We start from the raw sequence: 72,089 nt of genomic DNA, 5'->3' as shown, positions 1-72,089 counted from the left end.
TGGATCGCCCTGAACGACGTTCATCGTGGTCGTCGTGTACGTACAGATGGCACTTTCCTGTACGGAAAGCTCGGTACGCCGCTCGGCCGCGCACGCATCCCTGTTGCGTATGTTCACATTAAACGCTTGCTGCCGTGGTATTTCCAGGCCAGGATTCACTTCGATACCGGCAGGTCTGTACCAAGTGACTACATCGCACGGATGTGTGTCCGGCACGATGCGCATTCGGATGGGCGCCGGCTCGATCGCATTGCTCGGCAGGTGGAACGGTTCGGCTAGCTGCAGAATTATTGCACAACAAGCAAACAACAACAGGTTAACCACTAAGTCGGCACACTACTGGGGAACTCGTTGGGTCCACTACTTACACGAATAACAGCAATATTGTTTTCAAACGTATGGGGACGATAGTTTTCGTGCACGAAAATGTGATGCGCCGTGCGGGTCTGTCGGGTGTACGCAACGGGTGCCACATTGATATCACCACCGACCACACGAACCAGACGTGCCGGGAATACGCGCATACGATCGTAACGAAGCACACAAAATGCGGACGTTAGAACGTGGTTTTCGTTAAGGACCGTCCCGAGACAGAACTGATTTTCGCGCGGCGTTTTCACCTGCACTACCGAGGGAAACTCGCCCCAGATCGCGTCCCGTAGCAGGGTTGGAGTCTGAGCCTTGCTGCCAATCAACGCCCCAATCACTAGCAGCAAGAGAAATGTACACTTGGCCATGTTTGCAATGCACTGTTCCGGCTGTACTGTTTTGCGGGACGTCCGTGAACTTACTGAACCAACGCAAATGCCCACAGGAGTTGAGTGCCAGCAGGAAAATGGTATTAAAAAAAAAAACACCTTCAGTGTATCAAAGAGCCAGACGGAAGTTTGACGGCCGTTAATCCCGGTAACAAATCCATCATGTAGCTTGCAACGGGAATGCTGATTGCATCAGATAATGCACATCGGAATGTTTACCACCCTGTAATCCTACATAAGACTTTGCCATCGATGTACGAAACGTTGCGACATGCCAGCACTACAGTGATATATTTTTATTTGTGTGTGGATTCAATTCAGCTGCCAAGTTCACCGTGTGTGTATGAGAGAAGTATATTTTGCTCTTTAACGTATGAATACCAACACATCCCTATATGGCACAACGATAATGCTAATCACAAAAAGGGTGATGTTAGTCATTCAAGCGGGAGCCTTTGGAGTCTAGTCTGTCGTTAATCTATGCTGAATTATTTACGCAGTTACTCATATATCGTACTTATCGCCAAGATTCAAGTAAGACAGAACCTTACCCAAAACGATTGCTTAATGTATCGGCCATGTCAACAGCGGATGGAACATTGTCAGGTGGGTTTAAGAGAAATGTGGTTGAGATTGTGAGGAAGTTACCATATGGTTACCATGCTTCGGTATAAGGCATCGTGTTTAGATGATCGAATCTTCGTTGAACTAAATTCATACTAACTAACAATAATATAAAAGATCTCTCACAAAGATATGTTTTAAGCTGCCAGGTGGTCGATGGGTGGGTGAGAATAATTATTCTACTGCCAGAGGACGATATGATACATTAGAAGATTAGTATCATTTTCATGAGGACGCTAAAGATCGGATTGAGAACAAGGTCTACCGAGGCCAGGCAAGGAAAAGAATAGCTATAAGCACAGTCTCATTATGCACAATTAACGTGTGATCGAGTAGATGTCAAGAAAGTCAACTCGTTTTACCGAACAAGTAAGCTTGTTTAACTGACCAATGTCACTTTAAGGTAAGCCTTTCGCACAGTCTTTCGTGACAGACGACTAAAGCGATCGTCAATCACCGTGCGCCGCTGCTTGGCCGCATTGCTTTGATACGTTCCCAAGATGACTTGCGACGGATTGGAAAGGATAGATGGTATATGGTATTATTATCAGTACGAACCTGCTCTAACGATAGCGTGTGTCCTTCCCGTGAATTCACCTGCGCCGTGATCAGTGCTGCCAGTGTAGACTTTTGTGTTTTCGACATCACCTTCAGCAATGGCAGCACCTCACCAAACTTTCGCTGGAACTCTCGGTTGGCGAACGCTTTCAGCATGATCCGCTTCATACGCTCCGCCTTTCGCTGGAAGTCCATCGTGCCCTGCTCGACAAAGTCCACATCGTCCATCACCTCGAAGCTGGTATCGTCGTCCTCCATCAGAAATGGTTCGGATGCATCGACCTGCACGGGCACTGGGCTGTCGCCCGTTGCCGGTGGTTTGGCGTAGCTGATAATTTTGTGCGAAGGTTGCATCTGCTGATCGCTACCATCGTTCACGTAGTAGTACTCATCGTCCGCATCATCTTTACCGTCGTCTAGCTCGAAATCGGGCAAACCGGAGTCGGTCGATGCGTGTGCGCCGGAGTGCAGTAGTAGAACGTGTGTCCAGAGGACAACTACCACTAGCGTAAGCTTAACGCGCGATTGCATTTTTGATTGGGAAGCTACTGTCACTGACACTTTATTATTAATAGTATTTTATTTTTCACTTGTTAATGTCGATGGGAAACTAAGGCATACGAATTGTTGTTCACTTGTGTCATGCTCGAAAGTGTTTCACAATATAGAAACGTTCTCCTTTTGGGTGGTAGCTGTTGGACGAAATTTGGTTGTTTAGTACGGGTATGAATTTTAAAATAAATTAGGAATTTTAAGTATTAAAAGATTTTTTAAAGAGATTCTAGCAAACCTTTTTCGTTTCATCTAACATTTTGGGTGAAGTATAATATTATCATCAGAATCAGAAAAAAAAGTCGGAAAAATGTATATGTACAAGTAAGTTTCTCGTGTAATTTTTCCGACGAATTGGGTATTATTGAGAAAACTTGTTAAACAGTTCTTATTCTAAGGATTGTTTATTTTATACAACAAAAACTTTTTAATGGTTGTATGGCAAATTATAGCTTTTGGTACAAAACATACTATCATCGTTTGGGCCCAAGAAGGAATCGAGAAAATATGTTATCCACTGGACTGAAAAGAAACGTTTTTCGGTAAATGGAACAAGTGGAAACTAATGTTGGGTAATTCAGATTCAGATTCATGAATCTGAATGAATCTTTGAACTGAATGAATGAATCTGAATCTCTATTCCAAAGATTCATGAATCATGATTCATGAATCCTCGAGATTCATGAATCCTCAAAGATTAATTAATCCTCAAAGATTCATGAATCCTTGAGATTCACGAATCCTCAAAGATTCATGAATCTTAAGAGATTTTTGAATCCTCAGAGATTCATGAATCCCTCCGGAAACATAATTTTGAACTTTTTTTCATTATTTCTTCGTCCGAAATAAGAAATTTGATACAGATGAAGTTATTATTAGTACTGCTAGCGTTAACGCTAACTTGCTTAAACTAATCGAGCTAAATTTTATTCCAGTGACCTTTGCGTTGCCCTTAGAGTAATCTCAACGTGTTAATACGTTTTTGGAAACTAAAAATATTTCAATAGTTTAAAGAATAAATATAATTAAATAAATCTTTGTTTCAGTGTAAAGAAAATTGACACATGCGCTTTTTTATCTGCTGCTCTGATCTCGTGGCTCTACTCTACACACATACCATGCTAATTTTCTGTTATTCGGAATCCTTTCAACATAGGCGAATGACGGCGCAGTGAGTTTTTGTACATTAGCTTATGTGCGGATTTATTGACGCCCCGTACATTCTTTAAATTATAAACTTACAGACTCCTGGTAGGAAATTAAGACCAAGGTCTTATGTATGATTCTTCGCAAAAGATTCATTAAGCACAACACTAGAAGTAACGCTTTTCGCAAATAACGTACTTTTGGGTGAAAGCTTGTCAATAACTCCAATGAAAAATGCCCGGGTATCATGGTGAAGTATTATTACCGGCTTGAGTAGCTTGATCAAACAAACAAGTTACTCATCCCTCATCATTAAAATGTTGTTCCATGAGAGCCACCCGCTCTCGTCAACTTTCATTTCACAAGACCCAGTTCCGTAAGTAGTGGGTTTCAGATGCTTTGCTTCATGAATCCTTTCCTAATTAGCCTAACCGAACGATAAACCGATCAACTACAGGGATACTCGTGGCACGCTTTCTCAGTTCGGGATCTGGTGGAGCGCATGAAACCGAACGGAAGCAGTCACACTTTCGATTCCAGCCGGGCAGTGATTTGTCACACGCATCCGATTACCACCACAATCGCCGGGTTGCGAGTCCATCGGTTCCAAAGGGAAATAGATGGGGCAGGTTGTTACCTTCGTGGGTTGACGTTTTAAATGAGTACAAGTTTCAATTTCCCGCAAGAGTACTAGCGCAAAAACTAACCTACCCCAGCACCGACACAACACTTCCTTCGTCCGTTTGTCCGTTGCCCTTCTGGTGGTGCGTGTTGACATTTGCCTGGGCTTTCTAAATGGCGCACAACCCGGGAACGGAGTGAAGCAAGAGGTTGTGGGTTTTGCGGTTCCAGTTGGATGATTTATTTTACAGGAAATCAACTAAAAAAGCGGGAATGGTGCAAATAACACACGAAAAAAAAAACTGGACCGATTGGAAAGTGAACCTGTGTGTGTGCGAGTGTGAAATTTTAACGGGCGGTTTTGTACTTTTACGATCGTGCAGTGAAAATTACTCGCCACAATCTACGCCTTGCTTGCGGGGCAAACGGGTGCGACAGTTTTCAGACGATCGCCCCATCACAGCCAACGCTCGGGAATGCTTATCACGGGCATGGCGAACCAGGTGCACATACTCCACCCAGCAGCAGCACACGTTTCACAAAATGTGCACCTTTCTGCTTCCGCACTGTTTGCGTCGTGCGGTTCGCGTTCCGTACGTTCGGGCGCCGTAAGGAAGTTGGAGCTGCCGAATTGAAGCGACCGAGTGGAATTGAAAATTATGCATCAACTGATGCCGCCCGAGTTTGCCACTTGTGTCGCACCACACCCGGTCGCGAACGGTGGTTGCGCATGTTTACGACTGTGAGGTGCGCCATCGCGAGCTGTTCAACTTCCTGCTGCACAAACCGTCCGGCCCGGGGTCCGCACTAGCGTAGCGAGCGGCGCCATTCGGATTGGGTAATTTCGTTGGCTCAATTCTGATTCGGAGCTATGATCGGTGCTCGAGATAGGGGTGTGTATGTACTTGATATGCAGAAGTGCGCTGTTTCGCTTCCTTTACGTGAGCACGTTACGTGTAAGTTCGATAAAGTTGGGTTTTGAAACAAGTGAAAATAAGGCAAGTAAAACAAAAAAACAAAGCAGGGGTCTTCCTGCATCCTCTAGAGCGGGTCGGTTACGCGCTGGTTCGTTTGGTCTCGATTTGCCCGGTGAAAACGTATCTATGTCGGTGCAGGTCAGGGTGCATCTGGATGTAAGGGTGAACCGATTCGAATTTACGCACAGGAGCAAAAGTGATTGTTGAGGCTTGAAGTTTTAAATGCAATTGAAGATGAGGCTCGATCATCATTCGAGCTTATTGTCTCATCATTTAGCTCAACAATTGTTGTCTGCGTTTGACCTGTTATGTTTTTCTTTAGCTCTTTTTCCGAAGAATTTGTTTCCCTGCGAAGATATATTTTAATTTGTTTGATATATTTTAGTTAATATACCTCTATTATGTTACCTGATCCTGCCATATAAGGACATTTCCAAAATAAAGTATTTTGATCCGTTATAGTTGCAGACGAGGAGGCAGAGGACTTTAGAAAAGTTGAGAGAACCATTTTGCAAAGAATATCATCGTTGTAATCTTTAGTAATACATAATTAGTTATGGTTTTTTTATTTTTTGTTTGAGTTTTTTTATAGTTATTTGCATGCTTATGTGGTTTTAACAAAACTTGTTTAAAACTGAAACAAATGATCTGTTTTAATAACACTGATCGATTTCAGATCTATGTATTTCACAATAAGACTTGTGCATTACCAGATTGCTATATTCTAGCTTAAAACATTAGAGATATGCACTCAGAAATTTAAAAAAATGATACAATTAATTTAACTATTAGATTTGAAGCAAATATAGAAAAACAAAATTATAACTGACCTTCTTATATGCCTTTAGGTCGTATAGCCCCTAGCTACCGGACCTACAGCGAATAGTAAAAAAGTGCCTCAAGTAGTTCAGCAGCATTTCCTAAAGGGTATCGGAGGATTATCTTTTGAAGGAAAATAAAGAGGAATCTTTTTTTCAGTATTGATAATATATTATTTATATGGATCAATGAATGTTAATATTAATTAATTAATAATTAATATTAATTAATGTACTATTATTTTAATTTCCAAAATATGCAAATACTAGGTGCTCCTGGCAAACCCAGATTTTTCCTCTAGATCTGAATCCTTATTCCTCTTGATGTGTTTTTTGTATTATCAATAACACATTTATTAATCAATGCATTAGAGTGGATAAATGGAAGTCATCACACATTTCAACTGATTATTTTTGAAGCCTTTTTTGTTAATGCTGCTTATATTTCAGCGAATGACAATGTGGGACAATTCTATGTCCATTGCATCAATCAACACTTTTCGATAAACCGAAAAATCAATCATGCCAATAGCGAAACTCTAACCCACTACTCAAATGGCGAACATTCCCACACACTTTCTGCATATTTAACATTCAAACCTGCCAAATCGAGAAAGCATGTTGGTGTTTCCGTTTGGGTTGCCCATTACAATTTCGCAATTGGCATGAATATCTGCTTAAATTTGATGATTTAGGCGAAGGAATTTTTTACCGACGTTCGTCGAATCCCTTTTAGTGTGTTATCTATGAACCGACGAACTTTTCCCCGCATCAATGTGATGCACACAATTGTGACATTATGAGATGCAAGTCTGAGTTATGTTGCTCTACTTGTGCAGCTCGACTATTAAGAATGTTTTTTAACTCTTCTTATTCGAGTGCCTAAATGGGCCCACCTTCTTAATACTTCTTAATACATGTCAAATATCCAAATCGTTCAATTGATGATTTTGTTATTGATGCAATTTCAATTGAATTTATTATTACCATTGCAATACAAAGTACTTTCTGCATAAATGAGCAATATTAAGCCCTTCCTGCCTTATAGTGAAAATTTTTTCCCATTCACTACCGCACCAGTGTTTTGCCGTTCGTTTGATGCAGAATATTAGCCCCCAATGAGGCTTTTCATTTAATCTCCTGTGTGAGTAAACGGACTGGTAAAACATGGCGCATTTCACATGCTGCAATTTGTCGTGAGAATTACTTAGAGCACCAACCGTGCATACCGTGCGGTAGTAATAGCCATGCAGAGGGCAGCAGAAGATAAACCACCCATGATTACTCTCCCGAAACGATGATTAGTTCGTGTGATGTTACTGCCACGGAAGATTGTTGTTATCCTCTGCGGCAACATGGAAGCAGCAAAACACACACGCGCAGCAATCAACAACGAGGCGAAACAACTATACGAAAGAAAAAAAAAGGCACCCTTCCAACCCAATGGCAATAAACGCGCAAGTGCAATGAACTTGAAAAATGCTAACCACCGGTTCGGTAGCGCTAGCGCACCCTTCCCAAAGACTGCAAGGTGAATATCGTGCTGACAGTACACGGCACACCCAGCACTCCCACCGAAACGCACGGGGAAATGGTGAAAGAAAATACGGCCGCACTTCAAACACTGCGCAGGAAGCTCTCGGAACGCAAGATTTGAACGGGAAATTAAGACACGAACCCGCCGGGGCATCGGCTAGGTAGTTACCCCGGCGATGGCCGTTTGACCATCGGGTTTTGTACTTTACGATGTTCTTTTTCTTCGTGTGCGGAGCTGTGTGTGTGTGTGTTTTTTGTTGTTGCTTTTTACAAGCAATCATATTAAATGATATTTACGTTTGTTAGCCACACTAATGTGGCTCGGCTGAAGCAGATAATGAACGGGTTTTGACTAATCGGTCAATGCTTTCTCCGTGTTAAATCCCGGCAAACGCTTGTTACCGCTGCTGTTTGAAGCGTCATATCATTAGTTAACGATTTGTGGTATGAAATTTGATTAACAAACAAATAATGAAAGGGACGGTATGTCTGAGAGAGAGAGAGAGAAAGAGAGCGTACATATAAATTGATTTGCAGCCCGAAATGTCAGTTGAAAGCATGACATTATAATGCAATTTAATATTAAGTAATGTTTTTAGCGTTCAATAATGAGGAGTTTTTTTTTGCGCAAAAATTGCGATATTTCAAATGAAATTGAAATTTAATTTTCGATAAAATAAGTAGTAGCTCACATTCTAACTTTCTTATGAAAGCTTTTTCAAGATCCAATTTGTTTAGTAACTTGAGCCTCCCAATGTACCTTTCTTAATCGTCTAGTAAGCAGTGAACTCGACACTGCAATTGACATATTTTGTTTCGAAACGTCACTCATCCATCATCCGGTCCATTTCGTCTGCTCCGGGCATCTGGCAAAAGCTAAAAGCACGTGTCTTAATAATAAATTTTCTTCTGTTTCCATTCAGTGGGTTACACCTTCACTTTGCCATTCGGAAAACGGGATAGATAGAAAGCAAACGGAAAAAACAGTTCAAACTTCAATTTGGCACAGTTTTGCTTTGATTAACCTCATTCCATTGCTACACTTTGGTGACCGATGGGAAGAAGTGAGGTAGGGTGAACAGTATTTGCGGTTGAAACTGGTGTTGTTTTTGCTATTTCACACAACCACACGTTCATACGATCACTGTCATAATGTAATGGGATGCACTATTTCTACGCAACGATGATCGTAACACTGTTAGAAACACTTTGGTACGATTCTGGGCCGAAACACGGTCGAGGTAAACTGATCGACTGATCGTACATCGAACTTCGTTGCGTGCCATAAGCACACTCACACGCAAAAAAAAACAAACACTCACACACTAAATGTAATTGCAACACGGGGAAGGAGCTAACACTTCTGGGAATGCAACACTCGCCAGCCAGTTGTTGCACATCCGAATGCACCACCAATTATGCTACCATAACCGTTCGGGTGTGAAGATTTGATGAGTGGTTCTTTTCTTTTGGGCGAGGTGGAGTACGCACACACAAGAAGCACTCAATGTAAGTGTAGTTCATTGCACGGAGAATTACTTTTTGTTTATTGTGGCTTTAAAATCTGAAGATATTAAAGATTATTAAACCTTTTTTTTGTTTCCTAGACACAGCTCACTACCACACCAACAAAAGTAGAATCAAAGTGCGTTTGAGTCGCACTCGACAGCCCGCACGCAACACGACCGAACGGTTCGAAGTCTCGCACTAGATTAAAAACCCCTCTTGGCAGTGATCCTTCACCGTGGCACCTTGGAAAGGCGCTTTGGGGAGGGTCGCGCGATCGCGATCGCGAGAGTTTTGTTGTGTAGCATTTCTCCTGATGCTTCTCTCATACGCATTAGCATTGCCCGGGTGTGTAAAATCTCTCTCACTCACACTCTCTCTCTGGGGGCCAACACGGGAAAGTGTGGCTCACGGTTGTGTACTCTTTTTTTTATTTCTTCAATTCCCCTTTGGAATGTGCGTGGCGGCCAACCACTTCCAGGCACCGTATGATCCGTGACGTCCGTGACCTAGAGAAAAACATCTTCACTACAACAACAACCCCTGCTGTTGCTTCGACAGCACACGAGATGGTATCGGGTTGCTACCCTTCTTTCTTCAAGCGGACGCAGAACTGTTGCCCTGGGTTGGTTGAGAATGGTGAAGATGAACCCATCGGGAGTGTCCATATTGAGCTTTTGTGGGTAGGTTTTCAAGTGCAAAACAATGTACTTGTACTTGGAATAGGTTGTTCAATTAGTTCACCTTTATTCAATTTGTGGTAAATTTTGGATGATTTAATTAAAATATTTACTTAACAAGATTCACAGCTCCTGATAATTTGGTTGCCTTACACCTTTAATTAACAGTTTGAACAAGCCATAACAGAGATCTTTTAGTGGCAATATTGAGTTTTTGGGACAACCCGTGCGGTATTGGTAGCGGTGCCGGTTTTCACATGACAGTACCGGTCTCAAATCCCTTCGGGATCAATCTTCTGTACGCAAGATTGACTATCCGGCGACGTGGTAAATAAAGCCAAAAATGCCAGAAATGGCAGTCCTCGACCGCTTGAGGCTGTTGTGCCGATAAACAAGAAGTAAGTGGTTTAGGATGTTAAATAATTTGGACAGCCAGATAAAAATAAACTAGATTTGGACAGCCATGCAAAATATATACTGTCAAACAAATAAAAAGGTAAGGCCTTAACTAATTGATTACTATTACCTAAAGTGAGTGCAGAATCCTGTAAGTTGCTATAGGTGCCAGACTTACGCTGGACTTAACTAGTTAGTTCAAGTTAGAGCAGATGTAGTACAAAATGATCGGATTAGGTCGAAAATATTAAGTTTTACTTTTATCTAATGAGGTAATATTTAATATATAACGTATAGTATTATCTTTCTAAGTACGTAATTACTTCCGAAACGAAAAGAATTATCTATCATGACTACACGTACCTAGGACAGGACTATCGTGACATTGTGGGCCGATGATACTATGGTCACATATTTGCTATTATTCCCGTGATCTATTGGTAATCCTTTCCATAAAACAAAGTAATTTGCTAAATATTTCTTTCATCTAGCAAACTTAACGTGTCACAAGTATTAGTTTTTTTTCTTTCTTGCAACAACATTTTGAACAATCCAATGCCCCGTGTAAGTCATTTCGTATGTAACTTAACAATAGAAAATGAGTGTTTCTAGTGTGCTTGTTTGTGACATTTTGTTCCTACTTCTTTACCTACTCTACATCAGCAAGAATACTGCCAAATCTACCGGTTTGTATGAAACAATACTTATACAACGCCTCCCCACAGCTCGGTGTCGCATTGTGTGACATTTGTAGGTCACCCTGTCGAAGTCGCACCAGAAATATGGGAGATTTGGACAACTATTTGCAACAGCAGATATTTGAAAAGCCATTCACAAGCGGCTCTATTGCAGTTGAATGGGTTTCAAGCTGTTCTCATCACGCTTCGGTATGATGAATTAATTATAAACTACTTCAGATTGGTTGGGATTAGGTAGAAACTCCAATCCGTAGGGTCACTCGATAGGCTAACGGGGTTAGAGATTTATTTGACTGCAAATTTGGTGGGAGGATTTTGGTGTACATAAAACGAATCTGGTTGTGGAGCTTTTTTGGGAAGTTTGAACTCTTAGATAGGAATCAAAGAGGTTAGAGATATGTAAAGGAATTCGGGGAATTATCGCATGTCATTAAGCTTTATTGGTAGATTGGCCGATTAACATTGACATTAATGATTGCACTTATCATTTTCGAATGTAAAATCGGAAGCTTTTCTCCTCTTGATGTGCTTTGAATATCACATCGTCGAGTTGGATAAAAATAATTTAGATTACCCTTTATCACCTGTTGTGATTTATGCTTTGGAAAGCATCATAAAACTCCATCCGTCAATCCTTTCCAGCTGCTGATTTGCTAAAAAATGAAGCAATCAACATCACTACTTTATTACCACAACGCATCAGTTGTTTCGGATGTAGCTGAAATCGAAAATATTTTAAAAATTACAGCATACAATGAACAGTACTGTAACAAATAATTGTGCAATCGCTTGTGTGCGAAAAATTATTTTCCATTTTCACACAAACACACACAAATGTCATAAGACGGAGTCGCATTGCGATGAGTTTTGGGGTTTTTGCACGTGTAACTTAGTGCTACTTCAACATCGCCGATCTTCATGTTTTAAACATAGACCCAGACAAGCCCCAAAACATGGGTGGACTTCCACATGCATTAAGGCAACGGTTTCGAAAATGGTTTAAAGAATAGGAGAGACACACGGGGAGAAACAACAAAAAACACGCTCACATGCTCGTATATCTTGCCCATTCACCTACCCCCAAAGCCAAGGAAGCATTTTTCGTCGATGTGGAAACGGTTTTCGTACCGTTTGACGGTCGCACTAACGAACTGCCGCGATGATTTCGGTGATCATTACTGGCTCCGTTCGGCCCGACGACGGGTGAAAGAGAGCATTAAATGCGCACACTCGCACGCCCGGTTGGTGCGAGAGAAAGATAATTTAAATATCAGTCAAGGTTATTCGATGGTAGAGGAGTGTTGAAACTTTGTGCTTAAGGAAATTTCGAAATATCATCAAATCAGATTGGTCGATAAACTGTTTGGTGGGATAGAAAAGCAAAATCATATGAACGCTAAGACCCTCCATTCAGCAACGGAATAAAACGGTTCATCGAACCAGAAATGAAACGAGGCCTTGCCTTTTTGTTCTGTGCGTCGTTAATAGCCCTTAGGATGAGCCTACACTCCATCAAACCAAATCCGACCGGGAAGATGTTCTCCCAAAAGTGAGCAAAACCGGCTCAGGACCGAAGGATTAACATACGAAGAAACGAGTCCGCTCCCTGATGCTAGTCACTCGGCTTGTACTGATGCTGCCCACATATCGCCCTTTCCACGGTCTTCATCGTTTCAAAATAAGGAAAAGTGACAGACCGACTCACCTACATACAGAACAGGGGGAACTGGTATCTTTTCCTTTTCACTCGGTCATTGACACAGTTTCGCTTTGGCCGACGACGACCCGGTCCGGTCTTCTGCCGTTCCCTTCCTGTTAGGTTCGAGCTGGTGGGTTGATACGTGTGGTTATCGTCCACGACCGCAACAACAACAATCACGACAGGTCGGGCAGATTAAGGAAGAGTTTGAGGATAGGAACCGGAGTAGAATTTAAAAATTGATGCGCGAATAATTAGATTTCAATTGGATGTAGGAAAAAATGTAAAAGGTAGTCAAAGAAAGGTCAAGGACTTGAGTTTTTAAACTGTCCTATTGATTTTGAAGAACTGTCCCATTGTGTTGCAATAGTAAAATAAATTGATGATTATGCGTTGGAATTAAATAATTGTCTTTTTTAAATATATTGACATTTGCATGTATTTTTTCAATGTTATTTAATATTAATTCTGCTTATTGTATTACGTTTTAATATATTATTTCTCTTTCAAAAATATGTTAGTTTACTTTGTTTATTCACTGTAAATGAAACGTAAGTCAAAGCCCTCACTCAATCTAGCAACAGATGGCGCTAACAGGGAGACGATCGTGAGCTTTCAAGCTTCTTGGCATCGATCGTTGGTCTGTAACATAACGAGGTAATATTAATTTAAAATCCAACTCAGAGTAACGCACTTTGCAGGAAAAGCCGTTATTGATAGTAATTAAATATCATAATTAGTGTATTTCAGCAGAATGTTAAAATTAATTTCCTTTTGAGTTAATGCCCACCTAAAACTAATAGTGCAAATGGCCATTTGTTAACAATTTTTCAACTGAATATTAAAAAAGGAGAATATTTTCAAGTTAAGCGTTACACGATTTTTCTGTCCAGCACACCGGAGCCTGACGAGTTTAATTCAGTTTAATTAATAATATAGGCCATCATCATAGCAACATCTCCATTGTCCTTTAAACACATACGGGGACAATAATCCTTCCTCCCGAATGCGGTTAACAGGGTTTCGTCAGTTTTGGACAAAGTCCATGTTTGAAAGGCGTATATGAGTAATGTAACTGTATAAGTTCTCTATAGTCCCAGCTTCGTTCATTGCGACAGGTGTTTTGAGTAGGGATGTTTTCTCAGACTGTAGAGAGATCGGATGGCAACAGCAGCCTAGTACGTATATCAACATCAATGTACTATTCCGTACTGACTTTAGACTCGCAATAGGTTGAATGTTGGACGTCTTGATAGGTTAGCTCAACAATTGTAATTCGGAGCATCACAAAAAAACTACAATCGTACGAAGTTCGTACATGTCATCAGCATTAACAACCGTTACTATAGCAGCGGACACTGGTGGGTCTCCAAATGAGAAAAAAATTCTTTACTTCAACACTTTCAACGTCACGCTGACCCATTCCAGGAGGAAATAACAAAAAGTTCTGAAAAATTTCTTTCGTATTCATCAGTTTTACCATGTTAAACTAGTAATTTACAACGTTTATAATTTCGATCGTTCATTTTAAAGTTTTGGCTATATTGTCCTATTGTCCATTAAATGTTACTTAGATTGTTGGCATCTTTGTAATAGGCATATCTTTTACACATGCTTTCTTATTATTTGCTGTGTATATTTTAGGGGTGCTATATTTATCCACATTCCACCGAAAAAAAAAAAAAAAAAACTTCTCTCCAGTGTATAAAGGGCATTTACATATTTTGTTTTCAAAGAATAGCTTAACTAAATTAAAAAGTTAAAATAGCTTAACAACAATTTTTTTTTCGGAAAAAACATCAAAGCAACAGAACTCGCTTTCCAGGTATAGTCACAAAACATCAAAACTTTTTATTCATTTTTCTTTATGTTTTCTTCACTTCTCCTTTTCCATCTTTATTGCTTCCCTCTAACTCTCCTTCCATGCGGCCACCCGGCAAAATGGTGGTGCAGCCTCAAAACGTATAAAATATTACAAATAAAATAATCATATCAACTAGTGGAAAATGGGAGCACTAGCGGGGTGTTTGGGGGTGGAGTAAAGGACAAACCTTATCATCTAACTAGAATCACCTGCACTCGTCAAAGCTACTGCATTTTTTCAAATGTACACAAACACCTTGGAATGGAGCCATGCGTATATAAACAACTACTAAATCGGTGCACTAAATTGCTTTGCTATCACTTTCACAGGCTCTTCTTCCGGCACGCCTGCGGCCATTTGCGTACATTCAACTGCTGCTGGTTTGAGTGTATTTGTAATTAGCTTTACCACTTGTCTATATCAGTGCAATTGTTGGCTACGTATGTCGTGTTAAAAGCTATCCCAACGCAGTGGAGCGGTTACACACTAACGCTACTACGCATGAAGATAATTTAATCGAAATGTCTAAGGTGCTAACACACCGGTATCGGTAACCGTGCATACATCGCACACACGGTGAATGACGACAATAAATGGATGACAATGAGTTTGGTGCAAAGAGCGATAGTTAGAGTAAAAACACAAAACAGAGAGCCTAGTATGTACAAAATTCAAATAGTAACCGACTGGTGGGTTACAACCTCAGCCATAAAGCATATGAAGGGTATCTTACAGCTGGCTTTAATCGGGTGTTAGATTTCACACTCAAATTCGGATATTCGTCGGTTGAAGTAAACCATGCCCTGTTCAAGATCTTCACTGAACCCGCTCACGTCTAGGTACTCGGACGTATTTGAGGTATCGTTGTCCTCCAGCTGCCATTGACAAAGGGTCCTCGCGAGACAGGTGCGTGCCTCGGTAAAGGTGGGCCTTTGCCGTGGATCCTTTCGCCAGGTTCGCTGCATCAGATCGTACAGCTCCGGTCGACAATCGGCCGGTACCTCCGGGCGAGCACCGTTCGGGACACTTCGGACAACTTCTCGCCCCGAAAGATTCGGATAGGGAGTACAACCTACAGGGAGTAGAACAGATCAAGTAAATGGTAGGAAGTTGACTCTTTTTTAGATAGCAGTCAGAGCTAGTCACACGAACCTAATGTGGCAATCTCCCACAGTACAATGCCGAACGCCCAGACGTCGGTTTCGCGGGAAAATATGTGATACTGTAACGCTTCCGGTGCCATCCAGCGTATCGGCAATGCCGGACGACTCTTCGTATCATGCCCGTGACTATTGCTGTGACCACCGCCACTTCCACCACCGCCACCGTGCCGGCCGTGAGTGCCGCTGTGATCGTGCCCATGGTTATGATGCCTACCGATGCCGAACGATCGCGCACTCAGGTCGAACTTAAACCTCGACTCACTCTGGTGATGGTTCCGTGGCATTCGGATCTGGGCGTGCGACGATTTCACCTTCTCCAGATCGACCGACATACCGAAGTCGCAGATCTTGCAGATACCGTTGTGGTCTAGCAGTACATTGCGCGCGGCAAGATCACGATGTACGATCTAAAACGAGGCGTTAAGATTGGAAGTGGTTAAAGAAAATGAATGACCGCTATAGATATTATGAAATTGAGTAGCTTCACCTTTTTCTCCGAAATGTACTCCATGCCGCGGGCAATATCATGGGCGAATCCGGTCAGTCGTCGTGGGGACAGTGGCATGATCGGTGGTCGATTGTTGTGCACGGACGGCGCCAATCCGTTGACAGCTCCCCGAGCAGCTCGTAATAGTGATAATAATCGTCCTCGCATCGCATACTCCATGATCAGCAGTTGAGGATCTGCAAGAAAAGAAGCCCAATAATGGGGTTAGAAGCAACATAGTCAATGGTTACGCTTTCGTATAGAAACCTTGTTCCAGACAAGCTCCCAACAAAGTCACCACATTCGGGTGTGATCCGAGCTTGCGCATAATCTCGGCCTCTGCCTTCAGATCGCCGTGCCCATTATCGCTTCGTTCCGTCTTTACGGCCACGATGCGAGTTGTGCCGAGATGTCCCGCCAGATCGTCCGCTTCCGCTTTCCAAACCTGTCCGAAGTTTCCTTCCCCGAGCAGGCTTTTGAAGCGTAGATTGCCTCGATTAAAATCGTGCTCGGTCATGATGGACTCATCCGTCGCGCTGGAAGTGTCCGATTGTTCCAATCTTACTACCGGACTGATCGGTGGCTGACCGTCCGGGATATAGCGCTCCAGGTCGTGCGATACCTTATTCTCCCGGTTGAAAACCGTTGCCTTGATGACGTACAGTACGATGATGACGATCGGAAGCATGCCAAGCCCGGCCAGCACAAAAGTGGCCGTGTTCATCTTCCGCATCTCGATCACGACGTCACTATTGTGATGGAGAAGCACGCCATCGAACGAGACGGCTGGTTTCTTCGTGCCGGAACTATGATCGACCGGTGGCGGTGAGGTGAATGTGAGCGAATAGTCGAGATTGGCTGGAGAGCGAGTGGATAGTATGGGGCCAGCCAACTTGGGGAAGATGTGTGAAAGGATTGGATTGAATCCAGGTTCCGCATCGGTACCATTGATGGGCGTTGGATCTGGTGGGTTTGGTCGGAGCCCGGTGAAGATTGCGACCGTCCTGTGTTCCGGTGGGTTAGTGGTGGGTCTGGTCGGCTTCGGTGGGGAAGCCACTGTAGGTGGAGCCGATGGCCTGAAGTGTCTGGAGGTGGTTGTCCTTGCTGGGACAGAAGGAGTTGCTGAAGGTACAATGGAAGTTGCCGGAGCTTCTGTGGAGGTAGTTGTTGTAGAGGACGTTGAAGGGATCGCACTTTCCGTTGTTGTGGGGTTCGAAGTAAGAATCAACACCGTCGTGGGTGGTTCGGTCTCTTCCTCCATTGGTTGCTCTGTGGTAGTTGTCGAGGTAGTAGTCGTAGTAGTAGTAGTAGATGTAGTAGTAGTGGTTGTTGTGCGTGGCGTAGTACTCGTCCGTATCGTTGTTGATCGACTTACAGGAACATACACACGTGTATTGAGACGTGATCTTGCTGGAGCTGCCGCTGTCGTACTAGTGGCCGTTGTTTGTGTCGTGCTTGTGGTCGTCATCTCCGTTGTGGTGGGTGTGGAAAGGTTGCGAAATATCTGATTGATATCCGGCAGCGACACAAGATTCCTCGGTGTGTCATAGTCCTCATCGATGGTGGGGATGGAAGTCGACGGTACGGGATCTTCGGTCGCCTCCTGAAGATTAACAATCTGTGCGTGCGTTTCGAAGGTGTTCAGCGGCCGATAAAAGTCTTCAGGAGTTGCATCATCCGGATAGTTGATGATAAGCTTTGAAATACCGGAACTCAACCCTGAACCGTACAATCCAGCTGGACCGGCATACTCGTCCACTAAAGACTTGTTAGGAAGTTCGGTGGCAGTGCTCGGAGACGGTACTCCATGATCCATTGGCTCGGATTTTGGGTTCGAAGTCGATAGTAAGTAATAATTTGGATCAATTTCTCCAGACCGCGATCCAGTGTCAGTTCTTTTAGGTGTGGTAAAGTTTGCACTACGAGAAAACACCTGCTTCTCGTCCTCTTCATTTCCCTCGGAAAGATTACTGAGCGCAATCATGGAGTTGGTTAGAGCATCCGAGTGTACCGGTGCAGCTTCTTGTGGGCTGTAAGACGTAGTCGATGGGTTCGGGGTAGTTGTCGTGGTTGTTGTCGTAGTCGTGATCGGTACCGAACCACCTCGTCGTAGATAGTTATTGAGTGCGACTACGTTGCGTGATTGATAGCGGTTTGACCAGAACTTGCTCTTCTCTGTCGACGATTTGGGAAGGTTGGCATCGTTCATTTCACTCAGTGTTTCAGGGTCTTTCAGCTTGTTCAGATGTGTCCGCCGACTGTTGATAACTTGATTTCGTGCATCCAATCCTTTGTGATGGGCGGGTAGTAGCTTCTGTCCGAAGTATTGATACGGGATGAGATCACTTTCTTCCACCGACCGTTCGGTCGATAGTTGAGGAAAGGTCTTACGGTCGCGCAGCCGTTTACCGCGCGTCTCCATGTATAGACTTCGCCCGGCGTGAAGTGTCGTCGGGATTGTGGAAGTTATCGGTGCAATAGTGATGGTGGCCCCTTTCGTTGAGATGAGTTTGGTAATTTCGAGCGATTTATTACCGGCCGCTGGTACGGCCCCGATGAAGTTGTTCGTTTCTTTGGCTAGCTTAATGCTCGAACCTGTTTGCTGTAGTGCGATCTTGCCCGTGCGCGGGTTCACCACATACATGCCATGGATGGATTCATCAGTGTCGAGAAACTCATCAACAGCCGCGACTCGAACGGAGGAGGACGATGAGCTGACCGGTACGATAAGGTTCGATTCCGGTGTGCTGCTATCTTCGACCAGGTTACCCGCGACGCTCGCCTGTTGTCGGGCCTTTAGCGAGGAAGATGATGGAGGATGGTGGATGTACTCCTTGCGCCATCGGTCCCGGGACAGTGCCGTACGGCGGGCTTGCAAAACCGACATCAGTTTATTGTCGCGATTAGTCATCCTTCGCTTGGTTATTGTTGTGGACGGAACCACCGTCGTTGTCGTCGTGGTCGTCGTCGCTGTAGTTGTTGTTGTGGTCGAGGTCCCCTCTGTGGAGGCCACCGATGTTGTGACAGTCGTACCTGCAAGTATACAACACAAAAAAGAGCAAAGCGTCAGAAGAAAAGTAAGACATTAAACAAGCCCTCTTTCTCTCGCCGGGAGTTTAATTTGAGACTGCAATTTAAGAAACGATTGGAACCACTCACAAACCTCAATCAGTGCCGACGTGCGATCCGACCAGGTTCGACAGTTCGCTCATTTTGCATACACGTCCCGCTGCGCGACGTTCATTTTCTATCTGTCTAATCTGCCGATCGTAGTATGATCGATTGATCGATTGGGGCTCACTGTGGTCGATTAAAGCGAAACGAATCGATCCGCGGGACACCGCTGTGTGACGGCATGCGCACCAGGGTATTAGGTAACTTCCTCAAGTCATCAGTCATTGCGCGAGGGTAAAATTGTCACACAAACCCCGTGTGCGAGCTCCGCGTACTCCATCGTACGGGAGGCCCACAATTTGCAAGACCCGGTCAACGGTAGTAAAAAGATTTGCAAACCAACCAATCGAACCGATGGCCACTTTTGCAGACGAATACGTCAACAACATCATCGGCAGGTGCTAATCTAGCGACATGATGATGTAGCAGTGAGCGAAGTCAATTGCTACATGAAGGCCACACTAAAGAGGGCATCATCGCATACGGAATGCTTTGGTCATTGGTATTGCGGAAGACTGGTCAATTAAATGTCCCTCTCCCTTTGGAAATTCTACACAGGCAGGTTGATTTATTGACCAGCCGCATTTGATCGGCGATCAGCCGTATAGAACTTCGGTTCTCATCTCTCTGGGTTTGTGAAGTTGGTGCAAGAACTTCCTTACGGTGTACATTCTATTGTTTCCAAAGAATAAATTACACAGCAGCTAGATAATGGATGCGTTTGTAACGAGGCTTTTGCCATTCCGAAATTGCAGGTTGGAAGTAGGAGTGCTCATAACATTACAATTACATTAAAATTGCAACAGAAGAAAGATCCATCTTCATCACTATCATCTTCATTGTGTGGTTCAATCGATTATCGTTTGTATGTGGGTAGCTTTCGGCAAAAAATTAAAATAACTACACCGACCGGCAGAATCCATGTCAGGGGTTAAGGTTTGCCTGCAGCTTCAAAACCCTGACCTCTGACCGGAATAGGAACGCTTCTCGTGTTGGGGAAACGTCAACGTTAAAGCCTCTTTCAGGCGGTTATGCCGGCTGATAATTGCTTGTTCCGTGTCTTCTCACGCTATGTTGATGCCCGAAGTACTCGAGGCGCTTGTCAGACGTTTCAGCAGCGATGTGAGAGGTATGGAGAGAGGTATGTGATGGGTCAATGGGTACTGCCCATTCGTAGGGATGTGCGGTGTGAAGCGGGTCAATGGTCAATATCGATCGTAGGAAGGTTTTTCCGATGTTGGGCTTTTAAAAGCGTTCTTCACCGAGGACTGAAGCTTAGAATATCATCATGGTTGGAGGTTGTTTAGAAAGATCTCAAATCTTTTGATCATAGTCTCCATTTTGGAGGAGTGCGTGTGGGACGAAGTTATAAGCGTTGTAATCATAACCCTCGTACTGACGTCTTAAAGATGCTAGATCTTCTATACACCAATGTCTTTTTCAAGGTTTTGAGTCAAGGTTTCGCGTTGTGTTGGAGCGTTTTTTTAGATATTGCTGCTTGTCAGCATAAGAGATATTCTTGGAACACCTTGTTTACCTTGAGATCTGATAGGATCTTCTTATAAGATATACCGCAGTATTGACTATACGCAATGTCGTTGATAAAAATGGCAAAATACGGTAGACTTCAACTACGAAAACGACAATGTGTGGATGGTCCTGTTGCACTTAGTAAACATAAAACAAAGGGTCTTTTAAAATTGATGCTATCCATTACATCTTTAAGTTGTATTTGAAGTAAAATAAACACTCCGTAACCAAAGGAGATTACGTTTACCATGGTGCGATTGAAATCGATCTCTTGCGGAATAAATAGATCCACACTATCATCAATCCTAAGCTACGAGAGGAGAAAGCCACCAACCGCCGTTAAAGCTGTACCCCATTACTCAACGCCATTTTGTCTGTCATCTTAATGTCTATAAAAAAGTGCACTCAATTTGCTGCACTAAAAATTAATCGACATGTCTGTCTCGGCCGTGTAGCTGAGGACGACAAAGTGGTCTTGGCTTTCGTGCCCTTCTAAGCGCAAGCACGGGGAGCTGATGACAAGATGCAGTTCGCGCTAGGGAATATTGGGTATGGTATGGTAACAGGAAGTGTGTTGAACCCGTCAACGGTCGCCCAAGCTTTCCTAATCTCTACCCATACCATCAGAAGCGCGTGTTTCTTACGCAAGGCATTCGCACGCACCCTGCCAGCAAGATGTCGCTGCGAGACGTTTCTTCTGTGTGTGTTTTTTTTCCCACAAAAAAACCATACCGGCGTAAGGTTTTCCCATACGCGTGCTCCGCTTTACGTAATTCCATCGACGGTAGGGTGGCACACACGCTGGCTGGCAATGTCACGAATTGTGTGCGCACGGGATGATGCTGCATGGGGCCGCATCTGTCATCGGTTCCCATCGGCACCGTTGACGTGCAAATAAAAATGTTGAAACACTCGGGATAGCGAGCGGTCAGCAAAATGGTTCGCATCGTAAAGCGAACGGACACCATCTTCCCCGTGGTACGGACAAACGTTTGTCCCGATCGGTAGTCACCGGCGATGGCAAACATGGAATCTTTCACACAAGGTACAGTAGCACTTTGTACAAGGAAATGGAGGTACTTGCTCGTTCGTACTTCCTTACACCACCGGCACGTTGCGACGGCTGTACGGAACGGGACAAGACAGGCGAACACATTCCTTCTGGCGATGTAAATGGAGATTCAATATCGATGTAATGGAACGCTGTGCTGTAGCGATTGGGCTTCGCGAATGGCTTCAATTAATTTGTTTTATTACGTGGAAATATGCACGGACCAAGATTATGGTTGATGAAGCAGAGGAAAGCTCTTGCGAGCGCAGTAAAGGGATTATAAACATTTAATTAAAGATGTAATCAGTCCGTTGTGAGAGATGTATTATGTTTTTATGGTGTGTACTTTTGTACGTCCATTCAAAGAGCCTTCTTAATGAAAGGAACACTTTATATTGCATTTGTTTTCCTTTAAATTATTTAACAGTGAATTTGAGATAAATAGATAAATAGCTTAAATAGATAGAGACCTCTTTTTTAGTTTCTCAAATTCTGGATTCAGTTTAGTTAAAAAAATTTGCTTCGTTTTTTAAATCTATTTATCATTCATAATTAAAAAAAAATTGTTCCATTATTAATAAAAATTAAATTACAACACTTGAATAGTAAATGTCATTAGCATCGTTGCAAGGCGATTTTGACAATCTCATGCGTCATCTGTCATGCCAATTCAAAAGTAAGTACGCTTACATTTAAGAACATTGTTCTGGGCTTTTAGAATTTTTTAATGATTAATCGTGTTTTATTTGGTTTACAATAATTTAAATACTTTTGTTTGCTGTGGCTATGAATATTTGATTTTTATTCGTTAAATTTAAATGTTGAAATGCTAATATAGATGTTAAATTACGAAAAATAGTAGTTAAATACGAAAAATCTTATTTTTATGTTTTACCTTCATTATTCAAAGTTGAAAATTATTTTTAACATTTTTCAACAAATTTCTTTATTTACATTCGCTGGCAACCCGGTTACCATAACTATGAACATAAGCAGCGCCTTTAAGTGTGGAACCACTTTTCGCATAACGCATGCTCCATTCCCAGTGTTTGTGGAGGATGTTGGGAGAGGATGGGGGCTATACGTTTAAGCTCTGCGCTGACTCTTTCGCAAGTAGTACAGTCGATAGATGTGGCGTATGTAACCGAAGGACGAGTAGCCGGGAAATTCTCATCTCAATGCTTCTCATGGAGGCAAGGGAGTGACAATCGAATGTGCATTATCTCATATTTCACTCTCGTAACGGCAACGGGGCAAACACAATGCACCCGCCCTTACAGCACCAAACCCCTTTTGTGCAGACGTAGTAGATGCACCGTTGCATCGTTGCATGGTGTTTGTTTCTTGTTTCTCCTTCTGTTTCGTATGCTGTGCGGTGTGATGGGTGCGTACTTTTGGTGTTTTGCGCTTGGCCGTTTGCTTTCGGCGCCCTACTCCGTTTTCTTTCCGCGCCTTCATCACACAACATCGATCACTTCCAGTATTGTGCGCACACAATCAATCTGTTTTTGTGTGGAGGGAGGTTTCGAGCAAGCGGTTCGCCGCGTTCCAACATCATAATTAGGCAGGAAGCACGGTCCGTCGCAAAGCTCGATCTGAAACTCGGTGCATGACATACGAGCATCTGTATACCGGGTGAAGTACTGTATACGAAGGGAGACACTTTTTTCCAACAAGTGGAAAATTCTTCAATAGGTTAGTAACACACAGTGGACGCCAACCGAAAGGGATTTCCTCAATTTGTGTGTCACTTTCGGTCCACGCTAGTCACCTGGCACGAGGCACAGGAAGCTTAACTCTTCCGTGCTAACACGGTATCGGGATGGAGCCCATAATATCAGTTATTATCTGGAGAAACGCATGTTACGACATCGTCACCGTCATTTGCCTCTCAGCAATGGACTGGTTTTCTGCTGGTCTAACCAGCGCGTCCTGTTCTGCGTCAATAGGGCTTTAGAAAATAGATAAAACGCAGCGTGGATCGAAAGTCATCGTTTATCGAAAACTAGTGCAACCGGCATCGATGGCTGTCAGGAAGGAAATAAAAAGCTGATCGTACGGGTTCCTTTTTCGGTTGTTCCTTTTTTTAACGATTTGTTACGCAAACGATCGCTCGAAACGATTGTTTGTAATAATCCGTTTTGCCTGTTTAGGTGTGACAGGTTTAAACATAAAACAATTCAATACCGTGTTTGTAAATGTTTTTGTTCACAATGCTGCTAATGTGTTGGTCCAAAAACTAACATTAAATCAGTCGATGCTTAGGATTAAAAGGCGATGAAAACAAACCCGACAATGATGACAATGATATTAAAACATATTTAAAGTAAAACAAGGTTAACTTTACGCGGGAGAGCATTGCCTGAGTATTCAGTAATTTGGTTGATTTTTCTTATTACCTTATCTTTATTTATTTAGTTTAACTGCAAATTAATAAAAAATAACTTTTAGGGAAAAGAATTAGATAAAAAGTCATATAATATTGGGCTTTTCATTGATTGCCTGAATGTTAAAAAGTATAATATTTTGTATGTGTGTCTTGCTTTTCTGTGAACAATCCTATTAAAACAAAGTTTGATTTATTTTGTCCTTGTTGATGATATTCGACTAATGATATTTTATGCTAACCTCATCTCACGTTGCGTGTCAATTGAAGGTTGTCGCCGTTCGTGGAAAAATTACAGTGACGAGTGAATTCAATAAATTTCCTCCACTGGCACTGCTAAAGGATTGTGTTCTGCTTTTGCTAACAATCAAAACACAACCCCTAAATAACATCGCATTAACAAAACACAACACGACCAAAAAACGTCCGTCGGCGGCATATTCCGCACGCAACTTAAAACCCATGCCACCGAGCCATGCGTGCGTCCCTGGACAGCATAAATCAATTAAATCGATCGACGGTTAGTTTATGACAAATCGTGCACTTTTAACCGTTTTTATGTTCCTAAGCTCTGGCGAGCCAGTGATGAAAATGCTCCAAAATGGTGATCGGTTAGTGTGGATCCGGGCTATGATTTCGGCTTTCAGAAAGGTCAACCCCCCAAATGCGGTTCCATTCGATACACGGGTCCGAAAGAGTAGAAAGAAAGGAAGAAGAAAAGCTCCCAATGTTTTCGATTGGCATGTGAGATTGATCTGGCTGTTTCGTTCATTCGGTTTTCGGCTGTGCATTCGAAAGTCGTTCGATTCAATCTCGCACATTTTCGAGCAGCCTTTCCGAAGGGGTGCCTTCTCAAATATCTTCCGAAAAAAAATTGAGGTGAATTTTTCTTCCTCATGTGAATGATTGTTTCTTTTTCTGTGTCACCTCTATCAAAGATGCAGCGTTCGTATTGGGATCATTTTTTAGGATCACCTTGTTTGGAAGAGGCTTACGAACTGTGAAGATTGAATTTTGAGACAAAACCGTTTCACTTCAGTTTCATTACCCTACCCAAAAAAAAAACACTATCCAAATTTTAGATGGATTTCGTGTTGCTAGTCATATCATTTTTTCAAAAATAATCCGTGACGCATGATACAATGATGCATAGATTCGGTTTTGATAAAGTAGCTTCCATTTTGCCAAGGTATTATGATAAGCGTTGTTCTTTTGTCTCCTTATCACGAAGTGAAAAAACAACTGAAAAACGTGATAGAATATAACGAGGTCGGAAGATTAACGGTCTGTTACTGTACTACCGCAGAAAAGTAAGGCAGATAAGCACATGCAGGGTGACTCTGGTACTGTAATACCGCAGATAAGTGAGGGAGATATGCGCACGTAAAGTGGCTCATACGAATTTTTCTCTTTTTAAGTGAACATTTGGTTGGAAAAGTTGTTTTCGAACACTTCGACCTATGGAGTTAATTTTTGGCTATATACTTTTCTATAATTGTTTACTATGTCGCTGTTACCCAAATGAAAAAGGATATCTAGATAAAAGGAATGATCGGAAGCAAGATACAATTGTTTCAAATATTTCAATTGATTTACTTTGAACGTCTAATGCGAAATTCAATCATTTGTGTCGGCAGATATGTTTATTTCTACTTAAAATTTCTCAGAAGGTCAGGTCAAAGGTCAAGACGGTACCATTCAGTAGTATATTAGACCGTTCAATCGGCAAAGTAGCAAATAATCGAAACATTTTCCTTAACCGTTTGTTTCGAACGGAAATCAGTCAAATTAAACGGAAGAAAATTTCGTGTCAGTGTTTTCGTGTTTCGTGAAAGAAAAAAGTGTCAGATGATGAAGAGGTGAAATTAAAATTGTAACGTCGTATTTTACGGAAAAACGTAAACGTAAAGTCAGAATTTGTTTCAAAATACAAGCAACCGTCGGCTTGCAAAATTGAAGAGCGCTGCAACAAATTCAATTTGCGACTTAACTGTCAAATCCCATGCTTTTAGGGTTTTATCTGAAACGAAGCAAACAATGAAACGTATGGGATTTGTACGTACGAACGGGTTTTATTCGATAAGCATGGTGATGGAGATTATTCGTTTTATCTATTAAATAGATAAATGCTGCAAGAATGTCCCACTCCCTCCCCTTCATGATATTTTGTTATCAAGAATGATGTGTGCTGAGGAGATGAGCTAGACTGGGAAGGTGATCCCTGACTAGAAGGTGAATAGCTCTTCGAACAGCTCGAGAAGAATACATTGGAATGGTACTATAAACACATTCTTATTTCTTATGGATATTAAGTAGAATCTATTACGGTTGATTTCTGCGGTAATGACCTTATTGTATGTAAGAATAAGAAATGACTATCTTGTTGTTTATTACAACATCCTTTTGATTTTATATTTTTTATACTTCTACATTTTAATCTTTTAAAACATATGACTTCATACAAAAATTAAGTACATCATAGTCATCAAAAAGAAACAAAGCGACCTACAAATAACAGCAACGGATGTGCAATTGCTGAGAACTACTTTAGGTTACAGAAAGTTTTAAATCGGTAATTAAGAAGGAAAATATCGGTGCATACCATTGGAAGCATAACTAAATTAAACCTCGTATTTATTATTATGTTTTATTATAAACTATTACGTATAAAGGTATTGAAACTTATCGGGTATAAGCAATGAATTGCATGCAAGCAACAAAGGACTAATAAAAGCTAAAAAATAAGCTTTTTTGATTGTAATTTTGAGGTTTAACGCATCGTACGGCACTTTGAAGCTTACGTTTATGTATATTATAGATTGCTGAACAGGAATTCGCAATGCTCTAAGTTACAAAATCTCGTTCTATTGTTTCTGCAGAAGATATATGAACGCATCTAACAGACACTTCCTTTTCTTCTTACACCTTCAATGCGTGAAGAAAATACCCGCGCACCAGCGATAGATTTCACGTCCGAAGAGTGCTTCAAAACTGTTCAAGAGCAATATTTTGTGCCACATCAAGGTTTACTCTCCATTTTCCGGCTCCATCCTTCATCCATTTCCAATCACAGACATGCGCACACACACACATGGGCTCACTTTTAATACCCAAATGTGAAGTGATGCTCCGTGATGGGTGGTTCGAGGGCGTCATTAGCATCAATTGTTGATTATATACTGATGCCCGGTGGAAGTCACGCGCACGATTATAATTTAAGCTTTCCACACACACTCAAATTTTCCTTCCAACATAAGGGCTGCTGGCGAAGACAGCAGCGGGAAATGGAGGTGGTTGAATGTTTAAACAAATTTAGCAACAATTTATGACGTGTGGAAGCGACTCGGTGGTTGGAAGGGTGTAAACAACCAACCCTACCGTGCAACAGAGAAGGAATGAAAAATCTACCCGAAAGCGAACCCAAACGGTGTTCCCCACACGTAGGAGATCAGTTCGAGGCAGATAAATTGTTGGTGAGTCTCTCTCGCTCGCTTTACCTCCGCATGCTGCAACGGATGGAAGGAAATTGCATTTGCGTGGTAATGATTTCACACCTATCATTGTGAAGTTTGCACCGTTGCATTAATGCATGAGCCGTTGGATGGCCGCGTTCGACTGCGACTTTGCCGGTTGAACGTTGATCCGATAATGCTGCACGTAAAAACGGGAAATGACGACAGCGACGCGGTGCTGTTGGTTGTTTTGCGAAATTACCGCTTTTAAAGTCGCTACGTCCGGTGTGCGAGTGTGCATATGCCTGTATCTAAAAGCCGTTGTGCAAATACGATCGCGATCACGGCAATATGAACGCTTCAAAAGGTGTGGTTGTGGAAAATTAAGATAATGTCTTCATCGCTAAACTGTCATTAGAGGGTGTCTTTGAAGATCTGTCTTGATGTTTCGGTGAACTTTAAAAACTTCTTTGTGGAAGGAGAAGACACTACGTCAGCCTACTGACAAACTGAAAACATTTGTATTCCTTTCGCATATCCGGAACGGAAAAGGAAAGTTCAATTAATTGCATCCGTGCCGTACGCCCTAGACCGTTCAAACCGGTTCAAGGGACGAAAAAGAATGCAAAGCACGAAATCAGCTCGAAACGGGGTAAAACATCGGTATAAACAACGCCAAATCTCACCGACCCAGAACGATCAGGATCAGTGGGTCAGTAGTGGGTTGGATGACTCTCTTCAGCTAGGGGTTGGATGTTGTTTTTTTTTCTTTCTGTGGATGGTTTTTATGGTTTTTGTTTTGTCGTGAGGTATCTTCTTTCTGCCTTCTCGCTAAATCCCGCACGGTTGTAAAGCCAAGATGGTTTCCGTAGCCGCCAAATTGGGTCAGCTGAAGAAAGTGATTGATCGTGGCACTGTAAGCCTAAATGCGGGAGAAAATATGCGTTTTTCATTGTTGCCCGTGATCAATGTCACCAGACAGAGAAGAAAAGTAAAAGTATAAATTAGTAAAAACTGTTAAAATCATAAACAAGACAATGAAATAAAAAAAACATATATTTGTTGAACTCAGTTCAAGTAGTTAGGTATGTAACTTGTACTTAAGAAATTAAAGGTAAATTGCTATTTTTATTTTATTAGAGAATTCGCGTTAACTTTGATCAAGAACTATCTTAATTCTTTTTACTAAGAAACCATCAATGGATGAATTTAAAAATAATTGATAAAGTTGAAACCATTTCCTGATTAAATTGTTAAGTTGAAGTGGAATATGTAGAGATCGTTGAGGAATATTTGCTTCATGAACAAGCTTTTATACAATTAAACAACTGACACATATGCAAAGTGAATGCTTTGTAAACAATTGATATATTTTTAATATTTTTAGGTAAATCGGAATAATTGAGACTTCAAGAACCGACAAATGATTATTATTTCTTACTTGAATACGAGATCTTGGTTTTACTATTTATTAGAAAATGTTGGAAAAACCTTTCTTAAAAGTAAGCATATGAAATGACAAATTACAAACTAAGTCCTATGTAAAAAGCTTAAGGGAGCTTAATGCTCTTGAAGAAATAAAAACACCCAGAACTAAGGTTTGGTATAATAAAGACACTTTTATAAAAAATAGTTTCCCTATGGGGGACTCTCATCTCTCCTTTGACATAAATCACATACTACCTCCAAACCTGATGTGCCCAGTGTTGCGTAATTATGCAACAAATTCGATGCATTGCTGGAGACACTCTGGGGTGCATCAAATTGCACCAACCATCTAACTGAGTCCCTTGCCTTCCCTCATTTTTCGTGATCACCGTGAACCCTTTGACCTACACAAAAAAAACGGGCAGAATCAAAACGTCACCCATACCGTGAGTGTGATCGCTAATTTCCCGTCGATCGCATGCGAAACCAACGGACGACCTGCTGCCGCTGCTGCACCACACAGCATAATGCATTGCCCAAGCAACGTCCTCCCTTTGACACTTGCCTTCCTTCCACGGAACACACCATACAACCATGGGGAGCATTACGTAAGCTCATCTTCCGCACTCGGAGCATCAATCGCGAGGCCGAGAAAGACAGAGCAACAGTGTGCTGTATAGTATGTGCCGTATATTAATTCACCATAGCGCCCATCTATTGCCTGCCCGAGTGCACCGTTGGACGTCCGAGAGCTGTGGACGTTGGCAAAAAGTGGCGACCCCATCTCGTTAGATCGGTTGGCTTTTTGGGGGGAGAAACTGGCCAGCAAAACAACACAGCAAACGAAGACAAACATCATGCGCTGGTAGTCCAACGAAAGTGGCCCTACGGTGCGCAATGCACCATAAAGTATGGTCGCATTGTGGGAAATGTGGGGTGGGGGCGACACATTGGTGGTAAATTAAATTTTCCCATACACTAACCGCTGCACCGTTTTTCCGTGCACTCGATCGCACCCGATTGTTTGCAGCCAAACAGGCAACGGTGGCAAACCCTCATCTCCAGGACCGCATCTCCAGCGGGTAAGGTGAAGGTATAACAGATGTTAATGCGCTCTTCGGTGCACCTTCTTTGGTTGGCCGATGGACGTTACTTGGGTTTTCCGACATACGACCCGAGACGCGTACCGCGTTCGACATTGCAGCGCTATTACATATTGCTTCGCAAGAGAATTGACCCGCGCACCGTCGACGTTCTGGTTGAGCTCATTTCTAGCGCAAGGAAGGTAGTAGATCTGTCAAGTGTTCCCACGAGTTCCTTTTTCTCGATGTTTACTGTCGTTATGCATGCGTTTTGATGCCCCACCAGAGGAAATGTAGGTACGACTGATCGAGGTTACGTGTGACTTTATTTTAAGCAAAATTATGTTTGTAAAACTGTGGTAGGTCTTAAATTATATATTTTTTTAATGAGTCTTTCTTCTTTAGGAGTCGGAACATTGCTCAATTCTATGCAAGAATTGAAGGTTACTCAATTTTTGTTCAATAGATTAATTAGATTATATAGTCAAAAGCTTTAATTTTTAACAAGGAATTGTTTTACTTTAAAAGGCAGCAACAATCTATAATTTGTCGGTATTTGATGAGAGAGATAAAGGCTCACGAAATTAGTAACGAAATCAATTAATGCAGCTGATAGATATTTCAAATTTATTTAATAATTTCTCAGAACTGGTTTTTTTTTACTGGCTACACATGCTACTTTTTGCAAATCTTTCCATTGTGAGACTAGTACCCACTCACTTATTCATTGATAATTATATGGAGTATTATTAATGTCTCATCTGTGGGTAAAGCTCTGTTAGGTATTATTTTTTTTGTTAGCCAATTGTTAGAATAATTTGAGCTCGAACCGTGCTAATGACACCTTACCGTAAAGTTAATCAATGAAAATGATAGCGTTTAATGAAACTATTAAGCTGAAGCGTGTAATCCAGCACGTATTAGTGAGCAAACTAGAATAACTAACGTTTGCGTACTTTGTTTCCGTTGCGTGGATACGTTTCCCATGTATGATAGACTGCAGCGCACGGTAAGGCGACGAACCTGCGAAATATTATTTTCCAACCGCGGCTCGTGATGGATAATTATGATCATCATGGATTTTTCTTCTCCAATCAAGCAAACCTTCGTTGGCCGCAAAGCCATAGCGCACATAATTTCCAAATCGGTGCCGTATACACGCGTACCACATCAGTGAGGTTCAATTACTCATCGGAAAAATTATACTAATTTCATTTATCCACCTTGAGAGGTTGGCCTTACTGACGATTAATCAAGCCCAAAATCTGGAACTAGCCGTAGAGCCCAACGGAACGCGACGAGCCGAAAGGTTCGAGTAGGCAAAACATTTCCACATAAAGCTCTAGTCGATGGTAGACCGGCGCGATAATAACCATCATTAATGAAATTTTATCGAAATTATACATCTTCCATGCAATGTTGGCATTGCGGCTCAGCTTGCTGTAGCTGCCGCACCACTCTGCTCCGTTCTCGTGCTGCTCGCTGCGCCGTTTCAAATACACAACGGAAGCTCATTGATGCCCACTAGGCACTGCGTGCAGTCTCGCGTAGCTGCATCGGGAAGTTACGAAGGGCCCGATGGGTTGTGGTTTTTCCACAACAATCAATCTTGACGCGAATTATGTGGTGTTGCGCCAGCTTCTGGCGAATAATCTGGTTTATAAGGTAAATTGCTCCTAGAGCAGGAAGGCAAGAAAAAAAAAAACGCTCAAAAATCAATTGACGCAAAAAACAGCCATCTCATTGATGCAAAAATTGGCAAACAAATCGACACCGTCGGCGAGTGCTGTTTTTTGCAAGATAGAAGGAAAGAGCTTAACAGCAAGTAACTCCATCGCAAGCAATTCCCATCGTTAGCCAGTGTAAACAGATCAGGTTTTGGCGGTTGCGCTCGATCACTTTTGCGCACGAATTCGATACGGCATTTGGATGTGTGAGCCAGATTTCACCGTTTTTCCTTTGCCCGTTCCTTGTGCTGCTTTGCTGTGACCGTGTGCTTTCACACACATAACAAGCGTAGCTTCACCAATGTCCGGTAGCTGCTGCTGCCAGTTGGGAACTTTCTCCCACGGTATGGCAAAAAAAAACGGCACAAACAAGGAAAACGAAGAAAAAATGGCCCCACGAGAAACAAAACAGGGGCAGAAAAGCAAACGGTGAAACAGCTGAACAAAGCAGCTGAAATGGTAACATCGGCGACTTCCGGTCGAGTTCGCAAATGGTGCACATTCGAGAGCACCAATTGTGACGGTTAGGGCCCCATGGGCAGGTGGACCAGATCACGAAGCAGATGAGCGCACGAACCGAGGTCGATATCGTGAAATCGTAAAATCGTCAATCGGCATCATACACAACCAGTCATTTGTGTCCAAGCCTGGCTGCATGATGATGGGCCGGAATGGTTGCGAAAAACTGCTGCTCACTTTCCCAGTGCTGCCGGCGCAGGTTCAATGTGCAGTTCCGTTTTCCGATTTCGTAAGAAACATGATGAGACCGAGCGGGAAATTATGGAGTCGGTTTAATCAAGCGGACAGTAGTTACCGTAGTTTTTTGTTTCGTGCGCTGTGCGATGACAGTTGATGGAAAAGAGGCGATCGAAATCGGCTTTCAAATAGTTCCACCGGTACTATTTCCGGTTGTCTATGAAAGAAGTGACGTTGGAAAAGGCTTAACACCTGAGTTCGATTTAATTAATTTGATGCACGTTAGGAAATTGTCATTTTTCTTCCATCTATCTGACATCTGGATGCTTTAGAACGTTGCATTTTACGTTAATTTTAGCAAAAGGGTTTGCTCTGGTCATGATTAATTCAAAATGTTTCAGAAAAAATGGAAATTTAAAATTCAAACAAACAACTTGAAAAATATGCTGATAATTGTGCTGCTCATTGAAAATTGCTCATCAAAACTTGTGAGGATTTTAGTGTGTATGCTGTATCTAACGATTCTTTTGAGACAATTTATTCATTTTTATTTCAGCGAATAATTCGATTAAAAGAATATATATGAAGGATGATAGATTCATGCATCCTCAAAGGTTCTTAAAATGGTTAACAAAACCTCAAAGATTCATTAATTCTCAACGATACATTAATCCTCGAAAAGTTTCAGAAGAAATCTTTGAAGAAAAATCATAAAAAATGTATAGTTTTTTTGGGATTCGAGAGTTTTTGAAAAGCTATTAATCTTTAAGCATTTTTTCTGATCCATTACACTGAATCAGATTATTAGTATCAATACAAAAATAACTCCTGCATTCGGTAATCATAATTGCAGAAACCAATTTGCAATAATGCTGTAAAAATATACAGAATATACTAATCTATATTCGTATATGTACCAATTCGTTTTGCTCATCCCTCCAATATGTAAAACTTTTTTCAAGCTTTACCATTGAACATTGTTCACAGTGTTACCACGATTGGCGGCTAGTAAGCAGGCGTACGATTGAAATTATTCGATTCCCACGCACCACCATTGACGGTGCAAATGTCAAGAAGCATCTCGTGCCCATGCTACTTCTGCCCTTTTTATCTCCCTCGAGTAATCAATTTCACTTTAAACGTACGCCAAACGACACACGCCAACCTTTTGCACCGTTCGCCATTCGCCGCCCTCCCTGGTCGTATCGAAAAATGCACCCGAAAGGCGCTAAATCGGATTGGGAAATAATATCCTCGCGGTTGCATAATGTTCGAAAGAAGCGCCAACCGCGCACGGATGGACAAAATTTCGTGTAACAAAGATGAACGAATAAAAAAAAAGAAACACTCATCTCAAATGAAAGTAAAAACAGCGTGCAAAGTGCTTCACTTCGATGGGACGAGGATCGTGTCGTGAGTGTAGTTTTGTCGTGAACGAAAACGATGGCGCCGAGGGGAGGATGGATGGAAGCGAAGTAGACAAATGGCGTGCAGCAGGAATTAAGTGGCAGCATTTGCTCAGTGTGTGTGTGTGTTTTCATAAGTGTCTTCGCGTTGGAAATGGAAAACTGAACAGTTTGCGCCCAGCTGAACCGCGCTAAGGCTAAAGGTTACTTTCTCCAAAAGGGTAACTTTACATGTGCTGGCTCTTCATGGCCAGCGCAAGCGGCGGCAACGGTTTCGAGACACATTGGCTGCATCTGTAACCGATGGTGCAGGGTGTGGGGGTGATCGCTGCAGGTCTGGTGAAACCCGGCAAAGGATCCGGTTTTGTGGTTTGGTGATTGGATACGAGCATCACTTTTGCGTGCCGGATTAAGCTGAATCGGTTTAAGAGATTTCGGACAATGACATAAAACCAGTTATCTTTATGGTGCTGTGAAATAAATTGTCTGCAAAGAACGTTAAACACACAGCACTAAGTGGGGAGAAAGTGAAGATTGCTTGAAAGTTCATGGGTATAGAAGAATTGTAATAAATTAAAAATAAAATGTGCAGCTAACCAAAAAATTCCCATGTTTCTTATCATATCTCTGTACATATCATTAAATAGTACATAAAAACTGAGAAGGAACAAAATTTAGCATTTTTATGGTTCTTTCTTCGGAGCACTGGAGCGGAAATTGCCATGTACCGTACCACTGGTACTAGCGTTTCGTGCAAAAAATACATGTTAATTCAAACATATTTTTTTAAAACAAATATTTAAGCGTTATTTTAATACTTTGTGCAGCAAAATATTTTCATTAAACATTTGTCGAGCTGTATCTGGAGAATTTCAAATTGTGCTGCCGATTAATGAAATAAATACTTTTTGCAGATCATATTTCATTGTGATTACTTTGGCTTTAAAATAAAAGGCATCCATTTTAAAACTAAAATTTTTGATCAATGCTGGAAACCAAATCGACGATAACATCGATAACATATTGGCAAACGACAGAAAAGCAGAATCAAAATTATAAAACTATTTAGAACATACAAAACTCATCAAACAAATTGAAACAAGGTAGAAAAAAATACAACAATTAAAAAAAATCAAAAGAGGAAAACCTAACTTAGCGTTAAACAGCAACAAATTGTAATCACAAATAAGGAAGCTGATTGTAAACGTAAAGAGGCGAATGTAGTCACAAGAGGCTCATAGCCTCTATAAGTTAAATAAAAAAATGTGTCGAAACCATTTTATAAAGCATGTCTGCTGGAAATTTACGGGCAAATTTTTGCGACATTTGAGACATACGCATTGAAATACGTTATTTATTGATGTATTGATTTGAATTTCTTGTCCGATATTCCTGAGGTCAGATGTTTTGTGGGAATGGCTTAAAAACTATCCATCAAAACAATGCGGATGTTGACTGTCTATCTTCCCTTGAATAAAAAAAAAACTACATAGCGCTAAACCTCTCATGTAGTCAATGAGCATTTCAAAAAATATGCATAAAGCTTTCATTTGCATACAAGAGCCAAAGTACGAAACCATCCATGTGAAGATGCATGTGTGTGGGAGAGCAGCCTTAGCCTTTAGGGACCCTTTCTTGCAGTGACCTTAATTTCCACCGGGTGGAAAAGCATACCATTTAATGTTAAATGTTAACAGCCGTGTTACAGTGTTTGCTGGAGGATATAATATTTTTTTCTTCCGTTACCACTACGTTCGTAAAACGCTTTTCGTTGTAAACACCCCCTGGGCACGTTCCATTTCCGCCGACCATCGTCGTTAGCATCGTTTTAAACGATTCATTTTGTTACCTGAACGGAACGATTATTTAACACGCGCTTTTGTTCGTCTGTCGTGTGTTTTGAGACCATGTGCGTGAGGTGATGCATTCTATCATAAGTAGAGCTTGTTGTCTTTTGAAAATTGAACGTGTGTGATTTATTGTCACCTAAAATATTCTAAGATCTAACCAACAACAAAGAGAATCAGTCTCTAAGTGAAAGAGAAGAGGGTTTCACAAAGCGTTACACATTTGTACCTTCCTTTTGAAAGCGTTACATTTTCTTCGATACTCCAACTCTAAATCATTCCAGTTGGTCTAAAGTTAAGCCAAATTTGTACGCGTTATGAATATTATAGCATTAAATCAGGCTTGTCAACCCTAAAACGGAACTGAATCGAACCGCTCAGATTAGCGAGTGAAACGCGAAATGATTTGTAGCGGCGTGGCGTACTGGAGTTTGAATTTTTAATTAGATTTCTCTCTTCCATGCGAACCGTAAGACACATTTCAGTTCGGACAGATGGATACGAATCGGGTGGAATCGAAAGGAGAGTTTTGGTTCAGCCAAAGGATGAAAATGGGAATTGATTTCCATATTCGTGTTGAAAATGGTTTCAATTTCGCCTAACGCAAACGGTTACGGTTGCTGTAAAGCCGAATTGAATTGAATGAAGTCGTGAGTCGTGGTGGGTTCGGGTGCTGGTGCTTTGTTTGCGAGCATGAATGTGATAAGTTCTACTGTAGTACACAGCGCACCCACCCACCAGTATGACAGTACAATCGTCAAATTAAAAGCACACATTCCACTCCCGACGGCTTATCCTCATAAACATGCATGAAGCCGTATGGAAGCAATAATAAAGCGATGTGTCTTCATAGTTGGATGCAGACAACGAACGAATGATGTTTAGAATTCATGAAATGAATAAAAATCACAAAGCCACGATAGCTTCATACTATCATACCTGTCAGTTTCTAGTAGTAACTATTACCACAGCCTATACCACAGCTGACCACAGTCTATTTAGCTGACGGTTCCAGCTTCTTATTAATGTCTAATGCCGCCTCCTCTTTTTCGTTAATAATAATTATTAAACATGAGTTATTATGGTGCCCTACATGCCCATCAAACTAAACCGACCAACCACAAAACACGGTAGCATCAATCATATTTCATGCCTCGGATCAAAACGATCACAACTCCTGCCACCTGGGTTGGACTCTTCCCCGCAGTGCGGTTTCGTTTTGTTTGAACTCTCATTCGGCAGGATGACGAACTCGTCTCACTTTCCTAACCTTTTGCTTCTTTAGGAAAGCCGCACAGATGAGCGCACAGGTCGACGTAATTAGGTGATCCATTGTTGGAACACCGACGTTACGTTACTCGGTATAACCCCTCGAATTCATCACTCATCTAGGCTTGCAAAAAAAAAAACTTCAACTTCCAACAAAAACCTACCTACCCACCGAAAACTCCTCTGTTATGACTTTCACTATCCGTGGTGTGTATATGTTTGGTAAAGTTGATCCTTTCTTTCTGCAAAGTCTCGAATCGCAGCGAAGCATCGTACCCAGGACAAAGCAGCTTGACGTGCAAAGTTGGCAGATGACTAAACACAAAAGAGCCAAAGGGGAAAACAACAGACGCACCTTCAAAACGGGTAAGTATGACGCAGTGTGATTAACAAACGATAATCGATGTGTGCGTGGTTGTGTGAGATTGTTTGGCTTTTTTCTTAATTTATGGAAGTCAGTTGCGTAGTGGGCTAACGTTTTGACCGTGTTGAAGCTTGCGTAACGACACAGCTGTGTCCTCTTTATCGAACCGATCAGCCGTGGCGATATTGTTGGACATATGGATTACAACATATGCACGTAGTGCCATCAGTAGAATAGGTAATTGGAATGAGAAATAAGTGTATCTGTCCTTGAGTTTGGGGTGCTGTTTTGTTAAAACCACTAAAAGTTACAAAAACATGTACCTTAACGAAGATTCACAAAAGCTCCGTATGTAGTTTCAATTGCTCATAGTAAGCCTTCCGTACTAAAGCAGAACAATCTTAATTTCTGCTGGTTTACATAGAATCGTCTTTCAAAGGGTGACCAGTGACCTCATTGCGCCGAGATATTGATAACGTCTCTAATAAGGTGCATTGCATTCACGAACTGCATGGACATGCAATACGACAGGCGTGCAATCCTTCGGTGTTCTAGCTGTATCTATCCATGCCATCACCTTCGGTTTCGTGACCATCAATATTCAATAGACGATCCATACCTTTGGCCCCAGGGAACCGCATCGACGAGTGTTCCAAGTCGAACGCATCACTGAGCACCAACACGCTCTTTGACCGATTTATTTCGGCTGTTAGGTCAGACCGTACTGCTGAGTAACACCAAACATTTCGCAGGTCTCACTGTCACCAAAAAACCCACGACACAAGTGTGATTGTTTGGAGCGTTTCTGTTTTCCTTTTGCTTCCTATGCCATTGATATCCCTCCATGCAAGCAGCGCTGTGCGCAACCATAAAAGGAATGTTGTCTCCGGCGTTGTCTGCTCGCTTAACGCGGTACAATTCGCATCGGTAATACATATTCATAACAGCTTTATCCTTCACCGTACCGAGCCTTCATAAATCATGTACTCGAATTTCTTCGTTCCGCACAGACCGCAGGCAGTGTTGATGAAGTTGGCGACAACGATCGGTGAAGATGTTCCCCAGGAATACCCAACGATCCTCCATTGTCGCTGTACAAACCCGCTGGTTAGAGGATGTGAAAATTAGCTCGTCAACCGACCACGGGACAAATATTATCCTATACAGGAGGTCGCAATTCAATGATAATTGAGGGTCGCGTCCGGTCGATCGGTAGGTTCTACACAGGCGTTCTTGTACCGTCACCACTGGGAAAGATGCGACGATTGATTGTGTCATTACCGGGTTTGGGATGAAGAAGGCGTACCCCGGCCGGAGAACGATGAAGATGCGCGTGAAGATGGCCCTGACAGTCGACGACATCGGAAGGGTTTGTGTATGCCGGAGCCGACTGCCGGGGCGTATGATAATGCGCCCGTGTTTGTGACCGTGAAGTAAGATGACCAGAACGGACGTAAGTAATCGTAAACGGAGGTGAGTAAAAGGTTAAGTGGAAGTAAAATGCAGCAATATAAATTTGCACCTGAATGAAGTTCGTTGCTTTCGTTCGTAAGTAAGTAAGTAAGTAAGTAAGTAAGTAAGTAAGTAAGTAAGTAAGTAAGTAAGTAAGTAAGTAAGTAAGTAAGTAAGTAAGTAAGTAAGTAAGTAAGTAAGTAAGTAAGTAAGTAAGTAAGTAAGTAAGTAAGTAAGTAAGTAAGTAAGTAAGTAAGTAAGTAAGTAAGTAAGTAAGTAAGTAAGTAAGTAAGTAAGTAAGTAAGTAAGTAAGTAAGTAAGTAAGTAAGTAAGTAAGTAAGTAAGTAAGTAAGTAAGTAAGTAAGTAAGTAAGTAAGTAAGTAAGTAAGTAAGTAAGTAAGTAAGTAAGTAAGTAAGTAAGTAAGTAAGTAAGTAAGTAAGTAAGTAAGTACGGAACGGACACAAATCGGAACTGATAAAACGGAAAAAAATGACAATAGGAAATCTAATAAAAGGTGATCATCACTACAAACAAATACACCAGCATAGATAATATCGTTACAAGGGCTGCCATAATGTATTAACCAACGCATTTTACCCCAAAATAGCGAATTGTTTTAAGAGTGTCTCTTTTATATGATCCAAACTTTGTTCAGGGGCTAAATAGTCTGGAAAAGGGCCGTTGATGGGGCAAACAATCATTTCAATCAACATTTCTCAATCATCCAGATCGAAATCTTACACACGATCGACGTATCAATCTGTTCCACTTCGGTTCAAAGGTAATGCGTGTGGAAAATGCTGTACGCTGGGAAACTATCATGTATCTGTGCTTTACCGCATTTTCCACGTGCCATTATTGTACTAACGTGATTGAAAAGATTGGAGAACCTCTTTCGGGTGTTGCTTCCACTATCTTCCCATTTTTGTGGTTCGTTGTGCTTCTTTTTGGTAAACGTTGAAAGCCACGACATAATTACGCGTTTAAAGTGATGCCTAGATGATGGCGAATTATGCAAGAGCCCCACAAAATAGTCGCAAAAGATTGCCCAGTGAAACAGAAGAAGACTTTGAAAAAAAGGGGAAAGATGAATGTTTCAATAATATTCATCCTTTCATAATCTAACCATCACCAACTTCACAGCTGCCGGTGTTAGTGGCTGTTTTGTTAGCCTCCGGGGATATTTTTTTTTTCGGGGAAACGTTTCACAGAAGGCCGACAAGCGTCCGCGTGCGTTACAAACAAATCTAAAGCAGATTATATCGCCGTCCATCAGCCTGCTTCGGGCTGGTTTTGGGTTTGGTAGACTAAATTGTAGTGCCTGCGGTGGTTTTGCAGTACCATCAGGCGGTTGATTTATCGCGATTGTGTTGAAGGAAAAACGAGTGGTTTGTTTCGTTTTCCTTTCTATCTGGGAAACGGTGAGATCGTTTTTTGTTGTTGCTTCTTTCGGATTGGCGGTGGCTATCGCAAGACCTCTGACCCATCAGTCCCGACCCGACCAACTTTAATTGTTGCTTAGGCATGGAACTTGGATTGATGATGATGATGATGGTGGTGGTGGAACGAATTGTCCGACCGGGAGAGAGGTACTTCAGCAAGTCCACTTGAACGCATAAAACAATAGGACTTGGATGTACCAGAAACAAACGCCAAACCAAACCAAAGGGAACGTTAGACGTCAAGCTACCGGAGGAGCTTGTTCAAGCAGAAGAAGCGGACGAAGAAAAACAAATGCGCTGATATAACACCATCACCATTGCAACTCGATAACAACACCCAAAAACCACCCCTAACCACCCCGCGACACATTAAGGCGCGTGAAAGTGAAAGGAAGCGGAAAATAGTGTCTGGACGCAGAAGAAAAACACGTCCGCAAGCGTGAAGATACAAAATAACACACCGCAATCGCGTCTCGAAACACCCTAGCTCGCTTGCCCCGTTCGTAGTCAGCGCAACCACGGACGATTATGATAATAACGCCGATTTTTCGGCGCACAAGCCTGGTCATCGGGGGTACCATTCACAGTAAACGCAACCATCAACAGCCATGGTGTGTGCGCTTTAAGGAGCTACCTAAGTGGCAATCATGCGAGGAAATGGAAAACTGTTACCATACACCACTCCAGCTGAAGTGGGTTGCCTTGTACAAACGAACGGATTCGTGGCGGCGTGCCGTTGTTCCGCAAGTTTTGTTTAATCGTCAGCTTACCTGAAATGGGAAGAGAAATGTAAAAAAAGTGTTATTAGAATACGTACACGTGTGTTTTATGTTGTTGTACAGGGGCATATGATGGCGGAGAAAATGGCGTTACTTGGTGGCTATTTTACAGATAACTTTGTGGTTTTACATTTTCTGATGCATTCAAATGGCTGTTACAGAAATGGGAAGCAATTTGAGAGCGATCGATCGTGACATGGATCTGAACTGTTACGAAAAAGAAACGCCTTTTGTAGAGTTCAATCCAGCACCGTCCACAATGGACAACGGATGGACATGAATTGATAATGTAAAAGAACATTGGAGAATGGGATTTCGGTGCGAAGTTGTGACAGACGATATTGACAGGGGATATTTATTGATTGATGTAATGTATTGTATAAATTTGTTTGTCATATTTTATCAAGCATAGTGTGCACCTATTTGTTTTAATTGTATTATTTTTTATTTATTCGCAACAATTGAAAAGTGGTAGTTTAATCGTCATTATAGCCATGGAGTTATCGAGCTTCGTTCGATGTTCTAATCATGTTTCACGACAACTGCAACTTCCTGGCCTTCATTGGCATCATCCAAGTTCTATCCAAGATAATTTAAATTTGCAGTTTTTTGAACCAATTCCCTATAGCTTTCTTGTTTATCCTTTTATCCCATAAACAAACAAATATTCCACTCGATAAAATAAGGCAATTGATATGGCTACAATCTCTTTGTATTGTGGAATAAATTTTATTTTGATGTGTTTAATTTATAATCAATTTTGTATCAAGCAAACAAGCTTTAAAAAAAAGCGGAATACGATACTTAAGCTATCTTTGATGGATCCGGTTCGTATAGAATTATAGATGTATTTTGTCACACTGTGGCGCATAATTCTTCCAAAGAGTCGCAACGAAAACAACCTCATTAAACAGACAGCACCTAGGAACTCCTCTTAATCCGATACTTAGTTGCGAATGATACATTGCCGGCACAATTTAAAACCTTCCCGTTTGTTAGGGCGTTGGTTGCTGCAAAGACAACACGATTATGTGCGTCGTTACTGCATCGGGCAAACAACGCGGACGCGTAGGTGGTGGGAGCGAACGTGATCGAATTGTAGAGCCCGCAATTAACAAGATTAATCATCGACGAGTGAAGTTGTCAGCATAGACGTTGGCCAACCCTGAACCGGGTTGCGTTGCGTCAGCATTATTTCTTTTCGCATCGCTTCTAATGAAGCGGAAGCAAAAGACTGCACCTGAGCGTAGGTCAGCCTGCAGGCGATGCATACGACGATGGTTTCGCCCCATCGTTGCACCCGACAGTGTTGCGCGGACCGACACTTTTGTTAAGCATGTGCGCATTGGCACCGCGAAAAGGGCAACTCGTGAGAACCTAGGTGTGATCGTGTTGATCACAATTAACAGACCATACGATTATCACGATTCTGCGGATACCGTTGGTCGTGTGAGTAGCGCCACATTTCTACACGATCTTCAGCCTTTAATGCGGCCGGGTGGTGAATCGAGGTGCGATCAGCAACAATTGATCTTTGAGTGACATTTTATCTAGTCCGAGCCTGCGCAAATATCATCGCTGCACAGTGGCATGCTGCTGTTTATGAGCTAATTAAACGAAAACCTTAAGACTCTGACCAGATCTACGTGCTTTGCACAGCAGGGTAACACGTTAGAAGGTACCTTGTCTGATCATGTCTTTCGAGTGTATCGGTAAGTCTCTATGCTTCGGTGTTGAGAGTTGAGGAGGCGTTAAAATTTATTGCTTTAATAGGACGTCCTTGGCCGGCTCGTAGCATTCCTCAGGTGCTCAGCTAACGAAGCCTAAGGCCGTAACACGCTTTCGAATGCGCACTCACTGCACATGATGAATATTTTACTGATGTCAATTTACATCTTGACTGTAGCTGGAGCCCGTTATTAAAGCGTGCGTGGATGTTATCGCTCCGTGTGGCACTTACGTTCGCGCGGAGACGGCTTTCCTTTCGAAGAATGCCCGTCATACGCAAAGCCCAAAGACATTTTATAGACGTACACGCCATGCCATATAGTAGCGGTTTGGAATCTCCATTCAAGTGTAAGCAGCAGCTCTTTGCAGCCGGTCTAAAACAGAAGTAATTCATTATTGTTCAATCGCAGCTACTATGAGTCGTCGAGTAGCGATGTGAAGTATGTGAGGTATGGGCAATAGTTGGGTAACTATGAAAAATAATCTGGAATAGTACATTACTTCCAGCTGAACTTATGACCAGATACCAGCAAATGGATTGTTCGATCGCTTTTTAATGTATGTGTTGACATCACAAACATTCTCCTTGAATTTACTGCTAATACCAACTATTTTTTTAGCTAGCTAATGTCTCGTCTAAACTTTTGTCTAAAAACTTCTTAAATTCATTATCCACTTGCCAGACGGTCTAGAGTACATGCAGTACCTTCCATGATGCTTGCATAATTGATTTTATAAAACGGCACGTCTCCTTGGATGTGTGTGGTGGCCAGCAAAGCACCAGCAGCCAGAGGCCACTAAATAATTCGTCACCTGGAGGCCACTCGTTCGTCCACCAGTTCGAAGGACCACCCGACAACCATTTTGGACATCGTTCGCATTTTCGGCTCGTCTGTTGTCGCCGTCAGCGATTTGTACGGTGCGGTGATCAACAACCAAATCGCACTAATGCCGTTCGGCCACCATTGCTACAATGCCCGGAGGTCTACCAGCGGTAAACAATGCACCGAACAACCGAACCTAACCTAAAACGATCGGTTACGAGCAAATCGATTGATCGGAAGAAACTGGACGCGAATGCTAAAACACTGCACGTTCGGTAACGTAACCGCGAAGTGACCGATTCAACGCAGTTCTAGCCAAGCGATCTTCAATCGTAATAAACACCGACCAAGCATCCAAAGTTCCAAAGTCGTCCGAATCGGCCAATGGGCGAACCGTATCGGCGATAATTGCCGCCGGTTACTGTGGTCTATTATTTGGTCTGCTTCGCTTAAAAGCGTTTACACTGCCTGCTTTAGGTTCCGATTGACGGGTAAATTGTCTGGCAGTAGCTGGTACGGTGCGACGACTGTGTATGCCAATGGCAGTAGCCGGGAGCCACAGGTCGGATTTAAGCAAACAGATAAACGGTCTCCAATATGGTCCCCGGGTACGAGGTCGACGAGCTACCACGCTCAACAAGCACACTGGTGGCGGTCTATGTTTGCAGAAAAAAGGTCACCAGTGGATCAACTATTTAAGCAGCCTAATTGAATTGGGCACGGGACCTTCCCGGACTGTTAGGGGTTGGATCTTATTAAATCTAATTCCAATAATTAGCCGACTCTTTACCGTTGCGAACCATACGGCATGTTTGCGAATGCAGTCGGGCAGCAATCATTCCGGGCGGAAAGCGCATGCATCTTGATTGGGAGACGGCCTCATTTGGGTAAATTGAAACCGTTTTGTTCTCGGTGCTACCCATTGCAAACGCTACCCGGGTGGAATTAAAGCAACAAAAAACGGGACTTTTTAAAGGAGTTGGCAAAGAGATTCGTGGTGGAACATCAAAGAGAAATTTATGCCTTCAATAGGACACCGTAAATGATGGGCGTGTTTGTTGCATTCGGTGGCAGATCACCAATTCTTCGTGTCCGTAAACGGTTAATAAAATGATTTGGACACGGAGAAAGAGGAAAAGCGTCTCAAATGGGTTCAGCTAGTTAGCTTCACCGCGGTGCACGGTGGATAATTAGATGTAAATGAGGTAAAATTAAACGCAAACGGAGGGAACGGGAATGTACCGGGCTGTAATTAAATTTAAAAACTCTCAACCCAAGAGGAAAGTTTCTCATGGTTGAAGAAAATTTGTTAATTTTGTTAACTAGCACCGTACCAATTTGGTTGCGTTGGGGTGTGTTTTGCAAACGAGGAGGAATCGTTTGGAAAACTAATCTTTGGAGCACAGATACCCAATACTATTTGAGAATTCTAGTGTTTTGTTTGTTTAAACTTGTATCTTTCATCTTCCAACTTTTAAAAAATCACATGAAGTTTATTTTTGTTTTAAGATCTTGGGATTAGTTACCTATTTCAGGTTTTGGAGTTGGAAATAAATGTAATTTATTTTTATATGTATTTCACTACAGTTCATGATAGTTTTATTTTTGTTTAATCTATATTATTAGTTCTTTTATGTGAATGACACACAAATGTCATGAGAGGATGTTATCAAATATTTTAAAAATATCTGACGGAACTTATACCGGGATAAAAAAGAGACCATCATGGATAAGAGGTTGACGATGTAAAGCTAAATCATTGTTATATTTCTAATACTGATTAGGAACAAATCTGAAATGATGTTATAAATATCTCAAAAGATATTTGCAGATAAATCTACATGTTGAATTTCAAATTCTAATATAATGCGACATCATTCTTGTAATATCAACAATCCCAAATAAGATTTGTTATTCAGGCTGATGATATCAATTACTTTCTACTCAGCAGTAATTGTTATTGCTAAATGAGTGTACTTATAAGAATTCGAATAGACCATGCGGTTCAAGCATTGAATTGCATTGCATTCTACAAGAACCCATTACATCAAACTATACCCAACTTTTTACCAGTCTCCAGCTCCCCGAGAATGCGCTTTCCATCTATTGCAATCTCTTGATTTACCGGAATGATGTCTTAATCTCAATCGTCAATCCATCGTTCAATCTCGACGTGCATTATACACTGCAAGACGGCACAGTATTCACCACCAGCAAACATTAGAGGCGCTACCCAAAAACCCCAAAAACCACACCCACAATCGTTAGGTACCTTTGCCCAGCGATCGTCATGTACATCCGATGCTTATCGACTTAATCCCAAATCCCCCACCGGCAGGGCCAGTTATGCAACTCCAAACTCCATCTCTCGCTAAGCAACCTGCCCATAGACATAAATTAAGAAGGCATGGGTAACAAAACACCGAATTAAAATCTATTGTCCACGATCGGTGCAGACGACAGGCCTGTGTTTGGACGCAAATATACTTCGCCAACTCGATCGAAGGTGTGTCTCGGCTGTGTGTGTGTGTGTGGAAGGGCTCGAAGATTCGCTGCACTCGAAGCTGTCTGGCTGTAGAAACCTGCCCGATTCCGTGCGATGTCGTTGCTGTGGTGCATTGGTAGTACTGAGTTGCACCATTCTAGGCACCTAGACTCGATCGATCTTCTATCTGAGGTCACACGTGCGCAACAGCTCGAGACAGTTGTTGTTGGCGGGTACACTCCAGATTTTGTAGTACTAGCGACGAGATTGTTTGTTTTTTTTTGCGAAACATTAATTGAATCGCTCTGGTCCCCGTTTCGGGCGCGCCCTCTTCCACCGACGCCTCATCATCCGTTCATAACAATAATTTCACCCAACCTGTGTGAAGCTCAAGCGGTTGGTTTCGTGGTGGTGCTGTACCGGCGATAGTAGCGTCACCGTTGCAAACTTAATTATGTCTTTGCGATTTCGATACAACAAACTGTACCGGGTGTGGGTCTGCAGTGGCATGAAGATGCCGACCACAGTACGCCCCTGCATGAAGGTGTTGTGGCCTTCAGCGTACAATCGTTAGAGCATTGTTTTCGGTGGACGATGATTATTTCGTTTTAATTGCACTGACCCCAATAGATGGTGGAACGGACGGGAGAACGTTATCTTCGCGTGCGAGAGGAAAACCCATCGCTGGAGAAGGTTCTTTTGTTTCTGTTTGCAGCCATCAGCAATACGGTGCTAAGTGATCGACATGAAACACCATTCCGCTGACCTACAAAAATGGTCAAATTTGCGTAAAAATCCATTTACTTGGCAGGCGGGAGCAGAGTACCCTCGGCTAAGAGTGTGAAGAAAAAAGGGTTCATCTCAACATTCGTTCTGACATAAAAAAACTACCCAAACTACCCGACGGGTATTCGTTGAACTACCCACAAACCTCAACAAGTCATCCGTGAGTTATGTAATGGATATTATAATGGATCATATAGTTTATGTCTGTTGTGATGTGTGAAGCGTGATGCACCGTACCATCGCTAATGCGTCCCCCGTGCGCCTTAACTTCCGCGACGTGTGCCACAGAAGGCCATCTTTGGCAAAATGGCCCTCAACGCTCCCGGTCACCGAATGGTTCGGTGACGAAACTGAAGGAATACCCGTTATGCAACGATTACCCTTTTTGCTGCCGGATGCCTTTTTTGCATTCGGTGTACATCCATTGGACGCGTGAGCGTGGCAAGCAAAACCTTTTTCGGGCATATGATAAGGTCTCTGGCGAGTTGGACGGGGAATGGTGTATCTGTGTTAGACGGTTCATAATGTTTTATTGTGGTTTGATGGTAGTTAGTGGTTTGAGGGAAGTATCGTGCTATATACGTTAGTAACGAAGTGGTTTAATTCTTTACTCATGTTAACTGTGTATGCTGCACAACTTTTGTATTTGATTTAGTTAGTAGCTGTTATTACTTTGTTACATGCTTGCTACATGCTACAAATATTAAATTTACGAAAAAAAACTATTGAACTATTGAAAGAGTTGCTTACACATCATAATTGAATGGTTTGATGATCTTCATAATGTTCTAAAAGTTCCGAAATACTAAATATTTCATTTTACAACTAACGAGCTTGAAATTTTCTGTTATCGTTTTCTGTTGATAATAGGAAAAGATTTACTTAAGCAAGCGTTAAGTTTATTAAAAAATACATTATGTCACGGTTCAGTAATACGGATGACTAAGCTACTAACTACTACTATCGGCCTCAGGAATGTCCAGAAAATGCATTCCAATTGTTGCGCGTTCCTATTGGAACTCCCCCTAGCAATAGACTCACTAAATACGTTACAAACCAATACCAAACAACAAACCACTCATATCCGGTCAGCCAGTCGGTACAGGTCGTGGGAAAAAACGTACTCCGTTCTCGCCTAGAATGCACCGATAAACTCGTTTTCTCGTCCACCGTACACCAATCTCACGAAAAAGTCACCTTTAGCCATTGGTTCGGGCCGAGATGCAAACAGGGTGAGGTCGGATTAATTGAATCAGCAAGCAAACGCTTAATCCCCTTCGTTTGCTGCCTGCCCAGCACACCCCTCGAAGGCAGAATGTTAGAGTTCCATTCGATTTGCGCTCACGTTGACCGACCGATCGGACAGCACTCCTCTGCGCGTGTCCCAGCGATGATGAAAACAACATTCACTTGTTCTGAAAAACGGTTGAAACTAACCACGCAGATCGGTGGCCACGACTGTGCAGCCGGCCGTTGTATGAAGGTTCACTTTCATCTGCTTGCCGCCTCTCTTCGTGCATCGGGATTGCGATCTGGCGACGATCGGTGGGTCGAAGATTTATTGATCCTCCGAGTGCACCGATATTCAATTATGAATAGCAAGCGTAATAACGGTTGATTAGAAGGTGGTACTGGTAATTCGCCGTCGTAATACAGTGGTCGGTCCATCTGTCGCGGATCTTGCAAACAAACTAGAAAGTAACAGGTATGGAAAAACGATCCACACTTACACGAGAACAATAAACATGTTGAATGCTGCTACTGGCAGGCACAAACAGGATGTCACTTAGTGTTGGGGGAATTAGAATTTATCGCTCTAACGACCACCTGCGCCATAAACAAGGCTTTAGATGATGCGTTGCAGTTGCCTTTCACATGCAGCATTAAACGGTTATGGTTGGACATTCGCTAAGCCAAATTTTTAGTCTTCTCAGGGGACAGATATACGAAAGGTGAAGCGAAGTCTGACAGATACATATTTAATCTGTGGTGTTTTAATGTGTATATGCATTTTCGTGTAATTTATAATTTAAGGAAAAGAGGCTGAGGCAAAAAGGTGAATGAAAGGTTCGCTTAAACCTTCTCACCAGTTTAAGTAACGATATTTTTCTTAGGGAGGCTTAAGCAAACATATAGATATGCAATGTTGAATACCTCATCATTACAGGTTCATTAGTTTCATGCAAGACAAAAGGCAGCCGGAACCTGATGCGGGGTGTACAATCAATCTTCCTGACGGATGGACAACTCTGTTATACATCGCAAAAACATATGCTGACAAGAGCATCATTTAAAGGCGGCGTCAGTGCTGTTAAGGGCGTATCAGGAAGCTACGATAACTCCTTTCACAGTGAACTCCCGCGTAGTGCAACTCCTTTCACGGTGAAAATTTCTTCACGGATGGTTTCTTTTTGCTTCGGTTGTTTCATGTTTCATTACAATTACCTGTCGCTTGCTTCGGCGTGTTCGTTATCGATTGATTGACTTCAAGAGGTTTTGTTGATGTTGTAACCTGATGGCTTTATTATGCCGGACCTAAAGTTTTGCATATCGTTTGTTTTATCTAGATTTTGTAAACAAAAAAACCTTGATTTGAAAGCAACGTCTTTCTCAACTTTAATTGTTTTCCATTACGATGCGTTATTAATATTTCGGGCGAATGTAGGAAAATTTTAAAAGGTTCTTAAGATTGCCTTTGGTTAATGTCTAAGATTCTTGTTTGAAAAAATTGATAGAGAATTTCAGACACCTGTCAATGGCTGGAATAAGTAGTTGTAAGAATGAGAAGGAAAATTTTTAGCATCAAAATTTCTAACTTATAAAAATGTCTCACACTTTTTGGCTCATTTATTGGAGGGGCATTGCATCTTTTGCATGCAGTTCTATTGACAAAATTGAGGAAAAAAATCTATATTTTAGGTACAATTTAGTTGTTAAATCAAGCGAGTTCTTGAGATTGACATTTGTGAGTCCCTGATACTTTTTACAGTGAATTTGCAAAACTTTGATGCACATTTATTTGGAAATTACGTCTATTGAACACAGTCCTGTGGGTAAATCAATGGGAAAATACAATCTGAATTTCTAAGATTTTGTTGCTTTAATGGTCATTTAACACTAACATTTAACCATTTACTCAATTTATCTCATCTAAGTTTACTCCCTTCGGTAAAATAGTATACGAACCCACAATTGACCCAGTGATCTAACAACAACACATCCATTGCAGCTTTGTTTTTTTGTGTTCCCTCTCAATCGATAAGAAGCGCAACGCGTCGAGTCACGCTGATGGTGGACAGTTTGCTGCAGTTCACATTCCAGCGCCGGATCGACTTGATGCAACACTCGAACGCCCATTAGTTAGCACCGTATTGTGAAGTGTACGGCAAGCAGGGAGGGTGGACCATGCCTAGAGATCCCCGATGGTCATAACGACACGTTAATTGCACGGAATTACTTTACAATTCTCCACCGAGTGGGCCATTGCCAACGAGTCAAACGACGTTTGGCCGGCAGAGGGATTTATTTAATTTTTTGAGTCAACCCATATTATTACCTGTCCACCACGTATCGGTGAGTCCCTTAATCTATCCACGCCATCTTTTTACCACCTTTCGTTGAAAGCCCTACGTTGTGCCCTGCATCCATCGAAGAAAAATGTGCCCCTCCACATTTCCACACGCACACGCTTTGTTTGTCTTTTTCTTTCCATCGCCATCTGAAGCTTATTAAATGTTCCCTGAAACTGTAAATCAGCCATTTCGTCGGTTCAAGTGGATAAAGAGAGCGAAAAAAGAGATGCCACAAATAGCGCAAAAGACATTGGCATTTAAATTGTGTCGTTAAGCGAACTTGCTGCGAGTGCTTCTCTGTTTGTTGGTCGCAAAGAAGCGCGGTAATGTTGTTGAGAATGACGAGGGAGCAGAAAAACTGTCCATCGACAGTTACGCGAATCATTACGCCATTCGCTATCCACATGGCAAATGGGATTAGGCACGGTATTATGCAATGTTTGGCAACTAAGTGCCAAACTCCAAAAACCCTGATACTTCCTTCCTGATCGTATGAAATGGTAAAACATAATAGGCAAGCCTGTTTTCCCTAAAGGGTGGATGGAACCTAGAACCAATAGAGCTGATTGGTGGGAGGATCTTTCGTTCGTGCAAGTGCAGCTTTAGGTTCATCCTACCATTATTTCACCGAATGCCAACCGTCTTGTTTGGATAATCTTGATTCGCTGCCCGGGAGGGGTGAAAACTCATCGTGCTTAGTGAAAGTAAAGCAACCGTCCATGCGTTACCGGGGACTGCACTTGCAAATAAAATAAAAAAAGAAATGAAAATTGTGCAGTTTTTGCAGTTGCTGAAGTTAGCCAACAGACAAAAACTACCTCCAAAACTATCGCCAACTTGCGCAGTTTGATTGCGGCGTAGTGGTAGTAGTATTTTTTATTATTTTTCTTTCGTTACGTTGGTTTTTGCTGGGGGTTGGAAAAAATCATCCTCCTCGTTTTTTTTGTCGATCGTTTGGGTGGATGCACTCACCCACCCCCGTCAGCTTGGGGGCATTGTTCCGAGCGGGTTTGTGTTATGTACGTTGGAATGGGTTGGAGCAGCAGTCAGTAGATTGTTTTTGAATTTTGATTAGCGATCGTCGATCGTCGTCGAATAGGTTTGATTTTCGTCCGGATCGGAGTTCTTGCTGGCACGCGTCACAAAGGATGGGTTGGTGGGAAGCGTGAGGTGGGTTGTAACCGAAGCAAAGGAGGTTGGAAGGAATGAACTGTCCATTGTTCGGTATCGGTGTGGTCATATCTTTTATACGAGCTGATGTATGTACACACATGTGCATGATATATGCAAACGGTTCGATTGTTGCGCTACGGTGACAAAAGCATCGCCGGTAGGATGAACGGCTTGTTGTGAGTTCATCGTTCAGTGTTGCAAATGATTCAATGTGAGGGGATGTAGAAGAAATGAAAAATCAGTCTTGTTATGGTTTTAAAACAACCCAATGAGAAGATCCAAAATGATAAATACACTGTTATTACAACTTGCTCAATTAAAATGGAAATGACATGATTTCCTACTTCATATCCATGGCAAATGACAAATGAACGATAACAGATCACTTTAATTAAGATTTATTAATCTCTTTTTCGAACCAGTTTACCCGTTTTAAACAATCCCCCTTAAAAATTTTGACACTGACAGAATTATGATTTTATTCTGCCTGTCAACGCTAGACCGTCATAAACACCATAAATTTCGAGCTGAAGCGATTCAAAAACAATACACTTGTACATCATTCTTATTTATTCCTTTGCCTAATGATAAAATAAACACTTCAAAACCATCAGCTCATTGTGTTTGTCTTCCTCGCCGTACAACCCTACAACCTTCTTCTTTATGATCACATCGTGTAACAAAACAGGCGGAAATGCACTTGTGGGAAGATCGAACAACGCAAGATAGATCGAGCTAAGGGACGCACTATAATTTTGACCTCGTTGATATGTCACCCAGACACGTCGTCTCCGCTTCCCAAATCGACATCGTACGCTGCCGTTTCGTCGCTACTTTGCTGTCAAGTGCTGTTAAACGTTGCGGCTACTTTATGATCCCACGATTGCCCGACTGGCAATAATTACACCCGACACCGGCAAACGATACAACGGGTTGTGGCAGAGGACGGGAAATATTCTGACAGGCGGCATTTTGTCACCGGAAAAAAGATTTATTGCAGGTTGGAACCTCGGCTCCAGTTGGTCGGGGGTGGTACGCTGTACGATCGTGTTAGCCACGGCACTTGGAAAGAGGCGTACCGTGGGCCCAATAGATGGGCGATAGAAATGGCGAAGGTCATGTGAATCGGAACGTCAGGGTTTTCCATCTTGGCGGATCATCATCGAATGGGATGATTCGGTGCGCAAGATTCTGAGTGGGCGGAGAGCATCTTCGTTCTCGATTAAATTTAATGATAATTTTTCTCGCTTTGCTACATAGCTGTAGAGGGTAGTGGCAAAGGTGTGTGTGATCTTGTAGTAGTAGTAAAGACAACTTCACGATGTAGAATTATGAGGAGTATTCGACTTAGTGTACATCAATTCTAATATGCTCTCATTATTAAGATCTTAACATATTCCAGTTGAATCAACAAACAGCGTTATGGTTACGTTATAGTTAATTATAATTGATCATTGGACAGCAAGGATTTGGAATTTGATTTGTCACGATAAAAGCCATAATGAAGGAAAATGAAGCAGAACTCACTATAAACTTTCGTATTACGCTAAACCATAATTTATGCTTTACAAAAGTTGAGGTTTGTCGCTTATTAGGTCACCGAGGTTACACCTTAATTATTTACCTTTACAAGGGCTTTTATTACCAAAGAATAAGCAAGCAATGAATAACCAAGATCTAAATGGTAACATTTGATCAAAAATAATATACAACAATAATTTTGTCTAAAACCTTAAGTTCGTCGCTTATTCTACTTAAGTCTTTTGTTACCAAGGGAATTGATGAACAACTAATAAGCAAGGTTAAACTGACATGCTTGTTGATGTGAGCTGCACGAAATAATTATTATATCAATGTTTTTACAATTCTTGAATATACTTGAACATATAACTAACAACATTTTAATCTCCACTACTTGAAATGGAATAATCCTTAAACATTAATGTTGGCGATCTAATAATATTGGTGATTTTTATTGAATATGTCTAAGAATTGAACATACAGAATAAAAATATAATAAAAAAAAACAAACAAAACAATTAACAGATTATAATACATAAACAGCAGGTTTAGTAATCCTGATGACCTGAAATGCATATCATTTTTAAAATCAATTTGATTAGGAAATAACACTTGCTGTCAATACATAAACACAGGATCAAATCCTGTGTTTATATTTATCGTCCTTAAACACACCTTAAACATCACTAATCCCCAAACGATTGATATAAATTTTCTCACGCTCCCTCACCGCTGCTTCCAATCTGTACCTGCACCTCATTTCTTTCACTTTAAACCTTTATATCAAGCACCACTTAGCACACGAGAGCACCGTGCGCACCGGTCAGCATAACTAACTTCTCCGAGGTCGACGCGAACAGAACAGTGCGAAAGATTAATGATCGTGTTAGATGCGAGGCGGTTGGTAGTAGTGGGTGGTTGAATGCATAAATCATGCACCTTTAGCCTGTATGATCGATTACTGGATCGATCATAACGCCACCAGTAAGCGGTGCAGTGAGGCAGTCGCATTAAATCACTCTACTAAATAGGCTGAATTGGGCGGGTGTTTTGATGGATAGAAAGCAATATTTTCGAACGAGCCAAAAAGGAAGATGAATAGACACAGCGTGAAAACAACAACATGAATTGGAGGTTCTACTGTGCTGGCAAATTCAACTTCAGTAGATCACCGGATCGGTAATGTTTCATTGCTCACAGTATGAGATCATCGGATTCCGTTTTGTGTTTTGTAGGCATTCTAATTTCTACTCACATGCATACCCTCCCTTTAACAATGGAATCACGACAAATGCAATCATCGCAGGAAGCAAAACCCGTACGGCGCTTCGCGATCTACAATTCAATTGCAGCCCCCACTGTGCAGTTGGGAGGGTGAGCGTGAGGAAGCAACGGGCGGAAAGTTCAATGTCATAGATCTATCTTCACTGTTCTACCTTCGTTCGCTTTAAACCGCCACAAATGGGAAGATTTATTCCGCACGATAACAAAATGCGGACCCAACAAACGTCGTCGTGATTAAGGATTTTATATTAATAACCTCGATGACGATATCAGCGTGGCCCGTTGTTAGCCCGTGATCGAGCGCAGGTCTCACGATCTGACCGAACGAATGATTAGACCGACCGGGGCGACCATTCTAAGACAGGGCCGTGAACGTTTATCAAACGCTTTACGGATTAGTCACGAGCAAAAACATCAGCGCGATATCTCCGGTAAGCTTGTAATGAGAAGAACGTGTAAATTATAGCGTAAAGATGGTTTGCCCACAAGGTGCATCATGCGCGCATACGGAGATGCACTTCGCAGGTCACAAGGGTTAATGGCGGCACGTTTCACTACTCGCGCTCCTACCCATCCGCAAATGAAAAAGTAAAAATAACACACACAAACTCACACATACACATATATATTCATCTCAAAGCTTAATGGTAGAATTAAATCCAATTACGCGCGACGTGGTGCAGCATCTTCGTGGCCATCACTTCGACATTATTTAATTGTTTTTTCTTATTAGCATTATTTATTCTCTTTTTTAAGAAATCGGTGTATTAAGGTGCAGTGGTCTCATTAAGCCACGTCCATTTGATTTTCAACATGAGTGTTAAACGTAGAATCGTTTTGTGCATGTGCAAGAACAAGAACGCGTGCGTGGCCAGAAAGCAAAGCACATTAGTGTCCTTGATTAATTTTGACTCGTTACCGATAAATAGCTTATAGCAGTTAAGGTCTTGCTCGTTAAGTTCGTAGCGTCCGAGAAAGAACATTTTATTATGTTTCAAATAGCATTGAAATGTTCGTTTGTGACTGAAAATCAAATAAATTACGCTCATTGCCATTTAGCGGGTATAAGATAATTTTAAGTAAAAATGTTACGTTCATTACATTCTTTGTAATCGGCATTCCATCTTGATTTTAAGCATCTTCATCTAATCTCATTAAGCGAAACCCAAAAAAAAATCAGTGCCATAATAAGTTTGCAAATTTGAATCCCATTCGGGCGCATGTCCTTGGCACACCCACCATCAAGATTGCGAAGAAGACGGATTAAAATGTCACGCTAGCTTTGAGCGTTTGCTAATTAAGAGGATGCACGGTACGGTGTATAGATGTAAGAAGTGATTATATTTAGTTCCGGTTACAGTTTTGAAGCATCAAGATCTTCTGCTACGCTGTCAATCATTTGCGTTTTATGTAAATATGCCGGTTGCTAGTAAACTTTATGAGCCAAAAGTAATAACTTAATTTGCTTTAATTAAAACAACGGTTGAGAATGACCTTCTAAGGTTTAGAAGGAAATAATTAATTCAATGCAACATGTCGTTCCTTCCTGTGTAATTGCTACTCATGATATTTTATGTGGTCCAATATGGAATTAATATGAACAATAAATTAACAATAATCAATTATTAAAAGACTACAATTAAACAGTTTTATTAAACAAACCCTCTCATTGGATATTGGATTTTTTTTATTTAATATGGACGGCCAGGCCGTATTGCTTGTTATTGACATTGTTAAACTCAATTATTTGTTTTAGATATTATTATCCTGAATTAATCTTCTCAATGTTATTTGACAAATAACCTAAAGAACTAATTTTAGATCTTAGTTAAAATTACACAAATAAACTAATTCTACTTATGAAGTGGATAGACGGTGTAGTCTAGATTTGAACCCAGACTCGATATGTTATCAGCGTAATGGATCTTCTATGAATGTTCATTACTTGAACGTCATTACTTGAATGTTCAGTACTTGAAATTCTATGAATATTAATTACTTGAACGTCCTCAAACATACATTGAACAACGATACAAATGTCTTGCAACGTGAGTATGATTGCGCTACAATGTTTAAGTATTGCAAAGAAATTCCACCATTTCCATGCGGAAACGTACAACGAAGATATCAGTAAAGTTTTCAACTGATCGCATCTTCCTATTTTTCATATAAAAAATAACAAAATCCAATGCCCGTTGCAGTATTACTACCCACCCGCCACTGATGGGTGTTTAATGGCTTCGATAATGAGCCCGACGTACGCAGACCCAGCTCATTACCAGTGTGGGGCTGCACACTTTTGGCATGTTTCTGTTTTTTTTTTTACGGTCAGCCATCGGTGTGGGGTACCGTTGACGCGAGATCGATCAACTCGGCTTTTTGGGATCTGTTTGGTAGATGCATCGCGCGAGAGAAAGCGTACAAACAATTAATTTCAGCCTCCGGTGATGACGTCCGCGTGGTTTCATGATCTGAAAAGAGGTTTTTTTTTCTCCCCCCAAATCCTCTTGTGGGCTAATTTAAATTTTCATTTGCACAGCTCGTGTGCAACGAGCGAAGCGGCGAGGAAGTAGAAGTGAGCAGTGTAATTACTCACAAAATCCTAGATTTAGGCAAATGCTGCATGCATCGATGCTAGCGGTGAAACTAAGCCAGTAATGGCTAAACCCGTTCCCGTTACGGAGTTTTTATGTTTGAAATTAGACGTAAAGTGATACCAAACTGGGTGGGAGAAACTTCAATGATGGAATGCGGGTAGCACATCGAACCATTGGCGCTTCTTAGAATGATCAAGGAAAAGATCTAACAGTACGGGAAACTCTAGTCAAACTGCTACTGAATTAGATTGATGTAAAATCAAGAACGAAAGCAGTTACAAAAGTAGTTATAGCAATAATGACTTTAACTGTACACGCAAGTAAGTAGGCGCAATACATACATACGCAATTATTTCCGTAAATGCGTAAATACCGTTTCAGATCAAAACTTACGTATTTGGACTAAACATTGAATCTCTTGAGGCAGGAATATAAAAAGGAAAATTTTAACACATTACCTTTTGTCGCGTTGCATTCTCAACGATGGTTATAGTTTCTAAATAATAAATGTAACAATAATATGCTTTGTTGAGATCGATGATTTGTGTATGCTTCAAAAATCTTCTTCCACGTAGTAGAGTAGGCCATGCAAAATTCTTTGACATGGGTAAATTTACGTACAAACTCTTGAATTTGTATATTACCTTGCATTTCAAAGCATGTTTGCTCTTAAGCTTCATGATATTGTGCCTAAAGACGCGTATTATTAATGCCTTTGTAGTTTTGCACTTATCGTACTAGTCGGCTGTAAAAAAAATCAGTTGCGAAAAAAATCAACTTCTCGTGCTCAGTTCCATTAGCAATCTAAAATGACGATACCCGGTAATTTGCAATCCCTATCATTCCACCCTGCTTGGACATACCGCCTTCACTCTCCACCCCTTTTAAAATCTATCGAAGAATATTCGGGAATTTCCTACCGCTCTACAGGCAATGTCTTTACGTTCACTATTCAACTGTCAGTCATGTTCTCGGACCAGGGATGAGCACGCAGATCATTTTCTATCCGGCGCACAGATGATGACGCTTGAACTTTTTTTCCTTCTATTACGCGAGTAAAGAGGAACATAAATATACACCATCGTAGCAACACTTCCCGGTTCGTGTACCCATCGTCGTATCATTTTTTATTTCCCCAATAGTCATCGCTTTTAATGCGTCTCGAAAGATATCGGTGACGGCGTGCGTCACCGAATCAGGTGTACCTGGTGGACATCACCTGTAACCAGGGGTCACATTGAGCGTTCCGTTCTCACGAAAATCCACTCGTGAACCGTACCGGTATCATCAGCTCGTCTGGTTGAAGCAGGGCGCAAATTGAATACACAACAAAAACCATGCAAACAGTAAACGGCTACATGAGTTGAGTGATTTTTTGTATGCTAGATCGTTTGTTGGCTTTGCTCTGTCTTCTCTTCAAACTGCTGTCGAGGATCGATCAACGTTGACTGGTTGGAGAAAAATACAAACAAACAAACCAACAAACATATTTGGCATTGACTTGCGAATCCGCCGGCTTTGCACAACTACACAAACACACATGGTGCACGCAATGGAATGAGCATACATGAAGCATTTTTTGGAAAAAAAAGATACTCCGTTCGATCGAACGATCGTTTCGATGGGAGGATTTTTTTTGTTAGTTTCATTCACCATCCCATCAAAGCACGCAGCGGTACATATAGATTAATGTTGTGCCGTGCCGAGGTCACATTCACGGTTCAATATCTTCTCTTCCATTACGGCAGTGAGGATGCTCCGCCGATACCCAGTGTCTGCCCGGTGTTGAGTAACGTCGACCCGAAACTAATCAACGTGCCAAACTTGTTCCACGTCTAGTCGTGGTGTGTGAGTGTCATGACTGTGTGATGCACGGTCTGTGTGTATGGTTTCGCACGATCGGCACACGTTTTGAGAGGGTGTGATGGAAGCGGGTGGGTGAAGGAAGTTTGGGGGGGCGTTTTAGGATGCGGATCCGGTCGAAGCGGCTACCAGTCGCACCAAACCGCACGGAATCACGGTGATCGATTTTCGAAAACAACCCACAGTAACGAGGAAGTCAATTTGCCGAGCATCTTGATTAATGTGTGTGAACAAGTTTATAACTTCATTTCAGGTGTGCACCAGCCACAAGTGGATGAGACGGTTCGCGTTAGTACACTCGGAACACCAATTAAGTCCGGCAGCTAAAGAGCATTAAAGTTAATTGTATAGAAGGACGAGAAATATTATTCAAATTGAATTTTGAATCGTTGTCTCGGAAACGGTTATTGATGTAGAAGGCTTAGCTAATTGAATACGGTTCGATGGGAAGCATCTATGGCGTTCGAAGATAGCAAATATAATAACACTAATGACTAAATTTGAATGGCATTTGTTAAAAAAACATTTGAAATGTTTCACTATTTTTCATATTTTCTAGCCAACAACTGGAACTAATTAATTAGATTGAACCACACATTTGTTTTAGCAACTTATGATCCAATAATAATTGTATGTTTACTAACTTCCCTTCTACAACTTCACAATACATGTACATATGCTATCAAGGCTCAATCAAAATATAAATTTGAATTAAATCTTAAAATGGGGTATAATAGCCTAAAAATGTTCTGCGTATTTTGTTCCAAATGAAACTCATTTTCAAAGCAAAATAGGCTTTGCCACTACCTGCTTTGTTATTAGTTCATCAATGTTTCTTTTCCATTCCTGCCGGTACTACATTGCTCCACTTTAAAGCATCTCTGACCAAGCTTGTGCAACTGCAATTGTTGGCAGTGCAGCTCAATCGTCCGCCAGGTTCGCGTTTTGTAACTGTCTCCGGTCGGATCGAGAACGAGCGAAACGCAAAAAAAAAACCACAACGTTCCCAACTGTGGTACGATTCTACGTTCATCGCTTAATTGGCCGTGTTGCCAATTGTTGTTCATGCCCCATTGCGCTCTGTTGGTCGGTTGGTTGGCTGGACGGTTAGATGCAGTGCAGCAAAGCAAAGCAATGAAATAAAATCCAAACCATCCCACAAATAAAGAGCGAAGCAAGGAATTACATCTTACATCGTTCATACCGATTGACGACCGATTGTTGTTTCGTCCCAAACGTGCTGGATGTTTTTTTGTTGTGTGCCATTATACTTGTTGCATCAAAATGAAAGCAGAAAAAGAAGATTCCAAATGAGGCGGAACAAACCGCAGACAAAACAGGCAAAAGAGGCCAACATGGTAACAGAATCGCCAACAGCTAGGTGAGAACAGTATGCGAAACGAACTTTGAATCGCAGTAGAAAAACGGGATCGTAAAACGAGACCAACGTTAAGACTTGGAGAAAGAAAAAGGATGCAATCTAATTGTGCATTTGTCAGGGAGCATTTCTTCGTGGCACAAACACGGTTTGGGAATTGGTCTGAGAAGCGTAAGGGAAACCACGATCTATCATCAGCAACAATCAACGTCATCGAACGCTAACGACGCGTAGTCATTGAAGCAGAAATGTTCGGGGGGCGAAAAAAGCAGGACGGATTCGCAATGACCACCCACAGCATCACCGGATTGCGATCATTACACACAATCTCAGCCTGGGCGAAGAGTTCGCTGATCTTTCATACCCACCATCGTCTTGCAAAGGGATGATCGTACAACAGTAGTGGCAAAATGGAACTGATACAAAGCTGGAGGGAAAACCACTATTAGACAAGATTGCTGTTTTTACTTCGTCGATGAAGCATTCGCTTTGGGTATCTTTATTAGAGGGTCGGGTCAATGGGAACCCAATGCCCAATCAGCAACCCGCACTGCGGCGATTGCGAAAAGGGTGCTCATTAGGTGCTAGTGACCGATTGCAGAATCATGGTGGCTAATCACGGCGGAAAAAGAATGCTTAACGTGGTGGTTAAGTTGCTTTCGGGATGGGAGAACTATCTTTACAATTAGCCTGCTTGGTGGACCAAGGCTGTGTTTTGATGTCTAAATTTCATTTTTATACTAATTGATACAAACGGAGTTCCACGGGGCAGTATATCGCAATTTTAGTCTTTCGATAAGTATTATAAAGACAATACAATTATGATTTCGAACACATACTATAAGGTTGTGGAAAATGTTTTGATTCTGAATTAGGAATATTTGGAAAATTTTTAGGATGAGGTGGCTGTATTCTAGCAAGATAATGCCTAATGTATCACGCCATTTTAAATCATGGGTGGAGTCAAAAGAACTCTCCGTTTGTGAATGGCCAGCTTGCAGTTTGTTTTGTTACCAAAATCTTTGGAGAATATTTATATCACAGGTCAATGCAAAGAAATGTCATTCAACACCCTACAGGACTTTTGCATCGGACAGGAGAGAATGCATATAATGTTGCATCGCTTCACCAACAATCAAAAACCTTGTTACTTTAATGTTAAAACAAATCCAAAACAGTAGCTTCAACATGTTAAACAATATTAGTGCAACACAATTTTAAGTTTTCGGCGGTTCTGCTAAGCGAATGCAACTCCCTTTTTTATGTTTTTTTTTTGCTTTTTAAACTTGCTACTGCAAACTATTTTTAAATGAAATTTTGCGATATTATCGTGTTTGGATAATTGAAAAGAAACTTATAGAAAAGTAAAAATTTGTCGGATTTCATTTCACCGAGAAATTCATCAATATGTTGATGCGGCTAAACGATTGTATCGCATAGTATACGTTCAAAATCCACTACAAAGATACAGTGAGACAGTCTAGCCCTTTTAGTACTGTATTTTGTCGGTTAATTTTATATCAAATAATATTTCACTGATTCCTTCATACTCACAAACATAACAAAGATAGCAGAGTAGATCAGGTCATGAGGTGAGCAAATGGTACATTATTGCCTATCGTCTAACTTATAACGATTGTAGGAAGAATTCAACACAAGATTAGTAACGTTTCGTGATCCAATTAAAAAATTGAAAATATCACCCGAGATACATCCGTCCAATAAATATCTTCATCAACAAGCAACATGTAGAAAACCCATATCATTCATTCGTCATCGGCTCGTTCTGTCCAAGAAAGGAACCACAGTAATGATGTTGTGTGCAATAACAATATCATAAGCAACCTGACGTATCAACTAATGTTCCAGCCAGCAGATAGCGCAGTATGTCCATACCAAAACGTATATACACAGACCTTAGCTTCTACACACCTTAGCCCGCGGATCGGGGCAGCCTTAACCGCAACGGAACTGGAACGCACGGTCCTTGACAAGTTTTGTATCGATTCTAACCCCCGCGAGCATTAGACGTTCGCTCGAATGCTTCGAAAACCGATCCACACGTTCGGGGTACGTTTTGTGTGCTGTAGCAAGGTGTATTTGTGCGTGGTGCGCCATCGGAACAGGTTATAATGTATTCAAACGTTCGCACAGGTATGGTAAAAACGGGCGACAACTGTCGCGCACTGGTGGAATAATTTCGTGCCGTGTTTTGGCAACGTTTTACGGGTGCTTTAGCGATTGCCAATGCTGCGTTGGTTGCTTCGCACACAAAAAACACACCGAAAAGGGTTTATTCAACCGGTCACTCATCACGTGTTTAATTTTGTTTTCCTATTTTCCGTACATTTTTCGAGTTGGTTAATTAAATTTCCTTCCGCCTCGAGCAAGCAACAATACTGAATCCCAACCCGCCCCAAAAAACACGCAATCAAATTTAATCGATTATTGATTGTGTGAATGTGGTTTTTTCTGTGCCGAATAAAAAAAAATGACGGTATGTTCATCACACACACCCGGAGCGGCCACCCACAAAACCGGCATTAATTTGGCCCTTCCTCATTCCAACCGGGTACGTGCCACGCTAATTAATCGCAAGCGAATCAACCCCCGCGCAGTGAAAGTTTCGGCGGTCGTTTTTCGAACGGATCGAACGGAAACAGAGAACTTGCACGAAAGTGAAAGCGACGAGCGTTGCTGGGGGCCAGCGAAATGCGTAGGACACCGGTTTTCGGATGGATGCGAGCAAAGCAACCGCGTTCTAACCGGTTGTTGTGAGAGATGTGACGACAAAGAAGAAGCAATTCTCGTGCTGAGATGGACTGCGGCTTTGCCTTAAACTACCCGAAAGCGGGAGACTTAGACGACAAACAATTTCGAAGGACAACCAGTCCGCGGGTCTAACGGTGCTACGCAAATATTCCGCAGCCTGCGATGAATGTTTATGATTGTTTGTGTTTGCTATAGGCGCGAGAATGTGAACGAATGAGCATGCAAGAAAACTCCGCACAGAGAAGGATGGAATGATGTGGGTGTTTTTGTTTGGCGCATGGTGCCGCCGGTTCGATGTGATCCGTAGCTCTGCTCCGTTAGGTTCGGTGTCTAAGGTAGGAGCGCGAAGGTCAACCGTTCAGGTGGGTAACGTACTACAACCTTACCGTGCCGTTGAGAAGCTTCATTGCATTATTTGAATCGATTTACTTCAACAATTGAACCACTCGTATGGTTGGGGTAGATATTGAATGCAAAATGGTACAAGCAATCAAACTAATCCGTCAAGAGCATTGGATTGAAAATAATAGCTTTGGTCAAGATCAACATTGCGAAATCTTAATTAGAGGGGTTTTTTTTGAATATTTTTTTCTTCTAACAGGACAAATAATATAACAGTTACCATTTGTAGAAGATTATAAGACATTGAAAGCTAAAATTCGTTTACATTACTTTACGAAAAAACATAATAATCTACGCTGCTAATTAAATGATAAATAAAAAAACAAATAACTTTTATATCATAAGTGACGAACCCTGTTCCCTATGTGCACAGAATAATCTAAATTGTGTTCAGATTAATCAATAAAATAAAAAAGGATAAATGACTTCTACATTAACATAAGCCAAGTAATCTGTTATCCTTTGGTGTTCCAAATTATTCCTTGAATGATGCTGAAAGGATAGACCGTTAAGCCTGCTTTTATGCTCACCATTTCACGTCGCTTTAACACAAAATCGTTTTAAAAGGAAAAAAAAAAACGGTTCAGTTTCGGTCAAGTCGCTAGAGCGTTAAATCGTAATTTCCTATCGGAACCAAATCGCAACGGTATGCGCAACCTGCACTTAAAATACCATAATTCATTGCATCCGTGCAGTGCAGGAATCTGTTTTTTTTTTGTTGCGATCACGCTACGAAAAAGGTGAATGCACTCCGAAGCAAAGTGCACCGGATATTCGATACCGCAAAACGTGATATGGCTTATATTGCGGAATTTCTTCAGCCCGTGGCATACGTCTTGCACGAGTGCCTCTAACCACGCCGCAAAGCCGCTTACTTACCTACGGCACGGCATCGTGTGGCATGATATCGGTTGACAAAACGGATTCATTGCATGATTTCGCTAACCTCCCGGTGCGAGATGGTGAGAAAGAAAATAAAAAAACCTACACCAACCGGTGAGAGAAAACGCGGTCCCTTAGAAGGAAACCAAGTTCTCACGTCGTACATCGTACAGTCAGCCATCTGTCCATCCGATTGGAAACCGATGACAAGAACCAGTTCGTTCAACTCCGATCGCACTTAAGAAGAGCAGCTAATGGGAGGTAACGAAAAGGAAAGAAAATGCGCAAAAAACCCTTCTTACTTGGCATGGTCGGTTTGGTCTACCCAAGGGATCGAGGGAGAGCAATTTAGTAAAATGTGTTCCCTGTCGATGGTTCTGCGTGCCGCAAGATCGCGGGAGAAGAACCGTTCGAAGTGAACGGTACCCGCGTACGGGGCGCATTGACTTATTGCCGATCCTATCGCGACGATTCGATGACGACGATGGGACGAGAGAACAGCAAATGACTTACGGCCCGAAGGGGTATACACTGGTTAATAGTACGTGTGAAATGGTTATGCCCTATGGCTCGAAGAAGATGCCATACTGTCCGGTTTGGGTGGAGTTCTAGCCCGGGAATGCTCCATTCCTGTTTTGCGATGGGAATGGACGATCTATCCCGTTATCTTTCGGTCGAACGAATTGGATCCGGTGCCTTGGGCTGTTGTGTCATTTCCAACTCCTGTCTCCGTTCGTTGATCTGGTTTTAATGTCTACGGTCAAGAGGGTGATTTTCTTACGTTGAAAGATGAGTTTCTTAACAGAGGGGAATGCTCTTATAGAAAAGATAAGCGAGAAGCACGGTTTCATTGTTTCTTATCTGAAATTGATTTTGTTGTTTATTGAATTTAATTTGATGATCAAATTACGAAGCGCCTAAAGTCATCTTTGACATTTTATTGAGAGGTTAGTACACAAGTTTCGTTAATAAATACTTACAAGTTCATAAATATTTCCGACGATTTTAGATACTTGTCTAAAATTTTACATTTTTAAATATACTAAAAAACTTAGGCAATGTACCAACGTTACTTGAGTTCTTTCCGATAAATGAAGATTTGTTGTTTAGAACTCTTAAAAACATTTTGCTCCTTGGTAAAGTTTTAGTAACATTAAAATTGGCATCGCACTATGTGAATATGGAATTGTCTTGGGGAAAGCTTTGCTCACAGGCAAAGCATTGGAGGAGAAGCATTCTCGAATCTCTGGATGATCACTCCAAAGCGACCTAAAACCATATGTGCGATTGTTCGTTCCTAAAGCATATTATAACTGAGATTGTTTTTTTTTTGTGTGGCGAAAACACTAGCATCAGACGAGAAAAGCAGGTCACATTCAAATTTTACGACACACTCAACCAAACGAACGCTGGTCCACAGTTGGAATGGGCTTAGTGCTTTTAGACCCTGTCGGCAAGCGTTTCGTAGCATCAAAAAGCATCGTTCCATAGCGAGCGCATACGATGCTTGACTATGGAAATCCAATAAAAAAAAAGAAGAAAATGACTGTCCTCTCCAGCTTAACAAAAAGAGCAGTGCACTTTTTGCCGTTTCTTCTCGAAAGAAAATCCAATTCCCTGCGGTGAGACACCTCCACATCGTCATGCTCTAGCCAGATGCGAACGAACTTATGCTTGTGAAATGTGCCCACGCTGAAGAATGCGACCACCGGAGCACGTTTTAATTAATACACTAATGCAAATAGTAAATCGTCACTCACCATTTAAATGAGCTCCGTTGCTGCGCTGTAACGCATCGAGCTGCGTGGAAAGCTCCGACTCCGGGATTGCCGTCGGTGTCGGTTTGGTGGCTTTATCACTGCCGTAGATTTTCACCGTCAGCTCCTGCGCAGTAGCTTTTTGTACCGCTGCAGGGATGGTCGGGGACGTAACGTACGGCTCACCGGAGGTTGTGGCAGCGACGGAACCACCCATCCTGCCACAAACAACAAGCACCAGCAGCAGGACGAGCGGTCGCGCGGTCCTCCCGCGGGAGTCACCCATTGCGCTGTACCAACGTTGCCGTTGCACCAGGGTTGTCCGGATGGTTCGACACCTGCACTCGCATCTATCACCGGTGGGTGGCAGTATGATGATGATTTTGGGTCGGTACGCTCGTGCGCACGCACACTTTCTTACGGTCGGATCACTTTCACTTTCAACTGAATCGACACAAATAGGTACATTAGATTAGCGCACTACTCAAGGCATTCTTTAAGAGACCGGCACTCACTGCAGACACTGTACACTGAAATAATGATTTTGTTTATGAAACACTGTAAGATTTCTTGATGATAAAGTTGGTTGAAAACAGAGGAATCATCTGAAAAGAAAAATCAAAAACCAATAATTAAAAAAAAATGGGAGCTATATCCATTGCAACATAAATTGAAGAATATAGAAGTTTACACTTTCGTTTCGGCTTTCGATAAAATTAGTACTAAAATTAGGGTCATTAGTAATCATAGTGATAATTATTACAATATTAAAATGAAACATAATTTGAAATTCCATCAACTCATCACGAAGGATCTGTTTATCTCTTAAAATTCAACTACGCTCATCATTAAACCTAAAGAACATTCATCAATATCATATCAGCATTTTAGTGATTTTTGACTCTCAATAAGTTTAGATCAGCAAACTGCACAGGGCAAACACCGAAATATAATACAATTACGAATGAAATAAGTTTGGAAGACTTTATAGGGTAGGGCGAAACTGAGTCAGAGTCTATTGTACATTACATTCACCCAAACCAGCAAAATTAGTTCACGAGTTTTTCATTGTTCTCTGGGAAAATTTCAATCAAAAGTTCGGGTTTTATTCGACATTTTGGATCAATCAGCAGTTATGTTTACATAGAACTACAATTGATGATTACATTTTAGCTAAAATTTACATGGGATGGGTCAGTTTCGTTCAGGAGCCACAATTCAAGTGCCAAAAAGGCGTACTTTACACCACTGGTCTAGTTGATTATCACTCAGAATAAAAAAGTCCGCAAGTATCGCCTGTTATCACCAGTCAATGAGTGTAATATTGGAACTTTTTTAATACTTCAACCGTCTATTGAAATATTTTTTTATCGACTATCAGTTCTGTTTCCTCACAAACGATCTCAGACGACAATCGTTTCTCATCTCTGACGGAATAGTAAGCTTAGCCTCGAACCTCTTTCACCCTTTCCGGTGCCACATGCGAAAGCCAAGATACATCGATACGATATCAATACTAATAAGGGCGCAACGCGGGCACGCGAGCAACACGAGTGCGCAAAACAATTCCTTCCACGGCAAAGAAGGTCGGTTGGTGCGTATGTGTTTGCGCGTCTACTATGCGCAAAACCTTAAAAAGGGCCACAGAGGTGATGTAAAATGCGCTAGCCTAAAACAAACGGGCATATCGGTCATCGGTCATTGCGTTAGACACGGTCTAAGGTGGCGAGTTACCTTTTTGTTTCTGCTGGTGTTGTTGTGGTTGCCGCCAATGTGTGTTATTACCCAGTGCAAACGCATAAATATTAGCCAGCCTTGGCGTGGAACGAGTGGGGCCCTATTGGATATGGTGGCGATGAGTGATACGCACCTGTTCCATACGCACACTCACACACCACCATACGCATTGGGTCAACATTAACCGAAAAGAGGTTGTGGAAAATACAAGTGGCGCAGGGTTGAGGGTTGTACCAGGTGGTGGTAAAATATGCCACGGCTAGTTCTGCACTGCAACACACTCCGCACAGCTCCGTTATGCAAGCGAATGCACACCGGGCTGCATACGCTGCATTGCATTGCATCGGAGATCGCTTTGAAGTAGTAGCACGATAGCATGAAAACACAAAAAAAAAAACAGGCGCAACGATTAGTTTCGCGCTACTTGGGCGGGAAACTAGCCGAGGAATTCGGCCATCGGTAAGGCTTTGGGTGTGAAGTAGCGAATGGTGCGACTTGGTCGGGGTTTCACCGCGCACCGAAAACGGTGAGACTTGTTGCTTTGGTCCGTGTATCGAATCATATTGCAAACACGATAACACAGTTGTTCTGTTGTTGATGTACAGCGCATGCGTCACCGTCTCATTATTCTAGTAAACACCAGAACAAGCACATCGCCTTCCAAATGCAAACATCTCACACCGATCGAGAGAGGTTGGCAGGTTGATCAATGCGCTGAAAGAATGCCGTTCTGTGTGTGTCACAAGACTCAGCGCGGATCAACCACACCCAAAGCAGCTTAGTGAATGATTGGTTCTGTCTCTAAAGTATCCACACCTTCAGAACGCAGTGTGAGAGGTGTATCGATTAATGGAACTAATTTATTGCTTCAAAGGACTGTGTTAGAGACATGTGGGTAGAAAAGATTGGAAAAAAGCACAAAACAAAAAGCCAAAACAAGTCACATTAAACGCACATCGCGTGTCGTAACAACTTTCACAAAAACGGCACCCATCCACACAAAATATTGTACCGAAGCAAAAAAAAAAAAATAATATCAACGTCTCGATTGTCTACATATTTATGATCGACTTCTAATGAGCTCCAGTTATGGCAACCGTAACGTGCCCCTTTGCCTTTCCGAATACACAGCCTTGTGTTGGAATATTGCTTGCTACGGGGCCTAGTTTAATATTTATGTGCCTTTTTCATAGTGATAGGACAAGTTCGTCTGAAGACGACTCACGACGATACGTTACGTCACGCTTCGAACTGGCTTGGTGTGTTGATTTGATGTTTGGTGAGTGGTTAAAAAAGACGAAAAACAAACAACTCGCGGCCGAACTTCCGTCAGCAATTTCCGGTCAATTTTGTACGACATTAGCAAAGGAAGGCTGTTACGTTGGAACTTACAATAAATAGGCGATAAATAAAATGGGTCAAAGTAATAAATTGAAGGAGAATGAATGAGAATAATGAGGATTTTTTTTTCTAATAGAGTAACATGTAGACTAGTTTAAAATGTATTAAATTATACTTAACATGTATTTTAAAACGACATAAAATAAAACAAAAAAAACTCTTAAAACTATCAAAACACGACAGATTACAACTGGCCTCAGTTATTCGCAATCTAAGATTGCGACCAAAAAAGTTTATTACTTACATAGTCTCTTCATTTCATTGCACTTGCTTAGAAATATTACAAATTACCACACATGAATTGGACATCGTATCGAAAGGTAACCTCAACGTCTACTCTTGCAAAACACCATTTAATCAGAAGCAGGACATTGGTTTTCATGATCGAAAAGATGAGTCAATGCGTGCGTGGCATCGTTATGCAACGAGCCAAACCTCTCATTGCATCCCTAACACTGTCGTTAAGTTTTAATTTTGCTCCCCAATTGTTTTTGCCAAAATACTACCAAACAAAATGCACGTTACGCGACTTGATCAGGTTCGTCGCTTTTGTAACGCATGCAGTCTTTTGTAGCAGCAACGGTTGATAATTGCCGCTTTTCCACAATTTGTTGCAGGCGGTACGGTGTAGTCGCCGTTGTCAACAACAGCACAACTTTCAATTGCATTTGTGGAAGCACGCTGATGAATCTGCAAACGGGTGATGCTTTTCCACGGGCGTTTTTCTTTACAGCGCCGGGGTTAGGGTTGTACTTTCTCCTCGGTCGTGTTCGTGCAAGGAGAAATTGGTGGCGAGCTGTAGCCGTGCTCTGTACCGTTTGTTTTCGATCGGTGGTACTTCTCTCTTTTTCGGCTCTATTTCCCATTCAAGGAGAGGGTGGTTGAGGCAGTGGAGTTGGCTGCGAACCAGGTGCAGTCAGTGAGGCGTGCACCAACCGAGTCATCGTTGTATCGCGATGGTACATTAACCGTCCCAACCGTTTTTGATCTACATCGGTGATGATTAAATTTTAATGCTTCACGATGGAATGATGGCTCCCCCGATGGTGCCGTGTGGAGTTTGTTCCGTTCGCTTAATATCTGACAGAGGGAGATTGTTTTGAATACGATTTAAAAATCGGCTGTAGATGGTTTATTCTGTTTATGTGTATCTCCTTCTACGCGAAAGGCATCTTAAGCCGTTGCAAGCTTATACCCTATCGCATGTCACAATCCGCACTAATAATCTCCCCAGAGAATGGTTTCTGTTTGCTCTTACTTTGAACAATCAATTACCCTCATACCTACGACGTGTGGACAGGATTGTCCTTCGGCGATGTAGCAATTTTACCTTCAGCAAGCTAACGCCGTCCTCCGGCATCGAAAGTGGACGATATTGCGTACATCGATCGGCGTTCTTTAAGATCATCCGACTCGGAGGGATGTGAAAGATGCACACCGTCCGGATCGGTGATCTTGTTTGGCCGAGCACACTGTTGTTTTCCCTCCAGCGGCTGAGATTCCGTTTAATCGATCGGTCCTTCACTGGACCAAGACTGGCCCTTACGTACACGCCAAAGCAAGCTCGATGAAAGCGAACGAGTGAACGAAAATTGAGGAAAAAAAAGTGGAAAACACATACGCACTCACGCTGTGCACCACTCGAAGCGTATAATTCACTTTAATGGTTCTTCGGACGTTCTCGGTGATCGTGAATAACGCTCAACACAGCTCCCCGTTTTTGGTGCGGTGGTTAGGTGGCAAAGACGAGACCTTCTCGAAATAAGAGCAATAATTTGCAGCCAGCCAGTCATTGCGATGAAGCAAGCCTGCCCGGGTGCTCGGAAAACTGGTGACCCTCTGCCGCGCGTGGTCAGCGCACCGGGTTGGAGATCTTTTGCGCAATTGGCGCTCACTCGCGCATACCGACACTTCACTGCTTCACACTGTGGATCATCATGCCTAGGTGCTGCGATCGTTCGGAACGGGTGCTGATGCATCGAAAGTGATTAATTTATGTTGGTGTGCTAGGAGAATGTGCCACCGCAGGGTGGAAAGTGGGAAAGATTTATAGCTAGAATAGACATTTTAATCAATTAGCAGTCAGGACGAGCAGCAGGTTTATGGTGTGCAGATCCGTATCAGAGAATGGTGTTGATTGAATATGTACAAACTGGATCCTGTTTCGTGTGGCGAATGTTTGTTTTTTGTTAGTCGATCAGTTTAAAAATTGAAATGAACATTTAATGAATATCGAAAAGCGATAGCATCAGAATGACTTAAACATTTCCAAACATATATCTATAAACAATAACTTCAGAAAAAATAATATTTTTCAAAGCTGAAATAACATTTTTTATTTGTTTGACTTTCTCATCCATGTGCCGGAAAATTCCAAAAGTTACAACCCAATGGTTAAAATTTACCCCAAGCATTTACGCGTCTGTTCAATCTAAAAACTCAGTTATCGCGAATCAACAAAATGCATGTTGGCATTCGGAATTTCACGGAGCCCTTTGAACAAATTGCCTTCAATTTTTAAATCACCACGTAATCTTGAGATAACCTTAATATACAATAATACATTAACACAGAACAGTTTTTTTCAGAAACAGCCAGAAATAGCTTTTTACTTTATAAGTTACCATTTTATCGTCGATTTGTAGAACGCAGCTCCACAAATCACCACTACGTTTAAAATTAGAAACATTATTCGATTAATAATGGTAGCAAACAATGTGTATCTTAGTGCTACAAACGATCTTCTTAATACTATATC

The 72,089-nt window shown here is 41.8% G+C and overlaps 3 protein-coding genes across 3 annotated transcripts in view; all 3 read right to left on the bottom strand.

Moving 5' to 3' along the window:
* LOC128715547 (coagulation factor X-like) overlaps window positions 1-737 on the bottom strand; it is a 917-nt gene extending 180 nt beyond the window's left edge. Inside the window, exons 1-2 of the mRNA XM_053810453.1 lie at window positions 369-737; window positions 1-279 (exon numbers count right to left, since the gene is read on the bottom strand). The exon at window positions 1-279 is cut by the window's left edge and continues 180 nt beyond it. Of these exons, the coding sequence (XP_053666428.1) occupies window positions 1-279; window positions 369-737 (648 nt within the window). The remainder of the gene's footprint in view (window positions 280-368) is intronic.
* The window catches only part of LOC128715542 (neurotrophin 1), a 16,578-nt gene extending 14,107 nt beyond the window's left edge, over window positions 1-2,471 (bottom strand). The window contains exon 1 of the mRNA XM_053810449.1: window positions 1,941-2,471. Within this exon, the coding sequence (XP_053666424.1) occupies window positions 1,941-2,471 (531 nt within the window). The remainder of the gene's footprint in view (window positions 1-1,940) is intronic.
* A 12,714-nt stretch (window positions 2,472-15,185) lies between these two features.
* On the bottom strand, window positions 15,186-66,479 carry LOC128712061 (mucin-5AC). The gene is made up of 5 exons (XM_053806956.1): window positions 66,197-66,479; window positions 16,351-19,116; window positions 16,084-16,280; window positions 15,586-16,003; window positions 15,186-15,505 (listed from the first exon to the last, which is right to left on the bottom strand). The coding sequence occupies exons 1-5, from the start codon at window positions 66,477-66,479 to the stop codon at window positions 15,186-15,188; spliced, it is 3,984 nt and encodes a 1,327-aa protein (XP_053662931.1).
* Window positions 66,480-72,089: the final 5,610 nt, after the last annotated feature.

The sequence above is a fragment of the Anopheles marshallii genome, chromosome 3, assembly GCF_943734725.1.
Source record: "Anopheles marshallii chromosome 3, idAnoMarsDA_429_01, whole genome shotgun sequence".
Lineage (NCBI taxonomy): Eukaryota > Metazoa > Arthropoda > Insecta > Diptera > Culicidae > Anopheles > Anopheles marshallii.
This window is presented reverse-complemented; position numbering and strand designations above follow the sequence as displayed.

Excerpts from the sequence above, each read along its gene's own strand:
- LOC128712061 (XM_053806956.1), bottom strand. The coding sequence starts at position 66,479 with ATGGGTGACTCCCGCGGGAGGACCGCGCGACCGCTCGTCCTGCTGCTG. Across the intron at positions 16,281-16,350 it reads GGGAGCTTGTCTGGAACAAG|ATCCTCAACTGCTGATCATG; the intron begins GTTTCTATACGA and ends CTTTTCTTGCAG. Across the intron at positions 15,506-15,585 it reads GTGGGAGATTGCCACATTAG|GTTGTACTCCCTATCCGAAT; the intron begins GTTCGTGTGACT and ends TACTCCCTGTAG.